Source organism: Phocoena phocoena, chromosome 5 (assembly GCF_963924675.1).
Source record: "Phocoena phocoena chromosome 5, mPhoPho1.1, whole genome shotgun sequence".
Classification (NCBI taxonomy): Eukaryota; Metazoa; Chordata; class Mammalia; order Artiodactyla; family Phocoenidae; genus Phocoena; species Phocoena phocoena.
In genome coordinates, this window is record NC_089223.1 from 64,139,771 (window position 1) to 64,211,859 (window position 72,089).

General features: G+C 37.2%; 1 protein-coding gene across 1 annotated transcript; it reads left to right on the plus strand.

Annotated features, from left to right (window-relative positions):
* The first annotated feature begins 13,820 nt into the window (after positions 1-13,820).
* PDCL2 (phosducin like 2) lies at positions 13,821-46,238 on the plus strand. Its single transcript, XM_065878080.1, has 5 exons — positions 13,821-13,935; positions 14,523-14,613; positions 33,359-33,502; positions 42,130-42,338; positions 45,765-46,238. Exons 1-5 carry the CDS (start codon positions 13,905-13,907, stop codon positions 45,920-45,922), a joined length of 633 nt encoding a protein of 210 aa, XP_065734152.1. The 5' UTR covers positions 13,821-13,904; the 3' UTR covers positions 45,923-46,238.
* Positions 46,239-72,089: the final 25,851 nt, after the last annotated feature.

Consider the following 72,089-nt stretch of genomic DNA (forward strand, 5'->3'; position numbering starts at 1 on the left):
GACGAGGAATCAAAGGGTATGGTCCATGAAAGCATGGGAAACTAATAGGAGTGTGAACCAGATATAAACCCATGTCTAGAGGAATTCAGGGAAGGTCATCTTGATGCCTAGTGGAGCAGGGGAGAAAAAGAAAAGCAGTACAACCTATCCCCAAGAAGGTGTGGCTCAAGAGAGCTCTCACATAGATTGCAACCTAAGGCATATATATTGTCTGGGTGATCCAACAAACTTCAAACTGTGAATGTGATATAAATTAGTTATATACTGTAGTGCTCGTAAATACCTGGAAGAAATAGCAAATCCTCGTGCAGGAAGACATCTTTATGTTAGAATTCATGGAGATAAGTTTTCAAGGACATCAAGCAGAAATCAGTCAAAAGTAACCAAGGGAACAGGGCACAAGGGAACAGGGTACAGGGGAACAGGGCACAAGGGAACAGGGCACTATGAGTACGAACCAGCAAAAACAGACTTGCAGAGACTTCAGTTATCTGAATGATCAGAAACAGGTATAAAATAACTATGCTTATTATGTTTAAAAAAACGAAAGACCAAATTGAAATTATCTTCAAAGAGTAGGAGACTGTAAAAAGTGACCATAAAATTTGATGAAGACATTTCTATACACTACAATGAATAATAAGAAAGGAAATTAAGAAAACAATTCCATGTATAATTGCATCAAAAAGAATAAAATACTCAGGAATAAACATAAACAGGGAGGCAAAAGACTTGTACACTGAAAACTACAAAATGTTGCTGATAGGATCAGTGTCCTTATAAGAAGAGGAAGAGACACTAGAGCATGATCTCTCTCTTTGCACACACACAGAGGAAAGGCTGTGTGAGCACACAACAAGAAGGTGGCCTCCTGCAAACTAGGAGAAGAGTTCTCACCAGTAGCAACCCTGCTGGCACCTTGATCTTAGACTTCCAGCCTCCAGAATTGTGAGAAAATAAATTTCTATTTAAGTCACCTGGTCTGTGATATTCTGTTATGGCATCCCAAGCAGACTAACACAGGCTGCTTGAGTGTCCTCAAAACACGGCAACTGGTTTCCCCCCAGAGCAAGTGATGAGAGAGACTGAGAGGAAAAAGCAGCAGCAGTGCCTTTTGTGGCTTGGTCTTAGAAATCACGTAGTGTCACTTCTATCATATTTTCAGTTTATTAGAAGTGAGACAGCAGGTTCAGCGTATAACTCAATGGAAGTGGGTTAAGCTTCAGCTTTCAAAAAGGTGCATGAAAGAATTTGTGAATATATTTTAAAATTATCACAATAGTTTAAAAGAAGATTAGATATAGTTGAGGGCGTTTTACAATCATACGGCATGGGGTAGCAGAAAGCTTCCATTTTAATAGAGATGTTGGAGGGCAAAGTCCTGGGCTGGTGGACTGATGGGAGAATCGTGAGGAAGTCTCAGAAAGGAAATAAACACAGAAGGGATGATCCTTAAATTCTGCATATAAAATCCACACAAATCCTTATTTGTCAGCCAAACTCCATATATATATAGGAGGTCCCAAGGTGCCTGGCAAAAAGAAACCATTAGAAAGTCAAAGAACTGAACTGATCTGAGGTTTTGGCTGCTGCCCATTTCAACTGAGGTAGTTTGATGTTTGAGTCCAACGAAGTTAACTGCCTTCAAGTATGAAAATCAACATACTTTAGAGGAACATAAAAAAATCATAAATTTCTATGATGTATCATCCTGAATGTCTAGTATGCAATAAAAATTATATAAGCAAAAGGAAAAAGAATGAAAAGCCATATTCAAAATGTGACTCGTATTCAAAAGCAAAGCAAGCAATGGAAACAAATCCTGACACTATCCAGATGTTGATATTAGCAAATGAAGAATTTAAAGCAGCTATTATAAATATATTCAAGGACTTAAAGGAAAATGAATTAACAGTTGGAGAATCATAATAGAGAAATAGAAATAAAACAAATAGAAATTCTTTTTTTTTTACATCTTTATTGGAGTATAATTGCTTTACAATGGTTTATAACAAAGTAAATCAGTTATACATATACATATGTTCCCATATCGCTTCCCTCTTGCGTCTCCCTCCCTCCCACCCTCCCTATCCCACCCCTCTAGGTGGTCACAAAGCACCGAGCTGATCTCCCTGTGCTATGTGGCTGCTTCCCACTAGCTATCTATTTTACGTTTGGTAGTGTATATATGTCCCTATGTATGTCTCTAGTCCCTATGTCCCTATGTCTCTAGTAGGTCTGTGTCTTTATTCCTGTATTACCCCTAGGTTCTTCATGACATTTTTTCCCCTATATTCCATATATATGTGCTAGCATACGGTATTTGTCTTTCTCTTTATGACTTACTTCACTCTGTATGACAGACTCTAGATCCATCCACCTCACTACAAATAACTCAATTTCGTTTCTTTTTATGGCTGAGTGATATTCCATTGTATATATGTGCCACATCTTTATCCATTCATCCGATGATAGACACTTAGGTTGTTTCCATCTCTGGGCTATTGTAAATAGAGCTGCAATGAACATTTTGGTACATGACTCTTTTTGAACTATGGTTTTCTCAGGGTATATTCCCAGTAGTGGGATTGCTGGGTCATATGGTAGTTTTATTTGCGGTTTTTTAAGGGACCTCCATACTGTTCTCCATAGCGGCTGTACCAATTCATATTCCCACCAGCAGTGCAAGAGTATTCCCTTTTCTCCACACCCTCTCCAGCATTTATTGTTTCTAGATTTTTTGTTGATGGCCATTCTGACTGGTGTGAGATGATATTTCATTGTAGTTTTGATTTGCATTTCTCTAATGATTAATGATGTTGAGCATTCTTTCATGTGTTTGTTGCCAGTCTGTATATCTTCTTTGGAGAAATGTCTGTTTAGGTCTTCTGCCCATTTTTGGAATGGGTTGTTTGTTTTTGTGTTATTGAGCTGCATGACCTGCTTATAAACTTTGGAGATTTGTCAGTTGCTTCATTTGCAAATATTTTCTCCCATTCTGAGGGTTGTCTTTTGGTCTTGTTTATGGTTTCCTGTGCTGTGCAAAAGCTTTGAAGTTTCATTAGGTCCCATTTATTTATTTTTGTTTTTATTTCCATTTCTCTAGGAGGTGGGTCAAAAAGGATCTTGCGGTGATTTATGTTATAGAGTGTTCTGCCTATGTTTTCCTCTAAGAGTTTGATAGTTTCTGGCCTTACATTTAGGTCTTAAATCCATTTTGGGCTTATTTTTGTGTATGGGATTTTTTTTTGTCAGGGATTGATCTAATCTCATACTTTTACATGTACGTGTCCAGTTTTCCCAGCACCACTTATTGAAGAGGCTGTCCTTTCTCCACTGTCCATTGCTGCCTCCTTTATCAAAGATAAGGTGACCATATGTGCATGGGTTTGACCATATGTGCATGGGTTTATCTCTGGGCTTTCTATCCTTTTCCATTGATCTATATTTCTCTTTCTGTGCCAGTACCATACTGTCTTGATTACTGTAGCTTTGTAGTATAGTCTGAAGTCAGGGAGCCTGATTCCTCCAGCTCCGTTTTTCGTTCTCAAGATTGCTTTGGCTGTTCGGGGTCTTTTGTGTTTCCATACAAATTGTGAAAATTTTTGTTCTAGTTCTGTGAAAACTGCCAGTGGTAGTTTGATAGGGATTGCATTGCATCTGTAGATTGCTTTGGGTAGTAGAGTCATTTTCACAATGTTGATTCTTCCAATCCAAGAACATGGTATATCTGTCCATCTATTTGTATCATCTTTAATTTCTTTCATCAGTGTCTTATAATTTTCTGCATACAGGTCTTTTGTCCCCTTAGGTAGGTTTATTCCTAGATATTTTATTCTTTTTCTTGCAGTGGTAAATGGGAGTGTTTTCTTGATTTCACTTTCAGATTTTTCATCATTAGTGTATAGGAATGCCAGAGATTACTGTGCGTTAATTTTGTATCCTGCTACTTTACCAAATTCATTGATTAGCTCTAGTAGTTTTTTGGTAGCATCTTTAGGATTCTCCATGTATAGTATCATGTCATCTGCAAAGAGTGACAGCTTTACTTCTTCTTTCCCAATTCGGATTCCTTTTATTTCCTTTTCTTCTCTGATTGCTGTGGCTAAAACTTCCAAAACTATGTTGATTAAGAGTGGTGAGAGTGGGCAACCTTGTCTTGTTCCTGATCTTAGTGGAAATGCTTTCAGTTTTTCACCATTGAGGATGATGTTGGCTGTGGGTTTGTCATATATGGCCTTTATTATGTTGAGGAAAGTTCCCTCTGTGCCTACTTTCTGCAGGGTTTTTATTATAAATGGGTGTTGAATTTTGTCGAAAGATTTCTCAGCATCTATTGAGATGATCATATGGTTTTTCTCCTTCAATTTGTTAATATGGTGTATCACATTGATTGATTTGCATATATTGAAGAATCCTTGCATTCCTGGAATAAACCCCACTTGATCATGGTGTATGATCCTTTTAATGTGCTGTTGGATTCTCTTTGCTAGTATTTTGTTGAGGATTTTTGCATCTGTGTTCATCAGTGATATTGGCCTGTAGTTTCCTTTCTTTGTGACATCCTTGTCTGGTTTTGGTATCAGGGTGATGGTGGCCTCGTAGAATGAACTGGGGAGTGTTCTTCCCTCTGCTATATTTTGGAAGAGTTTGAGAAGGATAGGTGTTAGCTCTTCTCTAAATGTTTGATAGAATTCGCCTGTGAAGCCGTTTAGCCCTGGGCTTTTGTTTGTTGGAAGATTTTAAATCACAGTTCCAATTTCAGTGCTTTTGATTGGTCTGTTCATATTTTCTATTTCTTCCTGAATCAGTCTTGGCAGGTTGTGCATTTCTAAGAATTTGTCCATTTCTTCCAGGTTGTCCATTTTATTGGCATAGAATTGTTTGTAGTAATCTCTCATGATCTTTTGTATTTCTGCAGTGTCAGTTGTTACTTCTCCTTTTTCATTTCTAATTCCATTGATTTGAGTCTTCTCCCTTTTTTTCTTGATGAGTCTGGCTAATGGTTTATCAATTTGGTTTATCTTCTCAAAGAACCAGCTTTTAGTTTTATTGATCTTTGCTATCATTTCCTTCATTTCTTTTTCATTTATTTGTGATCTGATCTTTATGATTTCTTTCCTTCTGCTAACTTTGGGTTTTTTTGTTCTTCTTTCTCTAATTGCTTTAGGTGCAAGGTTAGGTTGTTTATTCGAGATGTTTCCTGTTTCTTAAGGTAGAATTGTATTGCTATAAACTTCCCTCTTAGAACTGCTTTTGCTGCATCCCATAGGTTTTGGGTCGTTGTGCCTCCATTGTTATTTGTTTCTAGGTATTTTTTGATTTCCTCTTTGATTTCTTCAGTGATCACTTCGTTATGAAGTAGTGTATTGTTTAGCCTCCATGTGTTTGTATTTTTTACAGATCTTTTCCTGTAATTGATATCTAGTCTCATAGCGTTGTGGTCGGAAAAGATACTTGATACAATTTCAATTTTCTTAAATTTACCAAGGCTTGATTTGTGACCCAAGATATGATCTATCCTGGAGAATGTTCCATGAGCACTTGAGAAAAATGTGTATTCTGTTGTTTTTGGATGGAATGTCCTATAAATATCAATTAAGTCCATCTTGTTTAATGTATCATTTAAAGCTTGTGTTTCCGTATTTATTTTCATTTTGGATGATCTGTCCATTGGTGAAAGTGGGGTGTTAAAGTCCCCTACTATGAATGTGTTACTGTCCATTTCCCCTTTTATGGGTGTTAGTATTTGCCGTATGTATTGAGGTGCTCCTATGTTGGGTGCATAAATAATTACAATTGATTTATCTTCTTCTTGGATCGATCCCTTGATCATTATGTAGTGTCCTTCTTTGTCTCTTTTAATAGTCTCTATTTTAAAGTCTATTTTGTCTGATATGAGAATTGCTACTCCAGCTTTCTTTTGATTTCCACTTGCATGGAATATCTTTTTCCATCCCCTTACTTTCAGTCTGTATGTGTCCGTAGGTCTGAAGTGGGTCTCTTGTAGACAGCGTATATATGGGTCTTGTTTTTGTATCCATTCAGCCAATCTGTGTCTTTTGGTGGGAGCATTTAGTCCATTTACATTTAAGGTAATTATCGATATGTATGTTCCTATTCCCATTTTCTTAATTGTTTTGGGTTCGTCATTGTAGGTCTTTCCCTTCTCTTGTGCTTCTTGCCTAGGGAAGTTCCTTTAGTATTTGTTGTAAAGCTGGTTTGGTGGTGCTGAACTCTCTCAGCTTTTGCTTGTCTGTAAAGGTTTTAATTTCTCCATCAAATCTGAATGAGATCCTTGCTGGGTAGAGTAATCTTGGTTGCAGGTTTTTCTCCTTCATCACTTTAAATATGTCCTGCCAGTCCCTTCTGGCTTGCAGAGTTTCTGCTGAAAGTTCAGCTGTTAACCTTATGGGGATTCCCTTGTGTGTTATTTGTTGTTTTTCCCTTGCTGCTTTTAATATGTTTTCTTTGTATTTAATTTTTGACAGTTTGATTAACATGTGTCTTGGCGTGTTTCTCCTTGGATTTATCCTGTATGGGACTCTCTATGCTTCCTGGAGTTAACTATTTCCGTTCCCATATTAGGGAAGTTTTGAACTATAATCCCTTCAAATATTTTCTCAGCCCCTTTCTTTTGCTCTTCTTCTTCTGGAACCCCTATAATTCGAATGTTGGTGCAATTAATGTTGTCCCAGAGGACTCTGAAACTGTCCTCATTTCTTTTCATTCTTTTTTCTTTATTCTGCTCTGCAATAGTTATTTCCACTATTTTATTTTCCAGGTCACTTATCCGTTCTTCCTCCTCAGTTATTCTGCTACTGATCCCATCTAGAGTATTTTTAATTTTATTTATTGTGTTGTTCATTGTTGCTTGTTTCTTCTTTAGTTCTTCTAAGTCCTTGTTAAATGTTTCTTGCATTTTCTCTATTTCCAAGATTTGGGGTCATCTTTACTATCATTATTCTGAATTCTTTTTCAGGTAGACTGCCTATTTCCTCTTCATTTGTTGGGTCTGGTGGGTTTTTATCTTGCTCCTTCATCTGCTGTGTGTTTTTCTGTCTTTTCATTTTGCTTATCTTACTGTGTTTGGGGTCTCCTTTTTGCAGGCTGCAGGTTCATAGTTCCCATTGTTTTTGGTGTCTGTCCCCAGTGGCTAAAGTTGGTTCAGTGGGTTGTGTAGGCTTCCTGGTGGAGGGGACTAGTGTCTGTGTTCTGGTGGATCAGGCTGGATCTTGTTTATCTGGTGGGCAGGTCCACGTTTGGTGGTGTGTTTTGGGGTTTCGGTGGACTTATTATGATTTTAGGCAGCCTCTCTGCTAATGGGTGGGGTTGTGTTCCTGTCTTGCTAGTTGTTTGGCATAGGGTTTCCAGCACTGTAGCTTGCTGGTTGTTGAGTGAAGCTGGGTGTTGGTGTTGAGATGGAGATCTCTGGGAGATTTTCGCTGTTTGATATTACGTGGAGCTGGGAGGTCTCTTGTGGCCAGTGTCCTGAAGTTGTCTGTCCCACGTCAGAGGCACAGCACTGACTCCTGGCTGCAGCACCAAGAGCCTTTCATCCACGCGGCTCAGAATAAAAGGGAGAAAAAGTAGAAAGAAAGAAAGGAAGGAAGAAGGGAGGGAGGGAGGAAGGAAGGAGGGAAGGAAGGAAAGAAAGAAAGAAAGAGAAAGAAGATAAAATAAAGTAAGATAAAGTCATTAAAATAAAAAATAATTATTAAGAAAAAAAATTCATTTTAAAAGAAGAAAAAAAAATCGGACGGATAGAACCCTAGGACAAATGGTGGAAGCAAAGCTATACAGACAAAATCTCACACAGAAGCATACACATATACACTCACAAAAAGAGGAAAAGGAAAAAAAAAAAAAAAAGAGGAAAAGGGGAGAAAATAATAAATCTTGCTGTCAAATTCCACCTCCTCAATTTGGGATGATTCGTTGTCTATTCATGTATTCCACAGATACAGGGTACATCAAGTTGATTGTGGAGCTTTAATCCACTGCTTCTGAGGCTGCTGGGATAGATTTCCCTTTCTCTTCTTTGTTCTCACAGCTCCCAGGGGCTCAGCTTTGGATTTGGCCCTGCCTCTGTGTGTAGGTCGCCAGAGGGCGTCTGTTCTTTGCTCAGACAGGACAGGGTTAAAGGAGCTGTTGATTCGGGGGCTCAGGCTCACTCAGGCCAGGGGGAGGGAGGGGTATGGAGTGCTGGGCTGGCCTCTGGCGGCAGAGGCCAGCGTGACATTGCACCAGCCTGCGGTGCGCCGTGCGTTTTCCCGGGGAATTTGTCTCTGGATCCCGGGACCCTGGCAGTGGCTGGGTGCACAGGTTCCCTGGAAGAGGGCTGTGGATAGTGACCTGTGCTCACACACAGGCTTCTTGGTGGTGGCAGCAGCAGCCTTAGCGTCTCATGCCCGTCTCTGTGGTCCGCGCTTGTAGCCACGGCTCGCACCCGTCTCTGGAGCTCCTTTAAGCAGTGCGCTTAATCCCCTCTCCTTGAGCACCAGGAAACAAAGAGGGAAGAAAAAGTCCCTTGCCTTTTCAGCAGGTCCAGACTTTTTCCCGGACTCCCTCCCGGCTAGCTGTGGTGCACTAACCCCCTGCAGGCTGTGTTCAACCCCAGTCCTCTCCCTGTGCTCTGACCAAAGCCCGAGCCTCAGCTCCCAGTCCCGCCCGCCCCGGTGGGTGAGCACACAAGCTTCTCGGGCTGGTGAGTGCCTGTCGGCCCTGACGCTCTGTGCAGGAATCTCTCCGCTTTTCCCTCCGCACCCCTGTTGCTGTGCTCTCCTCCATGGCGCTGAAGCTTTCCCCCTCTGCCACCAGCAGTCTCCAACCGTGAAAGGGCTTCCTAGTGTGTGGAAACCTTTCCTCCTTCACAGCTCCCTACCACTGGTGCAGGTCCCATCCCTATCCTTTTGTCTCTGTTTATTCTTTTTTCTTTTCCCCTACCCAGGTACGTGGGGACTTTCTTGCCTTTTTGGAGGTCTGAGATCTTCTGCCAGCGTTCAGTGGGTGTTCTGTAGGAGTTGTTCCACGTGTAGATGTATTTCTGGTGTATCTGTGGGGAGGAAGGTGATCTCCATGTCTTACTCTTCCGCCATCTTTCCCTCGTCTCTCCAAATGGAAATTCTTGAACTGAAAAGATCAACAACTGAAATAAAAAATTCACTGAATGGGCTTTACAGCAGATTGCTGATGGCAGAAGAGTCAGGGAACTTGGATTCATCAATAGAAAGTGTCCAACTTTAAGAACAGAGAGAAAAATATTAAAAGTGAATAGAGATTCAGTGAACTGAAGGGACATTGTTAAGTTGGTTAACATACATCTAACTGTAACACATGGTTAACATACATGTAACATCCTGTCAAAAATCCTAGAAGGGGGGCTTCCCTGGTGGCGCAGTGGTTGAGAGTCTGCCAGCCGATGCAGGGGACACGGGTTCATGCCCTGGTCTGGGAAGATTCCACATATCGCGGAGCAGCTAGGCCCGTGAGCCATGGCTGCTGAGCCTGCGCATCCGGAGCCTGTGCTCCACAACGGGAGAGGCCACAACAGTGAGAGGCCTGCATACCAGAAAAAAAAAAAAAAATCCTAGAAGGAGAGGAAGGATGGGGTGGGAGGACAGGAAAAAATTAAAGAGATGATGGATAAAATTGTCCAGAGTTTGAGGGAAGACATAAACTTAACAATCTAAGAAGTTCTGGGAACTCCAAAGAGGGTAAATACAAATAAAACCACATCAAGCACATAGACACACTTCTGAAATCAAAAGATAAAATCTTGAAAACATCCAGAGAAAAGACATAATGTAAAGGTGTGTATGTTTTGTATATACAGGAGAACAGCAATATGATTGACAGCTGACTTCTCATCAGAAACATTGGAGGCCAGAAGGCTTTTTAAAATGCTTTAAATCCTGGGGGGAAAACTTTCAAACCAAAATTCTATATCCAGCTAAACTATCCATCAAAAAAAACTGGGAAAAAATAGACATTTTCAGAAATATGAAAACTGAGAGAATTAGGTTCCACAGACCTGAAGGGTAAGAAATGCAAAGAAGTTTCTTCAGACTGAAAGGAAATTACATCAGGTGGAAAACTTGATCTAAAAGTAAGTGTGAAGAGCACCTTAAATGATAAATATGTGGGTGAATTCTAAAAACTAAATATATTTATCTTTCTTAAAAGACATTATAATTGTTTAGGGTAGAAATTGTAACATTGTATTACAGGGTTTCAGATATATTGTAAATGTTAATATATATAACAGCAGTAAGGCAAAGGATGGGATAGTGGTAAATGGAACTAAGTGAGGTTCCCATATTTTATGTAAAATACTACAATACTAACTGTAATATGTTAAAGATACCATTATAATTTCTAGAACATTTATTAAAGCAATAATGCAAAGATGTATACCTAAAAGGCCAGTTGCAAAGAACATAATTCTAGAAAATATTTAATTAACCGAAAGAAGGCAAAAAAGGAACAGAGGAACAATAAAGCAAACAATACTAATTAAAAACAGGAAAATAGTAGTTCTACATCTAATATTAACAATTATATTAATTTGCTGTACAGCAGAAACTAACACAAAACTGTAAAGCAACTATACTCCAATAAAAATTAAAAAGACAATTATAGTAAGTGTAAATGGAGTAAACACTTAAATTAAAAAGTAGAGATTATCGGAATAGTTTAAAAAGCAATACATAGCTACATATTGCTAAAAGAGACACACTTTAAATACAAAGAAACAGATGGGTTAAAGTAAAAGGATTGAAAAAGACATGTTATTTAAACAGTACTTAGGAATAAGGGGTATAAACTATGTTAGTAACAAACAAAATGGACATCAAGATGAGGATTACTACTAGAAATAAAAAGGAACATTTTATAATGATAGGAGAAATTCATCAGGAAAATATCATAGATATAGCTGAGGATTTGCATAATCAAGCTTCAAACACATAAAGCAAAAACTGATGGAGAAGTAGACAAATCCACAATCATAACTAGAGATTTTAACACCCCTCCTCCTAGTAATTGATAGAACAACTAGATACAGAAATCGCAGAGTAGAAGATCTGAACAAATCTGTCAAAAATCTATTGATTTGTGGAGAAAAAAGCCCATCAGTGGCAAAATACACATTCTTTTCACACTATGTAGAACATTTACTAAGATATGCCATATGCTAGGTCATAAAACAAGTACATGCATTTCAAAAAATCAAAACCTTAAAGTATGTTTTCCGACCATGCAGAAGTAACTTAGAAATCATTAATAAGATACCTAGAAAAGTCCAAAATATTTGAAAATTAAGCAGTATCCTTCCAAATAAAAATGTCAGCAAAAAATCATAAGATTAGAAATATTTTTAACTAAATACTAATAAAAATACAGCATACCAAAACTTGTAGGATGCAGCTAAATAATTTGTTAAAGGAATATTTGTAGCTTTAAGTGGTTATAATTAGAAAAGAACTCCAATAAAGATGTTAAAAATTTTTTTAATTAAAAAAAAAAGACTAAAAATAAAATTCTGTGTGTGCTTGAAAAGAAAAAAAAAGGTTTATAGTTTGATCTAAGCTTCCACCTTAAAGTAGAAAAAAATATGAGCAAAACATAATAGAGAGGCTTTTCTTTTTAAATATTTGTATTATCTGTCAGGAGTTCCCCTTTTTCATTTTTAATACTGGTGATGTCTTCTCACTTTTTTTCTTTATCAGTCTTGGCAAGTGTTTATTTTATTAGTCGTCTTCTAAGACCCAATTTTTGGTCTTGTTAACCCACTCTATTATATATTCAATTCTTATTTCATTAATTTCTGTTTTCATCTTTATTACTTCTTTCCTTCTACCTTTGGTTTATTTTGATGTTCTTTCCCAGCTTTTTAGGTTGGATGCTTATATATTAATTTGTAAGCCTTTTCCATTTTCTAATATATTAAATTCAGGGTGTAAAATTCCTTTCATGAACTGCTCTCGTTGCAACCCACATATTTTTGATACGTGGCTTTATGAGCATTCAATTCCTAATGCTTTTAAATTTCCATTGTGATTTCTTCTTTGACCCTTTGGTCATTTAGAATTTTTTTAAAATTCCAAATATATGATGATCTCCTAGTTATCATTTTCTTATTGATTTCTGTCTTTGGTCACTATGCTCGAATCTGTGTACCTTTATTCAATTTCTCAGCCTCTTGGCCTCTTTCAGAATTGGTAGTTGATTGAAGGGGAATGGACCCAAACATAGAGCTTCTTTCTCTGGGTCTACTTCTCATCCAGGATTTTCTTACCATAATTCTCTTCACTGCTTTGTTGATTCTTCAGTGCCTTCAAATTAATTCTCATCTATTTTGTCCAGTTTTACTAGCTGTTCTCAGTAAGAGGCTTGATCCAAATTATCTAGTCTGCCATTACCGAGTGCAGAACTCCTGCTGATGGTGACTTAATTGTTTTAAGACATATAGAAAGAATGGAGATCAGAAGATTTTGTGGATAGAGAGACCAGTGTGAATAAAAAACGAAAACTTTGCCCAAAGAATAGGATGAAGAGGAGAAATAAGATGATACCTGTATTAGTTATCCATTGTTGCATAACAAATCACCACAAACTTGGTGACTTTAAATAACACATTTATTATCTCAGAGTTTTTATGGGTCAAGGATCCAGGCATTGCTTAGCTGGGCCATCTGACTCTCCAACAAGGTTGCAATCAAAGTGTCAGCTAGAGCTGGGGTTGAATCTGAAGGTACAACAGAGTACATCTGAAGGATCCCCTTGTAAGTTTATTCACATGGTAGTTGGCAGAATTCAGTTCTTTTGGAGCTATTTGACTGAGGATCTCAGTGTCTAGCTGATTGTTGACTACATTTTCCTTGTCACATAGTTCTCTCCATGGGGGACCTCACAGTATGGCAGCTTGCTTTATCAAAGTCAGCAAGTGTGAGAGAATGCTGGCAAGATGGAAATTACGATCTTATGGAATTAAATCAAAGAAATTATATTCCTTTACCTTTGCCATATTCTACTGATTAGAAGCATACCATGATTCCCACCCATAATCAAGGAGAGGGGATTATGCAGGATGTGAATACCCGGAGGTGGAGCTCATTCAAGGCTATCCTTTACTTTGTTTGCAGCAGTATTTACTCATGTATATAATTAAGTTCTCCTTTTCTCTGAAAACCTCAGAGAAAAGGGACAGCAGACTAGAAAGACAGTATAGTTGATATATGACAGACAATTTCAGGAAGAGCAGCAAATAAAACATCAAAGCCTAAGTAACATGGAAAACAAGATTAAGTTTCAAAGAAAGAAATTATGGTTAGACAAAAATTGAACTATGAAACGATTCCTAACCTCTTCTAAGATTTAACTTGGGAGTAAGAATTCCATGAAGCTATATAGCTGAAGAGAAGCAAGTCCACCTTGAGGTCTTCAATGCTTATGTAGAAAAAGAAAACAGTATTTTGCATGATGTGGATTGGTTTTGCCTTTTATAGTCTTCAGAGAATTTTCCGTGACTTACAGGTTTCTTCATTAACATTTGATATATGTTTTTCAGATTTATTTTTTATTAAGCATCTCAGTGTATCTTTGAGGGTAGAGGATGTATTCTTTTTATCGAAGTATGTAGTTGCATTACGGAAATGGGAAATGGGAAAAAAGTAGGCCATTTTGTTCTATTCTTTGAAACTAATTTTCTAGTTTACCTGTAGAGTTCATGAACAATTACATGGTTGGAAATCGATTTTACAAATATTAAAATGCACAACTGTGCTAATAGATTTTTAATTTTTTTTATATAGGATCCAAATGAAGATACAGAATGGAATGAAATTTTAAGAGATTTTGGCATTCTTCCTCCAAAAGAAGAGCCAAAAGATGAAATTGAAGAAATGGTTTTACGTTTACAGAAAGAAGCAATGGGTATAGTTGTGCATTTGGTGGGCTGGGTGAAGGGAATAATACAGTTATGACAGTGATCATGTATTTCATGAATTTAGAGGGAGAGAGGACATTAGAAATAATTTAAATCCCACCCATACTTTTGAAATTAGGATGCTGACACCTAAAATTTCTAATTCATGTGTTGAAAGTTACATGCTAGTTAATATCAGAGCTGAAATGCCCTGGTATCTAATCTAGTGAGCTTTTTTTCCCTCTATCATATTTCTCTACCTTGTGATTACTTTCTGTTTTGATCATTCTATATAAAATGTATTATTTGTTAAAATTTCCAGGTACTTGAGGAAGTCCAAATTTATGAGGTCTAATTGATTTTCACATCTGCTTTTAAATGCAGCCTGGTAGTTCTGTGAACTCTGAGGGAGTATTAGCACCTTAAACAAACCTGAAGCAGTCAGCCACAATATAGTTTATATGCTGGAGAAACTGCAACATTGAAGATATTCTTGATCTCCATTTGTCTAATATATTGTTTTTTCTAGACATGTGACTCTAAAGTAAAATTGGCTTTTAAATAACTCAGTTAACTACAACTTATTTTGTTTTAGTTAAACCATACGAAAAGATGACTCTTGCACAGTTGAAGGAAGCTGAAGATGAATTTGATGATGAAGATATGAGAGCTATTGAAATATATAGGTACAGTGGTTCATTTGGATAATTTATGAGTTTTTGAATGAAGTATTGTAAGAATGAAACTAAGGAAAAAGTCCTTTTTTGTCTACAGACTATATTTTACAAAGAACAAAACTAACTTTTAATATTTGAAAATTAACTCACCTTATATAAGATGGATTTTTTTTTCTTGACCTTTTTTGACTTTGCTTAAATAAAAAACTATTCAGTAATATACAGTAGAACTTCATCAAGTTACATGTGAATAAAGTGGAAAATATCAATAGAAGGCCAGTAAAAAGAGGGCTGTGGTTTTCCTTCTAGCCTGATGTTTGTCAAGGGTTTCTGTCATTTAATGAATAATTAATTAACAATCATAAACAAATTCTTTCAGAAATTAGAACAGGTGCATAAGTTTCCCAACTTATCCTGATACAAAAACTTGACAAAGAAATTGCAAAAACAGAATGCTACAGAAAAATATCTCCTATAAATATAGGTATGAAAAATTTTGACAAAATATTAGCAAATTAAGTCCAGCAATTTAAAAGAAGAAGAATACATTCCAATCAAGTGGGATTGGTCCCAGGAATACAAGGTTGTTTTCACACGAAAAAAAATCAGTGAATTGTGTTAGAAGCAGCAATACTCTGGTAGCAATGAACACACCTAGAATTCAGCTCTTGATTCACAATACTGTTCTCCAATAAAAGGAACGAGTGATTCTTTTTTTTTTTAAGATCTTTATTGCAGTATAATTGCTTTACAATGGTGTGTTCCTTTCTGCTTTATAACAAAGTGAATCAGCTATACATATACATATATCCCCATATCCCCTCCCTCTTGCATCTCCCTCCCACCCTCCCTGTCCCACCCCTCTAGGTGGTCACAAAGCACTGAGCTGATCTCCCTGTGCTATGCTGCTGCTTCCCACTAGCTATCTGTTTTACATTTGGTAGTGTATATATGTCCATGCCACTCTCTCACTTTGTCCCAGCTTACCCTTCCCCTCCCTGTGTCCTCAAGTTCATTCTATATGTCTGTGTCTTTATTCCTGTCCTGCCCCTAGGTTCTTCAGAACCATTTTTATTTTTTAGATTTCATATATATGTGTTAGCATATGGTATTTGTTTTTCTCTTTATGACTTACTTCACTTTGTATAACAGACTCTAGGTCCATCCACCTTAACTACAAATAACTCAATTTCACTTCTTTTTATGGCCGAGTAATATTCCATTGTATATATGTGCCATATCTTCTTTATCCATTCATCTGTCAGTGTACACTTAGGTTGCTTCCATATCCTGGCTATTGTAAATAGTGCTGCAATGAACATTGTGATACATGACTCTTTGAATTATGGTTTTCCCAGGTATATGCACAATAGTGGGATTGCTGGGTCGTATGGTAGTTTTTAGTTTTCTAAGGAACCTTAATTTCTTAGAAAAGGAACCTTCGTTCCTTTAGTTCTGTTTTTAGTTTTCTAAGGAACCTCCATACTGTTCTCCATAGTGGCTGTATCAATTTACATTCCCACCAGCAGTGCAAGAGGGTTCCCTTTTCTCCACACCCTCTCCAGCATTTATTGTTTGTAGATTTTCTGATGATGGCCATTCTGACTGGTGTGAGGTGATACCTCATTGTAGTTTTTATTTGCATTTCTCTAATGATTAGTGATGTTAAGCATCCTTTCATGTGTTTGTTGGCAGTCTGTATATCTTCTTTGGAGAAATGTCTGTTTAGGTCTTCTGCCATTTTTGAATTAGATTGTTTGTTTTTTTGATATTCAGCTGCATGAGCTGCTTGTAAATTTTGGAGATTAATCCTTTGACAGTTGCTTCATTTGCAAATATTTTCTCCCATTCTGAGGGTTGTCTTTTTATCTTGTTTATGGTTTCCTTTGCTGTGCAAAAGCTTTGAAGTTTCATTAGGTCCCATTTGTTTAGTTTTGTTTTTATTTTCATTTCTCTAGGAGGTGGGTCAAAAAGGATCTTGCTGTGATTTATGTCATAGAGTGTTCTGTCTATGTTTTCCTTTAAGAGTTTGATAGTGTCTGGCCTTACATTTAGGTCTTTAATCCATTTTGAGTTTATTTTTGTGTATGGTGTTAGGGAATGTTCTAATTTCATTCTTTTACATGTAGCTCTCCAGCTTTCCCAGCACCACTTATGGAAGAGACTGTCTTTTCTCCATTGTATATTCTTGCCTCCTTTATCACAGATAAGGTGACCATATGTACGTGCGTTTATTTCTGGGCTTTCTATCCTGTTCCATTGATCTATATTTGTTTTTGTGCCAGTACCATACTGTCTCGATTACTGTAGCTTTGTAGTATAGTCTGAAGTCTGGGAGCCTGATTCCTCCAGCTCTGTCTTTCTTTCTCAAGATTGCTTGGCTATTCGGGGTCTTTTGTGTTTCCATACAAACTGTAAAATTTTTTGTTCTAGTTCTGTGAAAAATGCCATTGGTAGTTTGATAGGGATTGCATTGAATCTGTATATTGCTTTGGGTAGTAGAGTCATTTTCACAATGTTGATTCTTCCAATCCAAGAACATGGTATATCTCTCCATCTGTTTGTATCATCTTTAATTTCTTTCATCAGTGTCTTATAGTTTTCTGCATACAGGTCTTTTGTCTCCTTAGCCTAGCTATTTTATTCTTTTTGTTGCAATGGTAAATGGGAGTGTTTCCTTAACTTCTCTTTCAGATTTTTCATCATTAGTATAGAGGAATACAAGAGAGTTCTGTGCAATCATTTTGTATGCTACTACTTTACCAAATTCATTGATTAGCTCTAGTAGTTTTCTGGTAGCATCTTTAGGATTCTCTATGTATAGTATCATGTCATCTGCAAACAGTGACAGCTTTACTTCTTCTCTGATATGGATTCTTTTTATTTCTTTTTCTTCTCTGATTGCTGTGGCTAAAACTTCCAAACCTATGTTGAATAATAGTGGTGAGAGTGGACAACCGTGTCCTGTTCCTGATCTTAGTGGAAAAGGTTTCAGTTTTCACCATTGAGAACGATGTTGGCTGTGGGTTTGTCATATATGGCCTTTATTATGTTGAGGTAAGTTTTTCCTCTATGCCTACTTTCTGGAGGGTTTTTATCATAAATGGGTATTGAATTTTGTCAAAAGCTTTTTCTGCATGTCTTGAGATGATCATATGGTTTTTCTCCCTCAGTTTGTTATTATGGTTTGTCACATTGATTGATTTGCATATATTCAAAAATCCTTGCATTCCTGGGTAAACCCCACTTTATCATGGTTTATGATCCTTTTAATGTGCTGTTGGATTCTGTTTGCTAGTATTTTGTTGAAGATTTTTGCATCAATGTTCATCAGTGATATTGGTCTGTAGTTTTCTTTCTTTGTGACATCTTTGTCTGGTTTTGGTATCAGGGTGATGGTGGCCTCGTAGAATGAGTTTGGGAGTGTTCCTCCCCCTGCTGTATTTTGGAAGAGTTTGAGAAGGTTTGGTGTTAGCTCGTCTCTAAATATTTGATAGAATTCACCTGTGAAGCCATCTGGTCCTGGGCTTTTGTTTGTTGGAAGATTTTTAATCATAGTCTCAATTTCAGTTCTTGTGATTGGTCTGTTTATATTTTCTATTTCTTCCTGGTTCAGTCTTGGAAGGTTGTGCTTTTCTAAGTATTTGTGCATTTCTTCCAGGTTTCCATTTTATTTGCATATTGTTGATTGTAGTAATCTCTCATGGTCCTTTGTATTTCTGCAGTGTCAGTTGTTACTTCTCCTTTTTCATTTCTAATTCTATTGATTTGAGTCTTCTCCCTTTTTTTTCTTGAAGAGTCTGGCTAATGGTTTATCAATTTTGTTTATCTTCTCAAAGAACCAGCTTTTAGTTTTATTGATCTTTGTTATTGTTTCCTTCATTTCTTTTTCATTTATTTCTGATCTGATATTTATGATTTCTTTCCTTCTGCTAACTTTGGGGTTTTTTTGTTTTTCTTTCTCTAATTGTTCTAGGTGTAAAGTTAAGTTGTTTATTTGAGCTGTTTCTTGTTTCTTGAGGTAGGATTGTATTGCTATAAACTTTCCTCTTAGAATTGCTTTTGCAGCATCCCATAGGTTTTGGTTCATCATGTTTTCATTGTCATTTGTTTCTAGGTATTTTTTGATTTCTTCAGTGATCTCTTGGCTATTAAGTAGTGTATTGTTTGGCTTCCATGTGTTTGTATTTTTTACAGATTTTTTTCCTGTAATTGATATCTAGTCTCATAGAGTTGTGGTCGGAAAAGATACTTGATATGATTTCAATTTTCTTAAATTTACCAAGGCTTGATTTGTGACCCAAGATATGATCTGTCCTGGAGAATGTTCCAGGAGCACTTGAGAAGAATGTGTGTTCTGTTTTTTGGTTGGAATGTCCTATAAATATCAATTAAGTCCATCTTGGTTAATGTATCATTTAAAGCTTGTGTTTCCTTATTTATTTTCATTTTGGGTGATCTGTCCACTGGTGAAAATGGGGTGCTAAAGTCCCCTAATATGATTGAGTTACTGTTGATTTCCCCTTTTTATGTCTGTTAGCATTTGCCTTATGTGTTGAGGTGCTTCTATGTTGGGTGCATAAACATTTACAATTGTTATATCTTCTTCTTGGATTGATCCCTTGATCCATCATGTAGTGTCCTTCTTTGTCTCTTGTGATAGTCTTTATGTTAAAGTCAATTTTGTCTGATACAAGAATTGCTACTCCAGCTTTCTTTTGATTTCCATTTGTGTGGAATATCTTTTTCCATCCCCTCACTTTCAGTCTGTATGTGTCCCTAGGCCTGAAGTGGGTCTGTTGTAGACAGCATATATACAGGTCTTATTTTTGTTTCCACTCAGTGAGCCTGTGTCTTTTGGTTGGAACATTGAATCCATTCATGTTTAAGGTAATTATCGATATGTATGTTCCTATTCCCATTTTCTTAATTTTTTTGTGTTTGTTATTGTAGGTCTTTTCCTTCTCTTGTGTTTCATGCCTATAGAAGTTCCTTTAGAATTGTTGTAAAGCTGGTTTGGTGATGCTGAATTCTCTTAGCTTTTGCTTATCTGTAAAGGTTTTAGTTTCTCCATCAAATCTGAATGAGAACCTATCTGGGTAGCGTAATCTTGGTTGTAGGTTTTTCGCTTTCATCACTTTAAATATGTCCTGTGACTCCCTTCTGGCTTGCAGAGTTTCTGCTGAAAGATCAGCTGTTAACCTTATGGGGATTCCCTTGTATGTTATTTGTTGTTTTTCCCTTGCTGCTTTTAATAGTTTTCTTTGTATTTAATTTTTGATAGCTTGATTTATATGTGTCTTGGCGTGTTTCTCCTTGGATTTATCCTGTATGGGACTCTCTGTGCTTCCTGGACTTGATTATTTCCTTTCTCATATTAGGGAAGTTTTCAACTGTAATCTCTTCAAATATTTTCTCAGTCCCTTTCTTTTTCTCTTCTTCTTCTGGGACCCCTATAATTCGAATGTTGGTGCATTTAATGTTGTCCCAGAGGTCTCTGAGACTGTCCTCAATTCTTTTCATTCTTTTTTCTTTATTATGCTCTGTGGTAGTTTTTTCCACTATTTTATCTTCCAGGTTACTTATCCATTCTTCTGCCTCACTTATTCTGCTATTGATTCCTTCTAGAAAATTTTTAATTTCATTTACTGTGTTATTCATCATTGTTTGTTTGCTTTTTAGTTCTTCTACATCCTTGTTAAACATTTCATGTAATTTCTCCATTCTGTTTCCAAGATTTTGGATCATCTTTACTGTCATTACTCTGAATTCTTTTTCAGGTAGACTTCCTATTTCCTCTTCATTTGTTTGGTCTGGTGGGTTTTTAACCTTGCTCCTTCATCTGCTATGTGTTTCTCTGTCTTCTCATTTTGCTTAACTTACTGTGTTTGGGGTCTCCTTTTCGCAGGCTGCAGGTTCATAGTTCCCATTGTTTTTGGTGTCTGCCCCCAGTGGCTAAGGTTTGTTCAGTGGGTTGTCAGCTTCCTGGTGGAGGGGACTGGTGCCTCTGTTCTGGTGGATGAGGCTGGATCTTGTGTTTCTGGTGGGCAGGACCATGTCCGGTGTTGTGTTTGGGGTGTCTGTGACCTTATCGTGATTTTAGGCAGCCTCTCTGCTAATGGATGGGGTTGTCTTCCTGTCTTGCTAGTTGTTTGGCATAACATGTCCAGCACTGTAGCTTGCTGGTCGTTGAGTGAAGCTGGGTCTTAACGTTGAGATGGAGATCTCTGGGAGAGCTTTTTCCATTTGATATTATGTGGAGCCAGGAGGTCTCTGGTGGACCAATGTCCTGAACTTGGCTGTGTCACCTCAGAGGCACAGGCCTGACACTCTGCCAGAGCACCAAGACCCTGTCAGCCACGTGGCCAGGTATGTGGGGAGTTTCTTGCCTTTTGGGAAGTCTGAGATATTCTGCCAGCTTTCAGTAGGTGTTCTGTAGAAGTTGTTCCACATGTAGATGTATTTCTGATGTATTTTTGAGGAGGAAGGTGATCTCCACGTCTTACTCCTCCGCCATCTTGAAGGTCTCCTCCGGAACCAGTGATTCTTAAAGTATTGCTTTATTCAACAGTGTGAGTTGAGAAAGAACAGTATGAGTCTGGGGCATTTTGTAGTATCAGAAAGTTAAGGCAGTGCTAAAAACTTTTTTCAAGGCACAGGAGCCACACTAAAAGATCTCAGATTGGCCAGAGTTGGAACAACTTGAACAACAAAATTAATTACTATAATATTGAATTATAAAATAAGTAATAAAATAATTATTCTTGAGTCCTTATCCTACAGTGACATAGATAAGTAAATGAATACATGAACAAATTCAGAGGAAGTAACAGTTCTGCCTCACTGAAGAATTCCAATTAATAAGTGTAGACAGAATGAGGAAAATAGAAAGATCATCATTAAAACACCACAGTAATAATCCTCCATGGGCAAGATCTGCTGATAGATGCTAAAATGAGTGGGTGAATGTTTAAATAGAAACCCAAATTTGAGGGATTTTCCAAAAATGACTGGCCAAGTGGACAGCAGGAAAGGTGAAGTAGAAAGCTCCAGGAAACCATCTGTCCACCTAGGTAGCAATTGTACTGGCAGAAACGGTCTGAAATTATGGCTTTGGAACTCTGGAGTCTATTTGAACACTTGTAGCTTACAGCATAAAGCTTGGCTGGTGGGCTTCTCTGGTGGCGCAGTGATTGAGAGTCCGCCTGCCAATGCAGGGGACACGGGTTCGTGCCCCGGTCCAAGAAGATCCCACATGCTTGCATACCGCAAAAAAAAAAAAAAAAAAAAAAGCTTGGCTGGTAAATTTCAGTTAGTATTGGTTGATTTCAGTCCTCGGTGTAGTAACAGCTATCCATCCCTCACCCCCCAGCCCCAGGGCAGGCAGCTGTTTCAACAGCATCCTGTGTTTCTTGCTGGAGCCAGGGTAGGCAATAAGGACTTTGTCCTCAAATATCAGGATTCTGTGATCTGATTGCAGATTGCTGCTCTGAATGCAGAGGTACTGACCCAGAGACTGGCATTCATTGTGTTAACCCTCACTGGTTCAAGTGGCTTCCAGGAGATTTTAAGGAGCCACTTCTGGTTTCTTTTTTTTTAACGTTCAAAAACAACCACATATATGGGGGAATTTAGAAAGCCTTGGGAAAGTTGAAGGCTCAGAAAAGACCTGAGAAGACCTTATGCTTTCACCTGAGGCTGATCCTGGCACAGACACACCCAATGTAAAAACACAAATACAAAAACATGGGTTGTAAGAAGAATCTGATTTCTAGAGTTACCAATTGAATGAAATATTCAGTTTTCAATAACAAAAAAAAAATCAGGTGTAAAAAGAAACAGGAAAGTATGGCCCAGACAAAGGAACAAAATAAATCAATACAAAATATACCTGAGGTAGCCAAAGTGTCAGACTTACTTGACAAAGACTTTAAGACAACTTAGTTAAAGGTGCTCAAAGAGCTAAAGGAAGACATGGACAAAGACAGGAGAACATAATATGAACAAAATGAGAATAACAATAAAGAGATTGGAATTATAAAAAGGAACCAAAAAGACATTCTGAAACTAAAAAGTACAATAATTGAATTGAAATATACACTAAAGGGCTTCAAAAGCAGATATGAACCAGCAGAAAATAGAGAAAATTTGAAGATAAGACAATTGAAAGTATTGAGTCTGAGAATAAAGAAGAGAGAACAGAGCCTAACTGGCCTTGTGGTGCACTACTAGGTGAACTAGAATATATGGTATGGGAGTCCCAGCAGAGGAGAAGAGAAAGAAAGGGGCACAAATCATATTTGTAGAAATAATGGCTGAAAACTCCCCAAATTTGACAAAAGGCATAAATCTACAAATCCAAGGTGCTCAATGGACTCCAAGTAGGATAAACTCAGAGACCCACACAAAGACACATCCCTTAAAAAGACTATCAGCCAATTTCTCCTCAGAAATCTTAGAGGCTGCAAGAGGAATAAAAAACACCTGTCAGTCAAGAATTTCATATTTGGCAAAAGTATGCTACAAGGATGAAGGAGAAATTGAGACATTCCTAGATAAAATCTAAGTGAGTTTGTTACTACAGCAAGTCCCCTACTTATGAACGAGTTCCATTCTGAGAGCACATTCATAAGTCTAATTTGTTCATAAGTCCAACAAAGGTAGCCTAGGTACCCAAATAATACAATTGGCTATATAGTACTGTACTGTAATAGGTTTATAAACCTTTCACACAAAACATAAAAAACAAACACAAAAAATAAAGAAAACATTTTTAATCCTAACCTTGGAAAGTACAGTAGTATAGTACAATAGCTGGCACTTCTTAGCAGTACCAGCTACATCACTGCTGCTTTTACGCTTGTTTCTGGACATCCTGGGCTTGAAATAAAGATACTGTACTACTGTACTACTGTACTGTATACAGTACTGTACAGTAAAGTACCAAAAGTACAACCACTTGTAGAGGATGCATGCATGTGACAGTGTACAACCAGACACATGAACTAGCTTATGTGATTGGACATGCTAATGCACGTTTGCATCTTTTAAAGTTGGCAACTTTAAGGTTCGTATGTCGGGGACTTACTGTACTAGAATTCCCCTAAAAATTAGCTAAAGGAGTCTGTCAGCCTGCAATTAAAGGGCAGTAGACAGTAACTCAAAACCATACAAAGAATAAATATCATAGGTAAAGGTAACTGTATAGGTAAATATAAAAGCCAATATTACTGTATTTTTGGTTCTTAACTCCCTTTTTTCTATATGATTTAAAAGGCAAGTTTATAAAATAATAATTATAAATTGATGTTAATGGACACAGTATATAACAATGTAGTCTGTAACAATAATGAGATAAAGAGGGAGGGATGAAGATGTATAAGAGCAGAGTGTTTGTATGCTATTGAAGCTAAGTTGGCATTATTCACAGTAGGTTATTGTAAGATATTAATTTTAATCCTTAAGATAATCACTAAGAAATAACTAAAAGCATACAGAAAAGGAAAGAGAAAGGAAATCAAAATGGTATACCACAATGCAAGAATACAAAAAGAAGCAATGATGGAAGAATTGAGGAACAAAAAGCATGTAAGATATAGAAATACAGAAAATAGCTAAATGGCAGAAGTAAGTCCTTCCTTTTCAGTAATTACTTTGTTGTGTCAGTCCCAGCCTATCAATAGTGATGCTATTGGCTAGGAATGCCTGAGGCACTCACCTCCTGTATTACTCATAGCTGTGATTGGACCAGTTCCTGTGGTTTGTATTATGACTATAGGATACACTTCAGCAAGAAACTTTGAGAGAACTTCGAGGAACAAGATTTATTCCTCAGAAATCCTGAAGAACACACAGCATGCCTGAGGGCCACTCACCCAGGTCTGGTGGAGGGGTGGGAGTGGGACCTGGGTCTGTGCCTTTATTAGAGTCCATTGATGGGGTATCTAGGTTTCACGGGTTGACTCTTTGTTGGCTAATGTAGAGCATAATAGCTGGAATTAGAGCACAGGAAGGGAGAAGAGGGGTCACTCAAGTGGTCAGTTATCTAGGTTACCCAGGGCTCTCTGAAAGAAAGACTTTCATGGGTGGCAGCAGCCTAATTCCTTATCTGGTGGTTTTGCTAGTAGCTGTGTCATACAGTTGGCAGTATGGTTTTCAAGATGGATGTCTTTTGAAATAGGTTCCTCAGTAATCAAAAGCTTAATGTCAGGCACTTACATTACATACTTTAAATGTATATGGATTTTAAATTAATCCAAGTAGTCTAAAATTAAAGGCATAATGAATAGAAAGAAACACATCCAGATCCTGGAAACTAAGCAATCTTGAGAAAGAACAATGTTGGAAGACCAATACTTCCTGATTTCAAAACTTACTACAAAGCAACAGTAATCAAAACAGTGTTATAGTGACATAAGGATAGACATACAGACCAGAGGAATAGAATAGAGAGACCAGAAGGAAACTCTCTCATAAATAGTCAAATGGTTTTTCAACACGGTGTCAAGAACATTCAATGGGGAAAGGACAATCTTTTCAACCAATGATGCTAGGAAAACTGGATATCCACATGCAGAAGAATAAAGTTGGACTCCTACCTCATATCATATATAAAGATTAACTCAAAATGGATCAAAGACCCAAATGTAAGAACTAAAACTATAAAACTGTTCAAACAAAACACGGGAAAATGTCCATGACATTGGATTTGGAAATGATTTCTTAGATGACACCAAAAATAACAAAAGGCAACAAAAAGGAAAAAATAGATAAATTTGACTTCATCAAAATTTAAAATATTTGTGCATCAAAGGACACTATCAAGAAAGTGAAAAGACAACCCACAGAATGGGATAAAATATTTGCAAATTAGATATATGATAAGGAATTACTAACAAGAATATATAAAGAACTCATAAAACTCAACAACAAAAAAACAAATAATTAAAAAACGTGCAAAGGACTTGAATAGACATTTCTCCAAAGAAGGTATACAAATGGAAAATAAGCACATAAAAAGATGCTTAATATCATTAGTTATTAAGCAAATGCAAATCAAAACCACAGTGAATTTCCATTTCACTCCCACCAGGGTGGTTATAATAAAGAAGACAGAAAAACTAACAAAAGTGTTTGTGAACAGGTGGAGAATTTTGAACCACCATACATTGCTGGCGGGAATGTAAAATGGTGCAGTCTGGAATTTCTTCAAATATTAAACATAGAATTACCATGATCCAGCAATTCCACTCCTAGATATGTACACCCAAGAGAATTGAAAACACAAAACATGTACATGAATGTTCATAGCAGCAGCATTCACAATAGCCAAAAAGTACAAAGAAACTTACTGTCCATCAACTGGTGAGTGGATAAACAAAATATGGTGTATTCATACAATGGAAAATTATTCAGCCATGTAAAGAAATGATGAACTGGTACATGCTACAACAGGACTGAACCTTGTAAATGTTATGCTAAGGAAAGAAGCCAGTGACAAAAGGTCACATTTTATATGATTCTACTTATATGAAATATTCAGAATAGGAAAATTTATAGAGACAGAAAGCAGATTATTAATTTCCAGGGCCTGGGATGGGGGGATAGGGAATAACTACAAATGGATATGGGGTTTCTTTTAGTACAGTAAAACTATTCTGGAACTAGATCGTGGTAATGGATGCACAGCTTTGTGAATACTTTAAAAATCACTGAGTTATACACTATAAATCGTTGAATTTTATTGTATATGAATTATGTTACAATTTAAAACTAAAGATTTGGAGGAACTGGAATTCTCATAATATGATAACTTTGGGAGATAGTTTGGCAATTTCTTCTAAAGTTATATATGCATTTAACATATAACCTATCAATTAAATTCCTGGATATTTACTTGAGAGAATTGAAGGTATACGTCAATACAAAGACTTGTACATGCATATTCATAATAGCCAGAAACTGGAAACAACCCAAAAGTCCATCAACATGATAAATGAATGCAAGGTGAATGAATAAACAAACTGTAGTGTGTTCATGAAAGGCAGTACTACTCTGTAAGGAAGTAAGCAAGCTACTGATGCACACAGACGTTGGTGAAATTTGAAAACGTTGTATGGAATTAAAGAAGCCAGACACAGGAGAGTATCTGATGCATGATCGTATACATCATTTTTAAAATGAAAAAATAGTTTCCAAAATTGATGCAATGAGAGAGAGAAAAGCATAATGAAGAAGAGAGCCTGCTTCCTAAAATGTATTGTATAGCTGATTTTTCTCTACTTTTCAAGGCACAGATAATTCCTACGTTTTTATTAAGACGACAAGCTTACTAATAAATTGCATATGACATTGTTACATTTATTGATAATATAATCTTACTGTCACAATCAGACAAGGCTAGTACCGACGGGAAGTAATAGACTCATGGATCTTAAGTTGGTTAGTCAAAATAATCACCTAGCTTTACTACTAAAAATTTTGATTTCTTGGGTGAATTGATTTCATGATAATATAATAAGCTAAATTCAGACCGTGGGAAAGTTCGGACAAGCAATCTAGTTTCCGTCAACAAAGAAATTTCTAGGGGAAAAATAGATGGAAAAGAATCTATGTATTAAATGAGATTTAAGAGAGATAATAACCACTCTATAAATCTAATTTGGATTCCCATTTGAATAAACAAACTTTAAAAATGGGGCCAGAACTTAATGCTACTGAACTGTACACTTAAAAATGGTTAACATGGTAAATTTTATGTTATGGATATTTTATAACAATTAAATAAAAATTTTAAGTGGAGAAAATAGGATTATTTGAACAATATCTGAATATATTAAGGAATTACCATTGTTTTAGATATAATTATGCCATGTGAATTAAAAATTTTAAAGTATCCTCATCTTTTAGAGATATATAATGAAATATTTACAGATGAAATGACATGATGTCTTATATTTGCTTCAAAATAGCCCTTGAAATGGGGAGTTAGTGGGGGTTGAGATGAAAGAGAATTGGCCATAGAAATTATTGATGGAAGATGCACACATCTGGTGTCGCTTTACTACTGTAAGTGTTAATAACCATCCATAATATGAAGTTAAAAATACACATTCCTGAGACCAGTACCAAGAGGTAATATTCAGTAACTTGGGGTTGAGTCTCAGGAATGTGCCCATGTGGAACCTGCCATTCCCAAGTAATTCTCATGTGGGACGTCCACATGCCTCAACTTGATAAATACTGCTTTAGATAATCTCACTTTTGAAACATAGATGCAAAAATCTTAAATGAAAATTAGCAAATAAAACAGTGTATTAAAATAATCATATATAGTGAATAATTAGGGTTTATTCAAGGAATGCAAAGATCGTTCAACAATTACAAATCTATTGATACAGTCACGTCAGCAGAATTTATTAAGATAATGCTAGCTGCTGTAACAAACAAGTGCAAAATCTTAGTGGTTTCACACAAGAAAGTTCCTCACTCACAGATGATGCATGTTTTACAAGCTTCTTCTGAGCAGCTCTTCTCCAGGTGATGACTAGGGACCTGGGCTCTTTTTTTTTTAATTGGAGTATAATTGCTGTACAATGTTGTGTTACTTTCTGCTGTACAATGAAAAGAATCAGCTATATGTATACATATATCCCCTCCCTCTTGGACCTCCCTCCCACCCCCCACCCCATCCCACCCATCTAGGTCATCACAGAGCACAGAGCTGAGCTCTCTGGGCTCTACCGCAGGTTCCCACTAGCTATCTGTTTTACACGTGGTAGTGTTTTATGTCAAACCTAGTCTTCCAATTCATGCCACCATCCCCTTCCCCCACTGTGTCCACAAGTCCATTCTCTACGTCTGTGTCTCTATTCCTACTCTGCCAATAAGTTCATCTGTACCATTTTTCTAGATTCCACATATATGTGTTAATATACGATATTTGTTTTTCTCTTTCTGACTTCACTCTATATGACAGACTCTAGGCCCATCCACATCTCTACAAGTGACCCAATTTCGTTCCTTTTTATGGCTGAGTAATATTCCATTGTATTTATGTACCACATCTTCCTTATCCATTCATCTGTCGATGGACATTTAGATTGTTTCCATGTCCTGGCTAATGTAAGTAGTGCTGCAATGAACATTTCATTAGGGGCTTCATCATCTCAGAATCCTTAACATCCAGGCTTGTGGACCAGGAAGACAGTATGAAAGATGGGGACATTTCAGAGATAAGTCCTAGAAATGTACATATCATTTTCATACATGTTCCACTGGATGTAATCCAGTCTCATGGCCCTAATCTAACTGCCAAGGATGCGGGCAAATATAGTCTTCCTGTGAGTCCTGGAAGAGGAAGCTATACTGATGAACACCCAAACAGTCTCTGCCACAGAGATTAAAGAGATATTACGCACAGAATTTCTTTCCCTTGCATATTCCACATCAAAAGTACAACTCTAATTCTGGTCACCAAATTCTAGTATTATTTCTGTATCTCTGCTCTCCCTCTGGATCTAAGGAAAAAGGAACCTGTAGCCTTTTAAAATTTTACTTATTGTTAAGAAGAGAAAATTCTGTAGTAGTCTTGATAGTGCTGATTTAAAGCAAATCCCTAATTTAAAGCCAAAACAAAAGAGCAATGACAAAAGAAAACCTTTAAGACTTTTTTATAAAGCAGTTTTAGGTTCACAGCAAAATTGATGGAAGGTATAGATTTCTAATATACCTCCTGCCCCACACATAACATAACATCCCCCATTGTCAGTATTCCCCACCAGAGTGATATATTTGTTATAATTGATGAACCTGCATTTGATACATCAGAATCACCCGAAGTCCATAATGTACATTACAGTTCATTCTTGGGTTTGGACAAATGTATGACATATATCCATCATTATGGTACCATTCACAGTATTTTCACTGCCCTAAAAATCCTCTGTGGTCTGCCTATTCATTCCTCTCCCCTGCCAACCCCTGATCTTTGTACTGTCTCCACTGTTCTGCCTTTTCCAGTCTGTCATATAGTTGGGATCGTATAGTATGTAGCCTTCTTAGATTGGCTTCTTTCACTTAGTAATATGCATTTAAGGTTTCTCCATGTCTTTCCATGGCTTGATAGCTCATTTCTTTTTAGCGCTGAATAATATTTCATTATCTGGATGTACCACAGTTTATTTATCCATTCATCTACTGAAGGACATCTTAGTTGCTTTCAACTTCTGGCAATTATTTGTTTATTTGTTTATTTTTGGCTGCATTGGGTCTTCGTTGCTGTGCACGGGCTATCTCTAGTTGCCGTGAGTGGGGGCTACTCTTCGTTGGGGTGTGCAGGCTTCTCATTCTCTTGTTGTGGAGCATGGGCTCTAGGCGCATGGGCTTCAGTAGTCATGGCACGCAGGCTCAGTAGTTGTGGCTTGCGGGCTCAGTAGTTGTGGCCTGCGGGCTCTAGAGCGCAGGCTCAGCAGCTGTGGCACACGGGCTTAGTTGCTCCGTGGCATGTGGGATCTTCCCAGAACAGGGATCAAACCCATGTTCCCCCTGCATTGGCAGGTGGATTCTTTACCACTGCGCCACCAGTGAAGTCCCCAACTTTTGGCAATTATGAGTAAAGTTGCTGTAAACATCTGTGTGCAGGTTTTTGTGTGGACATGTTTTCAACACCTCTGGGTAAATATCAAGGAGCTTGATAGCTGGATCAAATGATAAGAGTATGTTTAGTTTTGTAAAGGAAAGAAAACAAACGGCCAAACTGTCTTCCAAAGTGCCTGTACCATTTTGCACTCCCATCAGCAACGAACGAGAGTTCCTGTTTCTCCAGTCCTCTCCAGCATTTGGTGTTATCAGTGTTCCAGATATTGGCCATTCTAATAGGTGTGTAGTGGCCTCTCATTGTTTTAATTTTGTTTTCCTGTTGACATAGATGTGGAGCATCCTTTCATATGCTTATTTATCATCTGTATATCTTCTTTGGTGAGGTGTCTGTTAAGACCTTTCGCCCATTTTTAAAATCAGGTTGTTTTCTTATTGTGGAGTTTTTAGAGTTTTGTATATTTCAAATAACAGTCCAGTTCAGATACGACTTTTGCAAATATTTTCTCCCAGTCTCTGCTAAGGAGATAGGTTCCTAGAGACAACTGTTACAGGGGTTTTCTGATCACCAGAGTAGGGGATACTAGGGCACAATTGGAACGTTAGTTCCAGATTCCCCAGTTTCTGGATTGCAGCGGAGAAAGCTGTTCCCTTGGCAGACCAGTTTTGCAAAGTTGTTCGGGGAGTCTTCCTGGTAGCCCAGTCTGGAGCCTCCTCCTTCATCTTTCCATTAAGTTTGTAAAGCACTTAATTCCTCAGATTAAGCTTCTTGCTGCTTAAAATAGCTAGAGGGCTTTCTGTTTATGAGACTGAATCACAGCTGGTATGACTGTTAGGTGAAAAATGCAGGCCATTGAACACTCTGTCACTTCCTGATGACAAAGCTAACCCAGGTTTTTATGTCTTTCCCTGCCCAATTCTGTTTAAAGTAAAGAAAAATGAGGAGGAGAAGGTGGAAGAGTGGAGGAAGAAGAAAAGTAGTTGATAGCTGCACCATTAAGTAGGGCATAGTGCCATCATTGGAACAAAAACTTTTTGAAAATTCTGAAACATATTAAGCCAATGAGATCAAATTGAGGGACATTAATGATAGTGATGCCAAATACTCAATGCAAACAAAATAGGGCTCCCAAAAGCTCTCTGGAGTGACTGTAAGTTCTGAATATCTGGGCCAGTAGAAGGAAAATTGTAGACCTTCAGTTTGAAAACTGAAAGGGCCCTAGACTTGGATTACTGTTCTTGACATTCTCCTCTAGGCTTAATTTTGCTTGGATTACTTGTTATATAAAGTGAGTGGTCTTACTGGTCATGTTTCTAATATGTGAAATAAGGACACAGTGTTTTAAAATAGACCCAGGATTTTGTATATATTCAGGTATGGTGAAGCCAACAGATCAGGAGATAATTGCCATTATTATTCACAGGTCTCAAGAGTAGGGGGCATGCCCCACAATGCAGGGCCACACAGGGAAGCACCAGTTGGTCAAGAGGCAGGAGGAGGGAGAGGCTAAGATGGATATGAGCCTTTATGTAGTTTCTGTGGGAAAGACGAGCTAGGCAGGGTAAGGAGACTTAGGATTGGCTAGTTGGAAAAAATTTGGCAGGCTCTGGACTGTAGTGTCTATCTCTAATTGTCTGGTACCAAGCCCAGGGGATGATTTGGGCAGGGGGATAGTGGCTCAGCCCAGTAAAGGAGGTAGTTGAGGGACTGGGCTCTGGATTGGTTGGTTTGCATTTGAGGACTGTGCTTTCTGGTGAGTGTTTGCTATCTTTGGGAACTAGCTAGCTCAGAGAGGGGCAGTCTCTCTAGGATCAGGAAGACCCCAGATGCCAGAGCTGAATATAGTAAGTCCCCTACATACAAACCTTCAAGTTGAGAACTTTCAAAGTTGCCAAAGTGCCCCTGTATGCCAGCTGTTGTACTGCACTACTGTACTTTTCAAGGTACTGTACTGTAAGATCAAAAATGTTTTATTTTTGTGTGTTTGTGTTTTATGTATTATTTGTGTGAAAAGTATTATAAACTTATTACTGTACAGTACTATATAACCGATTGTGTTAGTTGGATACCTAGGCTAACTTTGTTGGACTTACAAACAAATTGGATTTAATGAATGTGCTCTCAGAATGGAACTTGTTTGTATGTAGAGGACTTACTGTACAGAAAACAAGAAAATATAGTTAATACACAGAGAAAGAAGGGGAGTAAGTACTTCCAGGTACTTAGAGATACACAGTCAGTAACTTTTAACATACTTGCAGATATGTCAGAACCATTTGGATTTGCTTCATAAACTCAAGTATTCAACAGCTAAATCAAAGTATGTAAATTTTGAGATTTGTTTAACAAAGTTTTAAGGTTCTCTATAGATGAATAACTAGGTAACACTTATGAAAGGCTCATGGTGTGCTAGACACTGCCCTAAGAAATTTACATGTTTACACTTAATCCCGAACAATCCCATGCAAGCAGATTTTAGTTTTATTCACATTGGGGGAAACTGCAGCTTGGAAAGATTAAATAACTTGCCCAAGTCCACGCCACTAGTAAGTGGGAGCTGGCACTTAAAGCCAGTTCAGTCTGACCTTAGAGTCCATACTCATAATCACTCTTTCTCTACCACCTCTCTACCTGCAATACATTTATAACAATTAATTGCATATATTCACAAAGGCTTTGAACTGAAAGTCAGCTTAGCATGATAGGTAAGAGCATGTCAATGGGGATAGTAATAGTACTAACTTCATAAAGTTTTTGCAAGGATTAAATTAGTTAACGCACTTAAAACAGCACCTAGCAACATAGTAAGCCCTCAATAAATATTAGTTATTATGTATACTCTCCCTTTATTTATTTAAGCCGTATATGAGAATTTGTTGACCCAATGTCTAAATAAACTCTCTATAGCTATGATTGACTTAGTCTTAAACAAAAATTAAGTCAGTAGCTAATTTCTTATACTTTACAATACCCATGATAAAGCAAATACCCATATAAAAAGAGAAACTGGCATTGTAAAGCCGTTAATAGTTACTCTTTAAAGTGTTTGATATGTACTAGCATTACATTCATTGCTCTAAATTATTACTGTATATGGGGATGGCCTTAAGAATATAACAATAGTCTTATGTAATTTAATTTCTTTTTCTTAACTAGAGAAAAGCGGTTACAGGAATGGAAAGCTCTTAAGAAAAAACAGAAATTTGGGGAATTAAGAGAAATTTCTGGAAATCAGTATGTGAATGAAGTCACAAATGCAGAAAAGGATGTGTGGGTTATAATTCACCTATACAGATCAAGGTAATTACCATAGCTTTTTGCAAAAGGCTAATATACTAATTTTTAATATACATATTTCTGGTTTTAATGTTGTATAAAGCATATAACAAAGATTAATCAAGAAAAATAAAGTAAATCAACCATACTTCAATTAAAAAAAGAAAAATATGGGCTTCCCTGGTGGTACAGTGGTTAAGAATCTGCCTGCCAGTGCGGGGGACATGGGTTCGAGCCCTGGTCCGGGAATATCCCACATGCCGTGAAGCAACTAAGCCCGTGTGCCACAACTACTGAGCCTGCATGCCACAACTACTGAAGCCCGCGTGCCTAGACCCCATGCTCTGCAACAAGAGAAGCCACCGCAATGAGAAGCCCAGGCACCACAACAAAGAGTAGCCCCCGCTCGCCACAACTAGAGAAAGCCCGCACGCAGCAACAAGGACCCAACACAGCCAAAAATAAATAAAGAAAAATATATGTGTAGAGTCATTGGCTTCAGGGATTAAATTAGGTATTTTAATATATTTCATGTCTAATTTAAAGAACTTGTTATACTTCTTAGAAAAATAAGTACTCTTTGACAGTTAATTAAAAAAACTTATAGAAAATTTCAAACATACAGAAAAGTAAAAAGAATGATAAAATGAGCACCCTAAATACCAGCCAGGTAGATTCAACAATGAACATTTTGCCATATTTGTATCATTTTGTTTATATGTGTATGTGTGTGTATTTGTAGAACCATTTCAAAATAAATTATGTGATGCTTTACTCTGAAGTACCTCAGCATGCATCTTCAAAATATAAGGGCATTTTTCTATATAACCATTTTCTCACCTAATACCCAGGCAGTCCTTACTCAAATTTCTCCAACTGACTTCAAAGTCTCTTTCATAAATACATATATTTTTGAACAAGGGTCCAATAAGGATCATGCAGTGCATTTGGATATATCAAGTCTCTTAAGTCTCTCTATTTTTTTTTTTTTTTTTTTTGGCCGAGCCACATGGCTTGCAGGATCTTAGCTCCATGACCAGATATTGGGGCCACGGCAGAGAAAGCACTGAGTCCTAACCCCTGGACTGCTAGGGAATTCAGCTCTTAAGTCTCCTTTAACTGAATAATTCCCTTGCATTCCCTTATTCCCCCAAAACAGATAATTTTAGAGTGCCTAGTTGTATTAAGTATAACCCATATGTCCCCAGGCCTCACCAGCCTGCTGTAACAGTTACCAGGAAGAGTGGACTTTTCCCTAACTCCCGGCCAGAGGAGCTGCTAGCTCCCATAGTTTCACACATCTCTCATGGAAACAGCCCCTCTAGCTTTTGGTCCCAGCCCCTCTGCCTGGGCTCTAAGCCAAATAAGAACAGAGGTCATGACAGTAGCCCTCATGTCCTCATCTCATTCTCTGTATAAAAAGTTCTTCTCTCTTCAGATCCTCAGAGAAATTCTGAACAGAGCAACTTAGGCAAATTAGAACCCTGCTGTTTACCAACTCACCAGTTTCTCAAACAAATTTTAATAGGACACCGTGACCCATAAAAGAAGACATTACTTTTATTGTAACTAAAAAGATTGATAATTAATTTTTGAGTAGTTTAAAGCCTTAAAAAGAATCAATTCCCATTTTACCTATACCACTTATATGGTAAAATCAAGTGTGTAAATGCTGCTGATTTTCATTCTTCACAAATAGGTATGAGGAACACTGACATTTATAATACTGGGATCTGTGTGTGATAAATGTTATATACTGAAGTGATTCACTGAATGTCTTTTCTGAGACCCATTCTGATTAGCAGAATAGATGTTAGTTTTGAATGCTCATACTATAGTATAAAATTTACTTTAATGGTTATATCTAGATAAATAACTAGTTTTGACCAATAATTTTCAAAAATTCATAAAAGAGGTTGAATGTGTTTTAGTCTCATCTAGTCTGTTTCAAACTGTTATGCTTTGATGGACTCAAAGAGTAAGAATCTGTTTTCATAATAGTTTTTTATGACCTTCTCAGAAAGTTCCTGGGGGGGCAATCTAAGATAGTTACATAAAATACGTGTTTTGGGACTTCCCTGGTGGTCCAGTGGCTAAGACCACACACTCCCAATGCAGTGGGCCCGGGTTCGATCCCTTGTCAGGGAACTAGATCCCACATGTTGCAACTAAAAGTTCTCATGCTGCAACTAAAAGATTCTACATGCCACCACGAAGATCCCGCGTGCCGCAACTAAGACCCAGCGCAGCCAAGAAAAAATAAAATTAGTTTTCTTGACATTAAGAAAATGTATTAATGTGTTGGTACAAAATTAAGAAAACTAATCTATAATCAAAGTTATAAAACAGAAAACAATTATTTGTGTTACACATGTTCTTTAGAAAAGTCTAGTTTTTAATAACTTTTTAATAATGTAAAGTATAACTGATAAATTTGTGTTTCTAGCTGCCTTCTAAAAATTTTACAGGAGGGTAAGAGTTTGTTTTTTAACTAGATTCCTAAGTTCTGTAATTTTAATGTCTCTTTGCCATTAAGTTTATAGGCTCAGCCTGCTTAGGTTACCTTAAAGGGATCTAGTTCACTCTGGGCCAGTGAACCTAGTGGCTTAACTTCAAGTCAGCCTTGTTTTCGATTTTATTCAATCTTATGCCTGTGTCCAAGTTCTAATTTGGGGCTTCTACATTATTCCTGTACCCAACTGTATATTTTGAACCTCAAATATCATAACTAGGCCCTTAACTTGTTTTCGGATGTCAGAGGTCTCCCTTAGTTTTTACAGATCTTCTGAGGTTCAATTTTGGCCCTTGAACCCCAACACCAAGTCTTTTCCCTACCGCTTGCTGTCAGAACTGCCTTCAGGTAGCCACTTTCTCCCTGCACTGCAGTCTATTGTGCCATACTCTCCTAATTCTGTACTTTTCACCGCTACCACCAATGCCCACCTGCCTTCTGCCATTAACACCACCCACCCCATAAGTGGGTCATACCACCGACTCAGCTCTCATTGTGATAGTAATCATAAAATTCTTCTAAATTAGATATTTGTGGGTGCATTTCACCTATTTGAGGGAAACTGAAGCTTATAAAGTATTTATGTCATTGCTTTGTGTGGAAAACTGATTTAAGTTAGGCAGTACATGTTTTTCTAATATTACCTTTAGTATGCTATCCACTAAAATAAAGCAGTATCTAGATTTGTAGCAGGTTATACTTATCAGGATATATATGTATACATATATTCTGAAATGTAAATTAAACATATAATGCATTTAATTTGTTTTTCTCTTAGCTTTTTGTTACATAAATTGATATATAACATCTCTTAGTGTTAAGCTGATTTCTGAGGATTTTGTAGATGCTGGAGGTGCAAAGGCATATAAGGCATCTATCTCTCCCATTGAAGAAATTTCAGTAGAGGGAGACAATTAGATGTAATAATTATGTCTTTTAGGTGCTATGATTGAATTCTATACAGAGTAGAGTAAAAGCACTGAAGAGGGAGTAGTAAGTTCAACTCTTGGAGGGTGGAAGTACAGAACTTTCTGTGAAATAATTCTTGGTCTTGGCCTCAAAAATTAAGAAAAGATTCCCTGAGTTTACAGAGTTGGAGGAAGTAGACAGACTGAATGGGGTATTTCTGATGGGGTATGCAGCTTGAACAAAGGTACAGAAATAAGAGGGATCATCTTGCTTTAGAGGACCTTGAGTAATATGGTGGCAGGCAGATAATAATGCTGGAGAGATAGGCAGGAGCCAGACCACAGAGAATCTTGAAAGCTACCCTGAGGAGCCCAGACTTTATCCTGAAGGCAGTGAGGAGCCATTGGAGGATTTTACAATCGAGGGAAGGGCATTTGTTGCATGATGAGATTTTCCTGCTGAGCCAACTTTTTCAGTAGGGTCTAGGATGGGTTTGGGGAACCATGACTGGAAACACAGAGACCACTTAGGACAATCTGAAGTTGCTCAGATGAGACAGGAAAGGAGGAAAGCAGTAGAGAAAGAGAGGAGAGGATAGGTATAAGATAAGGAGGTAGAATCAATATAACTTGATTACTTATTAGATATTGTAGAGGCAAGGGAGATTTTTTGGCCTGAGTGCACTGAGAAAATACAGAGTGCACTGAGAAAATACAGATGTATTATGGTACAATGTATTATGGTATAGTTTAGATGAGAAAAGCTATAGGTGAGCAGCTCATGAGCCAATATCAAAGATTACTAAATTAATGTATGTTTATATATGTCAGATGAAAATAAAATATTTAAGTTAAAATTATTTTTGTGTGATTCCCTGCTTTGACTTTTTTACCTTCGGTCCCGCTTTATCCATTTCCCCCACCTCTGGCAGCCACCAGTCTGTGCTCTGTATCTATGAGCTTTTTTTTTTTCTTTCTAGATTCCACATATAAGAGATATCATATGGCATTTGCTTTTCTCTGTCTAACTTATTTCACTTGTCATAATACCCTTTAGGTACATTCATGTTGTCCCAAAAGGCAAATTTTTGTTCTTTTTTATGGCTGAATAATATTCCATTGTATATATACCACAATTTATTTGTCCATTCATCCATTGATGGACATTTAGGTTGTTTCCATATCTTGGCTATTGTAAATAATGCTGCAATGAATATGGGGGTGCATGTATCTTCTCGAGTTAGTGTTTTTTTTCTCCAGATAAATAACCAAAGGTAGAATTGCTAGATCATATGGTAGTTCTATTTTTAATTTTTTGAGGAACCTCTATACTGTTTTCCATAGTGGCTGTACCAATTTACATTCCCACCAACAGTGCACAAGAATTCTCTTTTCTCCATGTCCTTGCCAACATGTTATTTCCTGTCTTTCTGATAATAGCCATTTTAATAGGTGTGAGGTGATATCTCACTGTGGTTTTGACTTGCATTTCCCTGATGATTAATAATGTTGAGTATATTTTCATGTACCTGTTGGCCGTCTGTATGTCTTCTTTGGAAAAATGTGTATTCAGATCTTCTGCCCATTTTTAAATCAGATCGTTTATTTGATATTGAGTTATATGAGTTCTTTATATGTTTTGATATTAGCTCCTTATCAGACATATGATTTGCAAATATTTTCTCCCATTCAGTAGGTTGCCTTTCATTTTATTGATAGTTTCTTTTGATGTGCAGAAACTTTTTAGTATAATGTAGTCTCATTTACTTTTGCTTTCATTGCTTTTGCTTTTGGTGTCAGATTCAAAAAATCATTACCAAGACCTACGTCATTACTTACGTTCTCTTCTAGGAGTTCTGTGGTTTCAGGTCTTACATTCAAGTCTTTAATCCAATTTGAGTTAATTTTTGTGTATGGTGTAAGATAGGGATCAAGTTTCATTTTTCTGCATGTGACTGTCCAGTTTTCCCAACACCATTTATTAAAGAGACTGTCCTTTCCCCATTGTATATTCTTGCCTTCTTTGTCATAAATTAACCATATAAGGTGTGGGTTTATTTCTGGGCTCCCTATGCTGTTCCATTGATCTTTGTGTCTATTTTTATGCAAATGCCATAATATTTTAATTACTATACCTTTATAATACAGTTTGAAATCAGGAAGCAAGATGCCTCCAGCTTTATTCTTTCTCAAGATTGCTTTGGCTATTTGGATTTTTTGTGATTCTATTCAAATTTTGTTCTCTTTCTGTGAAAAATTCCATTGGCATTTTGATAAGGATTGCATTGAATCTGTAGATTGCTTTGGGTGCTATGAACATTTTAACAAAAATAATTTCCAATCCATGAGCACAAAGTATCTTTCATGTTTGTTTCTTTTTCAATTTCTTTCATTAATGTCTTGTAATTTTCAATATGCAGGTCTTTCACATCCTTGGGTAAGTTTATTCCTGGGTATTTTATTCTTTCTGATGCAATTATAAATGGGATTGTTTTCTTTATTTCTCCTTCTGATAGTTCATGATTAGTGTATAGAAACAGCTGGTTTTTGTGGATTGATTTTTTTTTTTATCTTGCAACTTTACTGAATTCTTTATTCAGTTTTTTTTTTTGATGGAGTCTTTAGGGTTTTCTACATATAATATCATGTCATCTGCAAATAGTGACAATTTTACTTCTTCCTTTCCTATTTGGATGCCATTTATTTATTTATTTATGTACCTTGCCTAATTGCTCTGGCTAGGACTTACAATATTATGTTGAATAAAAGCGGTAAGAGTGGGCAATCTTGTCTTGTTCCTCATCTTGAGGAAAGGCTTTCAGCTTTTCACTGTTGAGTATGACATAAGCTGTGGGCTAGTCATATATGGCCTTTATTATGTTGAGATATGTTCCCTCTATACCCACTTCGTTGAGATTTTTTTTTTAATTTGTGAAACAAGTTTAGCAAAATATATTGAGGATAAAAGCCAGAAACTGATAAAGAAAAGCCAAATTAAAAAATATACAAGTCTTCCCCCAAATATTGATAAGACCTAGCGCATTACCATTGATTTCAGTTTTCAGGGTTTGTTTAAAAATGGAGCAAGAACTCAAAAGTACATGTGAAGCAATTTGAGTGCAGAAATCCTTATTCTTCCTCTATCATTTATGTTTGTCTAGCCTACAATGAACTAAACTGCAATTTTTTTCTTAGTGGTTCAGCTTTATCAAGTTTTTCCAAAGCATGCATTTGATTTTCTTAAGAACTACAATGATTTTTGTTGTCCCATTTTAATTTATTTGTTAATTATAATAAAATGTGCAGTGGGCATAAATAGATGTAGAGGGAAAAAACAGACAAAAGTCCAGAAGGGTTACCACCTGCCTGGGGCATGCAGTATGCCCTGGCATGAGCCACTCAGTTAAGAGAGCTTCGACTTCAACTATAGGTGTGACAGGTTTTAGGAGTTGAGAATACAAAGGGGAATAAGATGCTTTTATGGTATAGTACAAGAGGCCAATTAAACATTATATATATATTTTGAAAGGACATATAAAGTGTAGTACAAGAGAAAAAAGTACTAATTTTGTCTGTTTAAAGAACTTTTCCCTAATTAACATCAGTTCACACAAATATTTCTTTACACTGTTGTTTCAAATATGCTCTATACGAATGATGAGAAAATGCATACAAAGGAGAAATACATGCATCAAATTCAGTGTTTTATTTTTTTTAAAGAAAATACTGATAAAGATCAGATTTTTTTGTTTGTTTGTTTGAGGAAGGAGGGGAGATGAAGTTCATCAGCTGTTGATATCAGAATGGGTGAGACTGCCCAGTGAATGTATCTAGAATTAGAAAAGGGTCTAGGACATAATTACAAGGAATATCTACATTTGAGGTATAGACAGAAGAAGGAAGTCAAAGGAGTAAAAAGGAAATTAATAGAAAGTGTTATCACAGAAGTCAAAAAAGGAGAACTCTTTAACAAGGGAAGTGAACAGAACATAGAGATTTTTTTTTACCTTTTTCATCTAGGCTGTGACCAGAAGGCTAGAGAGTAGTTTATTAGAGGGAGAGTTAAAAGGGACTTTTTTAAAAATTTAGTAATTTTATGTAAAGTGAAGAAGGAAAGGTTAAGAAAACAGGAAGAGAGGGAAGCAGAATAACAAATAAAGGCCCCATAGGAAATGGAAAGAGTGTGGGGTAAAGCAGAGGATTAGCTTTGAAAGTATTTGATAAATCTGTGAGTGAGTGATAGACTGAGAGAAAAGGGACTAATTAACGTGTGAGTGTAACGAGAGTTAAGTGATCGAGCAGGAAGAATTGTAGGTTTTGGTTATATTTCCAATCAATTTTAAATTCCTGATGAAGAATAGTTCTGGATGATGGGGAACAGGATGTGACATGTCAAAGAGAAGGATGGATGAAGTTTGTTAGAGTAAAGGAATTCAAGGAAGCTTGAAATAACTTCAGATGTGATGATCTCATGTGGAAATAAACCCTTGATGAAGAGTCGGGATCCCCTTGTTTCAATTCAGAGCTGCTAAGGAGTCCCTAGATATGTCCTGCTTTTTTCTTTTCTTTTTTTCTCCTCCCCCCCCACTGCCCCCCAACCCCCTCCATGTGCTATAAACTAGGAACTGGCTCGATTAAATTGATGCTAAGTTAGATATGGTTAGCTTCAGTTAGGCAGCAAATTCCCGTGGTAGCAAGCTTCATTCCTAGGCTATAATGGTGTTTGTAATAAAAATGAGAGAACTTGTGACTTCCCTGGTGGTCCGGTAGCTAAGGCTCCATGCTCCCAATGCAGGGGGCCCGGGTTCAATCCCTGGTCAGGGAACTAGATCCCACAAGATGCAACTAAAGAGTCCACAGGATGCAACTAAAAATTCCGCAAGGTGCAACTAAAGCTCCCACAAGACGCACCTAAATATCCCACAAGACGCAACTAAAGAAACTGCATGCCGCAACTAAAAGATCCCTCATGCTGCAACGAAGATCCTGCGTGCCACAACTAAGACCCAGTGCAGGCAAATAAATAAATAAATATATTTTTTTAAAAATCAGAGAACTCTATAGTTCATCCTTACTAAAGGTAAAAATAGAGGCTAGCAATTGATATGCTCTTATATTAAAAGAATATCTAAAGATATATTTTTGTCACGGAGATGTTTCACTTATTACATTAGATTGAGATGAGTAGTCTTGTTTTTTAACAACGTTGTGTGTACTGTTTCTCTTTTTAGCATCCCAATGTGTTCGTTGGTTAACCAGCATCTTAGTCTCCTAGCAAGAAAGTTTCCTGAAACTAAATTTGTTAAAGCCATTGTGAATAGCTGTATTCAACACTACCATGACAATTGTTTACCAACAATTTTTGTTTATAAAAATGGTCAGATAGAAGGCAAATTCATTGGAATTATAGAATGTGGAGGGATAAATCTCAAGCTAGAAGGTAATGATGTTACTTTTAAATTCATTTGTAAAAAAACTTCTATAAATTAACATATATCATGAAAGTTTATTTTCATAAAACATAAGGTTTTTCCTCTTATTTTCTCTTACTTCTTTTTCTTCTTAGATGCCTCCAGATTAATTTTCCTACAGTAATACTATCATAACACGCATTTGCTTAAATCCTTAATGGTTCCTTGTTTCAAATAAGTTAAAAATTCAGAATCATATGCTTGAAACTTTCAGCCCATCTATACAATTATACTTCTCAGTGCTTCCTAGTTGCTGCTCCAGCCAGGCTGGTCTTCAACCACTACCCCAGATGCACTTAACTCATTTATGGCTTCATACTTTGTTTCATACTCTTTTCCTATACCCCAAATACCTTACCCTACTTTTTTCTTCCATCCAAACCCTATTCCTTCATGGGTCTCCTAGGTTACCATTTATTCCATTATGTGATTCTGGACCAATTTATAATCTGTTTTCATCTTCTCTACTGAATTTCTATAGCATATATTCTCTATACAACTTATTTTCCACTTACCTACATACTGTCAGATTTTGTTGGTTAACCAATTCCCTTTGAGTTTTGTCTCCCTAACAGGTATAAGAACTATGCCTACTACTATTTTCTTTTTGACAGTTCACAGCACAGGACTTTATATTTTTACCTTTTTTAATAATGTTTACTTTCTAACCTAGTTCTAAGACCATATTCTTCAGTTAGTCATTTCTTGGAACTGCTTTAATCCTGTATTATTAAAATCTTTCTCTCAGACAATCGTATTAAAGCCATTGTGAATAGCTATTTTTAACAGCTTTCCTTTCACTCTCTCATTCCCCTAAAACTGCTTTTGGCCTTACTAAGGCCTCCAGTATTTTGATTGTTCCAGAATTTTCCTTCTCCCAGTCTCTAAGGCCCCTCTTTGTTTTACTGCCTTGTTTTTTCAGCTTGTACCTTATCCTCTAAATTTAAAAACTGCATAGAAATACAGACAATAATACAGTAAATATTCATGTAATCATTACCAAAAATAACAAATGTGAACATTTGTTCATGTTTCCTTCAGCTATTTGTTTATTATTGAAAAAAACAGTACAGATATTGTTGAGGTTGCCTGTATTTCCATTCCTAATCCTGTTCCCCTCCCTGCCTCACTAAGCAATCACTATCATGAATAGTGTGTTATCTGGTCCATGCTTTTTAAAATTGTTACATTTGAAAAAAATTTTTTAATTGTAAAATACACATAACATGAAATTTACCATTTTAACCATTTAAAAATATACAATACAGTATTATTAACTGTAGTTATTGTGGTATACATTACATACCTGGGACTTAATTTATAAATAATGTTATTTTATTTAATCATTTTTAAGTATATCTTTAAGTGACATTAAGTATTGATATATTTTCACTGTTGTGCTGCTATCGTCATCATTATCCATCTCTAGAACTCTTTGCATCTTGCATAACTGCAACTCTATATCCTTAAACAATAACTCCCTATTCTCTGTTCCCTCCAGCCCCTGGCAACCACCATTCTGCTTTCTACCTCTGAATTTGACTCCTCTCAGTGAATCATACAGTGTTTGTCCTTTTGTGACTGGCTTGTTTCACTTGGCATAATGTCCTCAAGGTTAATCCATGTTGTAGCATGGGTCAGGATTTCCTTCCTTTTTAAGGCTTTAAGGCTGAATAATATTCCATTGTATGTTTTTATAGCACATTTTGTTTACCCATTAATGTGTTGATGGAAAGATTTGTTGCTTCTGTCTTTGGCCGTTGTGAATAATGCTGCTATGAACATGGACGTGCAAATAACCTGTTCTAGTCCCTGTTTTCAGTTCTTTTGAATGTATACTCAGAAGTAGAGATGCTAGATCATATGATAATTCTACTTTAATTTTCTGAGTGACAGCATACTGTTTTCCATAGGGGCTTCACCATATTGCACTCCCACCAACAGTACACAGGAGTTCTAATTTCTCTGCATCCACACCAACACCTGTTATGTTCTGTTTTGTTTTTTAAAATAGTAACCATCCTAATGTATGTGATGTGTTTTTCCCCCACTGGCTTTTAATATTTCCAGTGTCATTTTTCAGGATTAAAAAAAATGCTTCAATCTGTTTCTGAAATTTCTACTATGTTCCACTGGTCTGTTTGTCTATCCCTGAATCAATATAGCACTGTGTTAATTACTGTAGCTTTGTAACAATCTAGTTGTCTCTAGTAGGGCAAGTCTTTTTCAAAATTTTATATAAATGTTGGAATTAGTCAAGTTCTGTGAGAAATACTGTTGTTAGTTATTAGAATTATATTTATAGATTAATTGTTGGAGACTTGATATCCTAATAATAGTGAATGTTCCTATCCATGAATAAGATATAGCATGTCACTTATTTTGGTCTTCTTTCATTTTTTGGTAGTTTTCCTCATAAATATAATATATTTACAGTTGGCCCTTGAACAACACAGGGGTTAGGAGCACTGACCCCATGCAGTCGAAAATCCACACATAACTTTACAGTTGGCCCTCCATATTTGCGGTTCTGCATCTGTGGATTCAACCAACCTTGGATCATGTAGTACTATAATATACATTTACTGAAAAAAATCCACGAATAAGTGAACCCCTGCAGTTCAAACCTGTGTTGTTCAAGCGTCAATTGTATTACTTTTCATAATGTAATATATTTTGTAATTTTCCTCATAAGTGTATTTTGTAATTTTCCTCACAAATGGTCTGTTCATTTATACAGTGCTTAGGAATAAATTTAACAAATAAGGAATTTGCAGGGTTGGGGGATTTTGGTTATCAGTTCAATTCTTTTCAGTTTCCCTGTTGAATATGTTTTCGTAATTCACATTTTTGTTGAAATTTTCCCACTAAAATTTTCAAATGTATTGGCATACTTTTTTTCTCATAGTAGTCTCATGGCTTTCAAGTCTTTATCTTGGTTATTCCCCATGTAAAATCTTTATATTATTTGGTTTCTTTCCTTTACTTGTGATCATTTTTGCCCAAAGTATGTCTATTTGTCTCTTCAAAGAATCAACTTTTGATTTTGTTGGTCACCTCTACTGATTTTGTTTTTCTACTTTTGCTAAAGTCTTTTCTTCATTATATGCCTCATTCTGCTTTCTTTGGGTTTACTTTATTTTTTTCCTAACTTCTTGATTTGTACTTTCAAAGCACTATTTTCAGTCATTTTAAAATAAACATTCTAATCATAATTTCTCCCTTTAAGTATAACTTTGCTGTATCCAATGTGTATCTTGATATTGTAGTACTTTCATTGTAATCTAGTTCTAAATATATCATCATTTCCACATTAATTTTATTAGAGTCAACTTCTGTTTCATATAGATGTTCCAAGATTTTTATCTGATTTACTGATGGATTATTTATTGCAGAACTTGAATGGAAGCTAGCAGAAGTTGGAGCAATACAGACTGATTTGGAAGAAAACCCCAGAAGAGTCATTGTAGATGTGATGGTATCTTCAATTAGAAACACTTCTATTTATGATGACACTAATAGCTCAAACAGTGATAATGATGATACCAAATAGAAATATTTAATAAATAGCTTTAAAGTGTTTATATATGGAATATTTTATTTGCCACTGCCTTTATAATCAAAGATCAGAAAATTCATAAATAAATTTCTTTTTTATATTAGAATTATAGCTTATATGTCATTATAAAAACTTTCAGGTATTTTAGAATATTCATTGCCTCCAACAGAACTAGAATTTGTACTGAACCCTTAATATTTGTTTGTGATTTATCTTTTTTTGGATCCTTATTGGACAAAAACAAAAATATTACAAGTCCTCTGTGTTGCCTGCTCACTTCCAAAGAGGCCTGTGGATAAAAATGATGAAAGAGAACCATGAAATTTCATTTAATTTACTTCAATCAATATTAAAGTCTATTATTTAGGGGCTTTGAATGAAAATACTTAAATTTATGACCATATGACTTTTGTTCAAAATCTCTTACCTATTAAAAAAAATTAACCAATCAATAGAAAAAATGCAATTTAAAGATTCTGAAAAGTACACAAGAAACTTCTCCACTCATTATTGTAGTTTTTAATAGTTCTATTATTAAGTTAGAAAATATTGATTTACTAAGTATACTCACAGTTAGGCAACAGAATCATTAGAACTGTATGACATTGTAAGTCATACAATGTAAGTTTCTAAATCATGAAGAGAAGTGAGAAAAATATATTATGAGGCTTATGTATGTTTTAATAGTAATCACCGAAGAATTCATCATGAGAAAATATGTAATATGAGGACACTGAAGAAGACCTGCAGGATGTTTTATCTTGGCTTAATAATTAACACCACTTTTAGAGAAAATGGTGTTAAATCCAGCATGTAATAATAGTTCAATAACAGATTTTATTCTTCTACTATTTTTGTATTGATGACCCATCATTCTGATTATGGATATTCACCGATGTCTGTGAGAGAATCTAGACTTTAAATGATTAGCTTACAAAAATAAATTGGTGAGAATTGAGGCAGTTTAACACGGAATCAGAAAAGGCTCTTTGCTCTTCTTGGGGGTGAGTTGGGATCACAGAGGCTGCAGAGAATGATGAAGTAGAAGGAAAGTTAAATACAGATTGAGTAAGGTAATGATAATTTATTTCACCAGCTAAGGTAAAATCAAATGATCTAACTTTGGAAAGAATCAGGAAGACCCCTCCCTTCTGAGATAGCAAAGAAAGGTTTTGAAAATATACATATTGGGATGAAGGGAAGGAAAGTTGGGAGTTGCACACAGTGGTCTTTATTATAGCTTTATGCACACATATCAGAGACATAATTACCTATAAGATCCAACTCCTGAAATTCTCTAACAAATGGATGGAAAAATTCCTATTGAGGATAAAACAGTTGTGGAAATTAAGGGAAAAGCCATATTATCATAAAGTTAAAATGTAACTTTAGTGCCATCTAATATATATAAGTATAAACATTATTTCCCTTCCAGTTGAAACTAAATGCAAAAGGTTCCCCTAAATGTAATCTTGTTTTAGTAAATCCATATTTGCCTATTTCCTTTTTTAAGTAAAAATTAACAGAGGAAGTACTAAAAGTATTTAAGATGTCTGAATAAAAAGATCCATATTTCTTTTAACTCTTAAATCCACCAGGTGGCAGTAGTTTTTACATACAAGCATAGTTCATGAAAACTTTAACATTTGTAAAATTCATAAAATTATAGCATGTTAGAGGTGGCTGGTTTTATTTCCAGCCTCAGCCCTTTTCAAGTAACGCACACACACATACACAAATACATTCTTCTAGCAAGTACTCGTGCTTACCAATACAGGTCAGTACTATTTCATACCCTACTTCATTTATACATTCTCACTTAAGTAGGGTATAAATAATTGTTAGAATGTGGGGGAATTATTTAATATTGTGTTTCCCATTTTATTGAATGAATTTTTAGTTGCTTGGATACAAACTTAAAAGGTTTTTTGAAATTGCCACTATTCAAACATTTTGACCTACAAAAATGGATATTTCATATAGCCAACCTAATATTTTTCTCTATTCCTTGCTGCCAACCATGCTCTACTGAAACTCCCTTCCCTACTTTATAGTGTCTCTCATTGGTCAAAGTGTGGTCCTAGAATCAGCAGCGGCCCCAGGGAACTTGTTAGAAATGCAGTCTCTCGCCCCATCCCAGACTAGCTGAATTGGAATTTTTGTGTTAATGAGATCCTCAGTTGATTAAGCTGCACTAGTTACAAGTCCCCTAAAGACAGCTTGAACATATTCTTTAACTCTTCTCCCACACTTTTGGTTATGAAAAGTCTGTCTGGTTTAAATCTCTAATCTCAGGTCCCAGGCAAGTGTTCTCTGGCTGAACTTGTGACTCAGGAACTCTGAAGATGGAAGGTGGAGTTTGTTTTTAGCCAATTACTTCCCTCTCTTTTCAAGGTCCATTCTCTGTGGTTTGGGGACTGGGAGGGAGATTAAGGAAGAAAGGGATAAGTTTCTCTTAACTGGGTAAATACAATCCATATTGCATCAAAATGTTCACTCTTTAATGGGCACATTGAGTTCTAGAAACTCAGAGGCAGCCTCTCCACTGCATGGTTCCTCGATATGGGCGATCAGTTCTTTCTGCAGCTTTCTCTTTTGATCTCTCTCAGTTCCCACTCCCAGAAGTATACCAGCCTCTTGCTGCTAGAATTTCTTTTCCCCTTAGGTGTCAAGGTGTTTCAAACCCGGAGGGCACTTTCTCAGCAGCATTGATGGACCCTGTAGAAATGTACATATCCTTGCCATGCCAAATTGTAGGAGTTACATTATTTAAGCCCACTTCCTGGCTAGCTGTTTCTCTCCAAGTCCCTATCCTCCTGTTCATGTAGTTGGATGCAGAGCATATCAACAGTCTGCAAGAGATGAGATTCCAGTCTCTTCTTACAGTCACTGCAGTTTCTCTAGCTGATTCTGTTGGAGCCTCGTTCACGTAACTTAGAGTGGGGTGGGGAATAAATGAGAAATGAAAAGCCACAGTGCTCTCCAGGAACCTCGTAAGACATGGCTCCAATGATTCTCTCATCCTCTTCTTCTCATGTGTTCTGCTTATAGGCCTGAAAGTGGGAGTGTTAGGTCCAGTTTTGTCCAGCTTGTAGTCTTGGCTGAAGGAGAAAGTATCTGGGTCCAAATGTAAGCAGCTATTTAGAGGGTGAGTACTTCATGTTCTTTTTTGCCTATTTTGGACCTTATTCAGCAGCCTCTCATACAGGTGTTAGCTGTGTCTATTATAGTGTTATATATTCTTGTGGGTCTTCAAATACTCAATTACTAACACAGTACTAGTGTTTCACTAACCGTTTTCAGTTTACCTCTCCTTTGTACTTTAATACACATTGCTAAATTTACCTCCTGACAAGACTATAATCTGCCTACAATCATAATTTGGAATATAAGAATGATCCTGAAAATCTTCTAGCATGTTTTAACTTTCATCTCATCTCATTCATTCATTCATTCAATCATTCATTTAACTCAAGCATTGAAATGGATGCTGCATGTACAGTGGTGAAAAAAACACATGGTTCTTGCCTCCTGGAATTTACCATGTAGTGGTGACAAGGGGAAGCTAGTTAATAGATAAGGAAACAAATATCAAAAAAAGCACAGTAATAGAGAATAACTGTGGGTACTGTGTGTGGGGGGCAGGTGAGAGGTAGGAGGGAGACCTCTTAAATAGGGTAGTTAGATCTTTGAGACATGAAGTTTGAGGAGGAACCAGCCAGGAGAAAAGGTAGGAGGGTGGTCCAGGCAAGAGTACAGCATGTACCAAAGTCTGAGAATACAGAGAGATTAGCAAGGAACTGGAAGTGTTACAGGAAAAGAAGAAAATGGTAGGACATGAGGTTGGAGAGGTAGCAGGGGCTAGATCAAAGAGGTTATTATGGCCACAATTAGGAATTTGGATATAATGGGAAACAATAAGGGTTTTAAGTAGGAACATGTGATTTTATTTATATTTTTAAAAGAATATTCTTGCTGCTCTGTGGAGAACAGATTGAAGGGAGCATCTAAGATATCTGAGATAGTCAAGAGGAGACATCAGATAGACAATTGGATATGTGTTTGGAACCCAAAGGAGAGGTGTAGGCTGGAGTTGCAAATCTATGAGTTGTTTCAATCATTCCTAGGGTTTCAACAACAAATCATAAAAATCTAAAACCACCCATCCTTATCACCTAACCTTTCTGCAGTAGTTTGTAATTTACACTTGATCATCACAATTCTGAGATGCTTTTCTTCTCACTTTACAGATAAATACCCTGAGGCTCAGAGAAATTACTTAACTTGCTCAGTGTCTCTTAGTAAGTATTAGGATTTAAGCCTAGACTTTTGATTACAGTCTGTAATACCACCTCATATTATTGACTTCCCACTATTTGAAAGGATCTAGAAAGAATAAGAGTAATTGATTAAACCATGAAGCATTCTTAAAAAAAGAACAAAAAAAACCCTAACAGTATACTCCCTATTATGCATATCAAACTTCCCATGTTCCAATCCACCTTAAACTATAGTGGCAAAACTAGGAATGTCGAGGAAAGGATGGATGAGAGAGGTATTATGAAAGAACAGAAAGGACATAGGACACAGGGAACTAGGGGAAGAAATTGAGCAAGAGATGTAAGACCTACACAAAAAGGAACATCATTAATAATAGCCACTGTGGGATTTCTTATGTACCAGGTAGTACAATACACACACACACACAAACACACACGCACACTATCTATATTCTATAGCTTCTCTCAATTATCTTATGAGACAGGGTTATTATCCTTTATTTACAGATGAGGAAAGTGAAGAACAGAGAAATAACTTACTCAGAGTCATGCAGATATTAGGTAGTGGGGCTGGAATAAATCCTGGCCTTTAATTCCCAATTTTGTACTCTTAGCCACTAAGCTATATTGCCTCCATCAAGACATCAACTGTGGAGATCAGTTGGGAAGGGAGTTGGAAATGCTCAGTTTAAATTATAGCAAGGTGGACAAGAAGAAATGAACAATATTTGAATTACATAAATTGTGTTTAAGGAGAGGATTTAGGCTGGGGGACAATTTAGGGTCTATGAAACTATGAGGCAGGATTTTTCTTTTAGGGAAAAGTGGAGTCTGGCAGTTGGAAATGTGATTAAAAATATCTGATACAGTTTTCATCTTGGAGAGAATATGGGCAGAAAGATAAGTTGTGAACTGAGCCACGGGAAATGTCTGAGTGGTGGCAGAGGACTGAGCAGAAAAACGGGATTATCAACAGTTCTTGGTAAATGATTAAATACATAAAGAGAGGAAGGAGTCAAAGATGAACATGATACATTCCTAGTGAATAAGAGGACAATGGAACCATTAAAAAGGGCAAAGGTTTTTTTTTTTTTTTTTTTTTTTTTTTGCGGCACATGGGCCTCTCACTGTTGTGGCCTCTTCCACTGTGGAGCACAGGCTCCGGACGTGCAGGCCCAGCGGCCATGGCTCACGGGCCCAGCCACTCTGCGGCATGTGGGATCCTCCTGGACCTGGGCACGAACCCGTGTCCCCTGCATCGGCAGGCAGACTCTCAACCACTGCGCCACCAGGGAAGCCCGCAAAGGTATTTTTGAAGATATGTGGTTCTAGATGATGCAGAATATGATATCACTTTCTCTAGAATAAACATCCACATCCTAGGAAAAGCATTCAAACCCTCTTGTCTAGTTGAAACCTTCCTTATCAGTATTATTAATCTTGCCTCATCTCTTGCTACCAGTATGTTAGGACTCATGATCGCAAGTGACAGAAAACTTCTCATTGGTTTAAGCAATAGATACATGAAAGAATTTATTGAGTAACTTAGCTGAAATTTCCAGAATTATCTAGTCCACAATGGATTCAGAGCATCACACATGTCTCCAGGCCAAATCTCCATTTCTGAATCTGCTTTCTTCCATGTTACCTTTTTTCTCAGAATCTGTGAGTAGGAAGATGGCTTCAGGCTTCCATTTTTCCAGACTTAAATCCATTGGAAAAGAGAGATCACCCTTCTTAGTAAGTCTAACCTAAGGCAGAAGATTAACTCAAATATGTTTTCCTCTGGAGTCCTGCCCCAGCCATATGGTCTGAGAGTGAAGAAAGGATAGTTCTCCAAAGGAAATGATCAGAATAGGGAAAGACTGCTAAGCAGGAAAGAAAATGTCTACTAAAATCCTGTCATATGATGACTCCATCATGCTTTCCCACCGTTGACAGAAAAATCCTCAGGTGAATGATCAGGGATCTGAATAAGTTCCTCGATTCTGATGTTCCTTTTCTCTTGAGTACACTGCAAGAATTTGAAATGTTTACTGAGATGAATGTTACTTTGAAGGGAGGATTTTATAGTCACAACAGTTGTTTATTTTTTGAAACAAGAAAATGGCTTCTATTTCAAACCCCAAGGACATTCATTAAAATATGAAAACTATTAGGAATTAGGAAAGTAAAAGATCTCTTTTCCAATAATTTTCAACTACTGAAATGTGCTTTCCCTTGTGGACCAAGTGTGTCTTAACCATCGAGGGAAGTAATTTCCCCCTAAGATAAGGGGGAGATATTCACACGTTTTTCTAACAAGGGAAGCAGTGCAAATTAGGGTCCTGGTTTATCCCCACTGCTTCATCTCTCATCTTCCTTTATACTGTCACCTGGCTTTTAGGATCAGGTAAAAAACTCCAAAGGAGCACATCCATACCTTCTTTGGCTTCCCTCCTCCAGCCAAGGATTCACGTCCGGTCTCCCCAGGCCCACCCTCCAATAAGAAGCGACTAAAGCAGTGCACCTGCAGGAGAGGGGAAGGGAAGAGTCTGGAGATCCAGTCACCCTCACAAATCCCCTCTTCCAGTCTAAGGAGACAAAACGCAAGTGATACCATTGGAAGGGGAAAAAAGTCTTTCGCCCGCCAACATCCGAAATTTTTTTCCTGGCATTCGCAAAATGAGTTGCTTTTCAAGAGAGAGAGGGTCTGCTTTTTAGCCTCTGGATCCCTCATACAAGAAACTCTTTCTCTCCTCCTCGCTCCTCGAATCCAGGGTGAACACCAAAGCCGCCCTGACCCAAAGTTAACACTCCCGGGTTCGGCCGCACCCTCAGCTGACCAGGCCCCGCCTCCCCTGCTTTCCAGTAACCGGTGCAGGGAAGGAGCGCCAGGGAGATCTCGGTTTCCGCACGGCCGGCGGCTGCCGCGGATCGCGCAAACGCGCGGCCCAAGGGAGCGGGAGTCTCCTCCGGCGCCCGGGAACCCCTCCGCAGCTCAGGGCTGACTAACAAGGCAAGTCGCATGCGCACCGAGACGCGCCGGGGAAAGGGAGAGTGAGGGGAGGGGCGAACGCAGAGCACCAGCCGTCGGAGCCCGCGGGGGTCACTGATGACGCATGCGCCGAGAAGGAGTGCAATCACAGCCGCAGCTTGCGGCGACCGGCTTAAAAAAGGAAACACCCGAGACCCAGAGGGCGAAGGAAATCTGGCTGCCAACGCGTGCGCGCTCCGGGTGAGTGGCGCCCCACCGGGTGGGCCTGGGGCGTGACGTCCGCCGGTAGGCTTGCCTGGGCGGCGCATGCGTGCTACCGGTGCTGGTGGAGGAGGGGAAGGAAAGGGAGGGGGAGGAGGAGCGGGAGGCAGTCGCGGGGAATTGTTTGGGGGTGGGTGGGGGGCGCCGCTCAGCCCCAGGTACTGCCTGAGCTGGGAGCCACGGCGTCTTCCGGGCGCAGCCGGGTTAGCTGTTCCGAGTCACCGCAGCTAGGCTCCAGGGTGGGGGAGGGAAGAAGCCGGAGCCGCCGCAAGCCACACGGTGAGGGCGCGGGGAAGGGGAGGGAGCGGGGGGCGGTGTGTACGGGGCCGGGGGGCGGCGGCCAGGGGAGGGGCGGGCGGGTGCTGAAGCCCAAGTTTTGCCCGTCGCCCTAGTGTGTCTTTTCTCGGGAGTTGGGGCGGAGGCCCGCCCCGGTTGAGGGGCCCTCCGGAAAAGCTGGGGTTACCTGCGGGGCAGGGGCGGGATTGGGGTGCACGGCGGGGCCGGGTGGCTGGAGCGCGCTCTTGGGCTGGGGCCGATTCGAGCGGCAGAGCGGCCGGGAAAGCCGGAGACCGGGTGCGGAGAGGGCTTTCGCTGGGGACCCGTTAGGCCTTGTGACCCACTTTATTCCTGTCACAACTCGGGCACGTTTGGAGCGGAGCCCAATGGGGCGCCAGGACGGCCAGCTCCTCCGGGGAACCCCCGCCCTCCCGGCCCTCGGCCCTCGCGCCGCGGTCCGCAGTCCGTGCGGCGGCCACAGCCGCCCGTGGGCTGGTTCCGTTAGTGGTCGCGGTTCCGGGCCTCGGTCCCCGGGGAGCGCGCGGCTCCGCGCGTCCGACTCGAGCGACTGCGCGGGTTCGAGGGTGCCCCGCGCGGCGCCGCTCCTCCTTCCTTCCGTCCACCCGCTCCCGCCTGCTCCGTGTCACCGCGGCAGCTGGCTCTTCTAGCTGCCTTTCCGCCGGCGAAGCCGGAGTCTTTATAGCTAGTCCTGGAGCTCTGGCCCCAGGAGTGTAGTTTCCAACGCGTAGCGCCGCAGAGCTTATGTTCCTGAGTGCGTTTTCGCCGGTGTAGAAGTCGTCCTGTTAGTAATAGCAGAATCCTGAAAGGTAAAAGCCTCGTCCTCTGACCTGGCAAATGAAAGATCGAATCAGGTGGCGGTTTTTTGCTATCAGAATGCCACGCTCTACGACCTTAAGCCTTTCTAACCTTAAAAAGAAGAAAAAAACCAATGTCTTCTTTTACAGTGAAGGAAAAGCCCAAGAAGAAACTTTTACAGTAATTGTTGATTTGGCTATTATGCTGATCCCCCGAATCAAAAAAAGGTAATTTCACTTAAGTCTGCATTCTAATTTGTAGCTTCATTTTAAGTGATAAGAGGAGAAAATCGTGCGGCGTTTTCCCTCTACCCGGTTGAAAAATAAACGTTCTAAAAAGGATAAAATTTAGGTAATGAGGTGCTTTCTCTGTTTTATAATCTTTGGTGGGGGGGGAGAAACTAACTCAGGTGTTAAGTAGTTGACTGAACAGAATGTCATTAAAGGTTAGCCTGGAGAAGATAGATGGAAGTTGTGGTAGAACTAGTTATGCTCAGCTGTGAAGAATGAGGAAGCTTTCTGTGTAATGACATGGAAAGATCTCCAAAATATGTTATAAAGCAAAAAAAAGCAAGATGTAGGACAGTGTGAATAATGTGCTACTTTGTGTGTTAAGGGGGCACCCGTGGAATAAGAATACAGATTTGTGTTTGTTTTTCTACGTACAAAGAAATCTGGAGGGATAGTGGAAAACTAACAGTGATGGGGCAGAGGGAGAAGTAGCCTGATGAGGGGATAGTGGGAAGTGACATGCACACTGTATGTCCTTATATTTTAAAATATTTGTGACTATATTATGGGTTTAAGGTTAAAGTTCTCCTCTCCAAAATAATTTGCTGTGTGTTTTTTTTCTGTTGCTTGTCTTTCCTTCCTAATATATGGTAATTTTGGCTATTTTCAATATGATTTCTTTTAATTTTTTTTAGGAAAATGAACTAAAATTGAAAGAGGCTGGGGTCACCAGTTTAACTCTTAAAGATGTTTAGTCTTATTTTGCTTTGCTAAAATATATGACATTATTTACATCTGGCATTATGGCTGGATTATGCTGTTTTCAGAGCATAGTTTGTCCTCCCTTCCTTTCTTCCCCAGGAATCGTAGTTGTATAAAATTTTACTTTTACTTATTTTTTTTTTTTTATAAATTTATTTATTTATTTTTGGCAGTGTTGGGTCGTCGTTTCTGTGCGAGGGCTTTCTCTAGTTGCGGCGAGCGGGGTCCACTCTTCATCGCGGTGCGCGGGCCTTTCACTGTCTCGGCCTCTCTTGTTGCGGAGCACAGGCTCCAGACGCGCAGGCTCAGTAGTTGTGGCTCACGGGCCCAGTCGCTCCGCGGCATGTGGGATCTTCCCAGACCAGGGCTCGAACCCGTGTTCCCTGCATTGGCAGGCAGGTTCTCAACCACTAGCGCCACCAGGGAAGCCCACTTTTACTTATTTTAACTCCAAAGTTGTCATGACAAATAGTTGGAGAATATGAATACTCCATTAAAATGATAAAAGAATTGATTGTCCAGGTAGTTTGCTTTTCAGATTGGGAAATGGTTTTCTCAAGGCAATCAGACATGAACCTCAGTGACATGTAAATTTATATTTGTATATAGTACTACTTATGGAAAATTAAACCGATAAGTCAATGATTTGTTGGTGCAAAACACTAAAAACTTCTTACAACTTACGGATTGTTATAAGCAGTACGTAATTTTCGGGGGTGGGTACTCAAAATTCCTCTGGTGGCTAATGTTGTATAATCAAAAGTAGTGAATGTTGAGTGACAGTTGCTATGGGCATTTTTGTTATGTTACCAGCATTCCTTTTTATTTTGTAGGATAGGATAATTGTGTTATTTCTGTTTGATCTGTAGGTCTCTAGTAGCCAAACTTCTGCAAATGGCATTTATTTTTCGTTTGAATTCCATGTGGGTCTATTCAGTCTTTTTGAAAAAACAGAATTGCATTTCAAAATTTTACTTAAAATTTTGTTTTTAACATTATAGAAGTAAATCAATGTTCATGAAGAATTAAAACAATACAATGTGTATATAATAAGAGAAAACGCCCTTTGCACACTTCCACTTTGTCACATCTCTCCCTAGAGATAACTGATGCTAACACTGTTATATAACTTCCCAGTTTTTTTTTCTGTGCATTTACAAACATAGACTTTTCAGTCTTGAAAATAGAACTATATTGATTGATCGTCTACTTTGCCAGTTTGCCTCTACTGTGGGCTGTTACTAACCCACAGGACCTGGAAATGACCTGGAGTATGTGAGAAAGTTTAACGTGTAGTATACACCTCAGGACATTCTCATCTTTTCACTTGTGAGGGGCTGGTTGGTTTGGGATACATTTACAGAGTTTGTAGTGAGGTCTTAACTGGTGTGAGCTTTATGTGATGTAGATTGAATTCACCTGTAAGACATGGATTCCATGGCTTTTATAGGACTCTTTAGGGTCCACATTCTAACGTTTTCTTTGGGTTTTGACCTGGTCAGTAGCTCACAGGTTAAACTTTGATTTTATTCTCCTGTACTTGCAGACCACTAGAAAGCCCCTTAGATTACATCAGCCTCTCCTGGTCCTCTGAAGTGAACCTAGGCAGGCTTTGTCCTTAACTAAGAGACATTGATTGACTTGGATGGAATCCAGCCTTGGATGGAATCCAGCCTTTGAAGCGGAAAGGGGAGAAGAGGCATTTTGGTCCGGTTTGTGCTTTACTGACAGCAGACAAGTTGCATGCATACTTCCACTCAGAGAGAACATTGCCCTTCTAATAGTTCCAGAGGTGGTGGGTTTTTTTGTATTGTTTTTGTTTTTTTAAACCAAGCTGCAAATAATTACCAAGACTTAATTCTTTTTAGGTGATAGAAAGTTGAGTATTAGTCAAGACACTTTACTAAGCTATGTGACATACATAGAAAGATAAAATATAATTGACCCTGCCCTCAGAGGGTTTGAAATCTAGTATGGTTAAAAGAGCATGTATGTAATGATTATAACACAAGATGGGAAATGATAGATTCCAGAAGAAAAACATACATGAGGTTTGTAAGGGTAAGACTATTTCTAGCTTTTTACTTTTGTGGGCATGGAGTTTGGAGGGAGAGTAGATAATCTCAACGTTTTAAATAGTTAAGAAAGGATAGAACAAACTTATAAAGCTCAAATCTTAGCTCTTAAGGGGTAAGGAAGTAAGGAGTTAAATTGCATCCTCATAGCAGGCACTTACGAACGCTAATTGATAGTTTATTTTTGTTTGCTTGCGTTTTACTCTCTCCCACTGGAAAGAACCATTTGATGTTTTATTTGATCGTTATAATACAGCCTCTCTTAGATTTCAGGATTTTAGAATAGGAGATTTAATTCTGCCAGTTAACTATTGTCTACCATCTAATATGTCAGACAACGTTAATATTAAAAGTAAATTGTTGGGGCTTCCCTGGTGGCGCAGTGGTTGAGAGTCCGCCTGCCGATGCAGGGGACGCGGGTTCGTGCCCCGGTCCGGGAAGATCCCACATGCCGCGCGGAGCGGCTGGGCCCGTGAGCCATGGCCGCTGAACCTGCGAGTCTGGAGCCTGTGCTCCGCGACGGGAGAGGCCACAACAGTGAGAGGCCCGCGTACCGCAAAAAAAAAAAAAAAGTAAATTGTTTTTTCCCTCAAAGCACATATTTAATGTCCTGCCTGCCCCACATTTTTACTTCTGGTGCTATGTCAAATAAAATATTTATTTGCTGTACGTATTTTAAACTCTGAAAGCAAACAACAATATGGTGAAAACTCAAGAGTTCCACAGCAAAATTACCTTTTATTGTTTGTGTCTCTTTCCAGTTCTTCTCAGATGCATAAAGTAAAAAAATAATTTTAAAGTGTAGTTTCTTGTAAGCACTGTACCAGTGGACATTGTATTTTCTTCTTTTCTGAGTCTAAAATTCTAGATGGATTGTATGAATTATAGAATACATTTTAAGTGTCAGAGCAATTTAATTCTTGCTAATTGACTGTGATTTTTATAATGGCATTTATATTTATAGGTTGCTTTACAACCATTTGTTACTTATTTTTATAGCTCTGTTAGGTATAACTCCTGTGATTAGGTGGGTAAGAGATTGCTGTTTTTCTCCATGTATTTGATTATGCAAATGTTGAATTACCTAAACTCCTCATAAGTATAGTGTCAACTTTGAGTTATTAGTTATTTTAGATGTGTATTTCATAAAGATGTAAGTCTAATTATTTTAAGTCTTAGAAGTCTACAGAAAAATCACTTGTAAAAAATAAATTTTTATGTATTTTGACTTTCATAGGATACTGTTTAGAATGTGATTTACCTTTTATTTTTCAGAAATATTTTCTCATTTTTATATTAATAAGATCCAAGAATAAGACAAAAATTCCCATCTTTTTCAAAGAGGGCACATTTAATCAGATATGTACATTTTTAATTCCCATCCAAAATAGTAGAAAATGAAAATACAGATTGATTCATGTTCAAAATTTTGTGTTTAAAAAAATAAAACACAAATGGGTGTTGCCACAATGAGGGTTAAACCAACAACTTGCTAAGAATTTATCATTTGCATTAAAATATGGCTGTAACGTAAACAGCTTATTTCTTTCTTAATCTCTTTCCCCCCAGTTATAAAAATAGTATATCCCTAATGTAGAAAACTTGGGAAACATGCAGAGCATGAATTAAATTTTGAAAATACCACTGGAATCTCACAACCACGAGACGCCATTGTTAACCTTCTGAAATATCTTCTCCCTGTGTTTTGCTTAGCCATATCACATGTCTATAAGTGTACATATACTTATAGACATCCCATGTACACTTACAGACGTGATGTTTACAAAATGGTCTCATAATGCGTCCACTATTGTGCAAACTATTCTATTCACTTAACAGTGAATCTTGAACATTTTTATATCAGTATTTTTCTACAACATTATTATTTTTAATAGCTATGTGATATCCTCATTTATGTTTGTATAATTTACTTACTGGTCTATTTCTGTTGGATGCAAGTTTTCAGTTTTTAAAATTATAAACAATGGGACTCCCCTAGGAGTCCAGCGGGTAAGACTCTGTGCTTCCACTGCAGGGGGCGTGGGTTTGATCCCTCATTGGGGAACTAAGATCCCGCATGCTCCATGGAGCAGCGAAATAATAAATAAATAAATAAATAGATAAATACTTAAAAAAATTATTTTAAAAATGGTCACTTTTAGAACTGATAGCAATCGTCATCCGGTAGAGTTGATACTTAAAAAAATTTCAATAGGATAGTCTTCAGAAGAATTAGAATTCAAGTAGAATTATACTGAATTTGTATTAATGTCGAGATTAAACAGAAATTTTGTGCTTTTTTTGAAAAAATATGCCAGAAGCATATGATAAATTATCTAATACTGATTCATAATAATGACTCCAAGATTTTTATAATGGTATATTTTCTTTTTAAGGTAGGTTTAACTTCGAATTGTATTAAAGTAACTTGGCATTTCATGAGCAAACATGATTTGGATAGCAGTGCTCTTGAATAAGCCTTCAAGTAAGGTAGGAATCTATGAAGCAGTCTTTACACACTCAATTAAAATTTAAGCTGTAACATTTTTTACAACAGAACAGAGAGTTTGTTTGATTGCTCAAAAAAACTTCCTTAAAAGGAAAGTCTGAATACCAAGAAAGAATACTTTCACCCAAAGAATTGACATTACCTGTGTATAGGATTTCTGTGAAATTTTATTCAACCCTTAGGTATCTATATCCTGTAGTTTAAATTGGGGAGAAAAACTGTTAGGTTAAACTATTTTCAGGGGAAAATAGGTATGATCTTAAAGTTTAATGCAGTAGTTTTAAGGTGTCTTCTGTTGCCTGTTTTTGGAAGTTACATATCTTATCAGGTTCCTATGACTATTACTTTAAAAAATTTTTTATTTGAGTATAGTTGATTTATAATGTGCTAGTTTCTGCTATGCAGCAAAGTGAGTCAGTTATACACACACATATATACACTCTTTTTTAGATTCTTTTCCCTTATAAGTCATTGCGGAGTGGAGTTACAGTAGGTCCTTATTAGTCATCTATTTTATATATAATAGTGTGTATATGTCAATCCCACTCTCCCAGTTTATCCCTCTTCCTACCCCCCCCCCCCCACCCTCTGGTAACCAAAAGTTTGTTTTCTACATCTATAACTTTTTTTTTTTGGCGGTACGCGGGCCTCTCACTGTTGTGGCCTCTCCCGTTGCGGAGCACAGGCTCCGGACACGCAGGCTCAGCGGCCATGGCTCACGGGCCCAGCCGCTCCACGGCATGTGGGATCCTTCCGGACCGGGGCATGATCCCATGTCCCCTGCATCGGCAGGCGGACTCTCAACCACTGCACCACCAGGAAAGCCCAACATCTATAACCCTTATTTCTGTTTTGTAGATCAGTTCATTTGTACCATTTTTTTAGATTCCACATATAAGGGATATCATATGATATTTGTCTTTCTTTGACTTACTTCACTCAGTATGACAATCTCTAGGTCCATCCATGTTGCTGTAAATGGCATCATTTCGTTCTTTTTTATGGCTGATATTCCATTATGTATGTATACCACATCTTCTTTATCCACTCATCTGTTGATGGACATTTAGGTTGCTTACATGTCCTGGCTATTGTAAATAGTGCTGCAGTGAACATTGGGGTGCATGTATCTTTTAAAATTATGATTTTTTCTGGATATATGCCCAGGAGTGGGATTGCAGTATCATATGGTAGCTTTATTTTTAGTTTTTTTAAGGAACCTGCATACTGTTCTCTATAGTGGCTGGACCAATTTACATGCTCACCAACAGTGTAGGAGGGTTCCCTTTTCTCCACACCCTCTCCAGCATTTACTGTTTGTAGATTTATTTTTATTTTATTTTTTATTTTTTTCCCTTTGCGGTACGCGGGCCTCTCACTGTTGTGGCCTCTCCGGTCGAGGAGCACAGGCTCCGGATGTGCAGGCTCAGCGGCCATAGCTCACGGGCCCAGCCGCTGGGTGGCACGTGGGATCTTCCCAGACCGGGGCACGAACCTGCGTCCCCTGCACTGGCAGGCGGACTCCCAACCACTGCGCCACCAGGGAAGCCCTGTTTGTAGATTTTTTGATGATGGCCATTCTGACTGGTGTGAGGTGATACCTCATTGTAGTTTTGATTTGCACTTCTCTAATAATTAGTGATGTTGAACATCCTTTCATGTGCCTCTTGGCCATCTGTGTGTCTTCTTTGGAAAAACGTCTGTTTAGGTCTTCTGCCCATTTTTTGATTGGGTTGTTTGTGTTTTTGAGCTGCATGAGCTGTTTGTATATTTTGGAGATTAATGTCTTGTCCGTTGCTGCACGAGGGTTGTCTTTTCATTTTGTTTATGGTTTCCTTTGCTGTGCAAAAGCTTTTAAGTTTAATTAGGTCCCATTTGTTTATTTTTGGTTTTTTTTCTTTCATTACTCTAGGAGGTAGATTGAAAACGATCTTGCTGCAATTTATGTCAGAGAGTGTTCTGCCTATCTCTGTGACATAAATCACAGCAAGATCCTTTTTTGAAAAGGATCTTTTCACCTCCTAGAGAAAGGGAAATAAAAACAAAAATAAACGTCCTAGAGAAAGGGAAACAAAAACAAACAAATGGGACCTAATGAAACTTAAAAGCTTTTGCATAGCAAAGGAAACCATAAATGAGACGAAAAGACAACCCTCAGAATGGGAGAAAATATTTGCAAATGAAGCAACTGACAAAGGATTAATCTCCAAACTATGCAAGCAGCTCATGCAGCTCAATGTCAAAAAAACAACCCAATCCAAAAATGAGCAGAAGACCTAAATAGACATTTCTCCAAAGAAGATATACAGATTGCCAACAAACACATGAAAGGATGCTCAACATCACTAATCATTAGAGAAATGCAAATCAAAACTACAATGTGGTATCACCTCACACCAGTCAGAATGGCCATCATCAAAATATCTAGGGCTTCCCTGATGGCGCAGTGGTTGAGAATCCGCCTGCCAGTGCAGGGGACACGGATTCGTGCCCCGGTCCGGGAAGATCCCACATGCCGCGGAGCGGCTGGGCCTGTGAGCCATGGCTGCTGAGCTTGCGCATCTGGAGCCTGTGCTCTGCAACTGGAGAGGCCACAACAGTGAGAGGCCCGCGTACCGCAACAAAAGAAGAAAAAAAAAAATCTACAAACAATAATGCTGGAGAGGGTGTGGAGAAAAGGGAACCCTCTTGCACTGTTGGTGGGAATGTAAATTGGTATAGCCACTGTGGACAACAGTATAGAGGTTCCTTAAAAAACTAAAATAGAACTACCATATGACCCAGCAATCCCACTACTGGCCACATACCCTGAGAAAACCATAATTCAAAAAGCGTCGTGTACCACAATGTTCATTGCAGCATTGTTCACAATAGCCAGGACATGGAAGCAACCTAAGGGTCCATCGACAGATGAATGGGTAAGGAAGATGTGGCACATATATACAATGCAGTATTACTCAGCCATAAAAAGAAATGAAATTGAGTTATTTGTAGTGAGGTGGATGGACCTAGAGTCTGTTATACAAAGTGAATCAAGTCATAAAGAGAAAAGCAAATACCGTATGCTAACACATATATATGGAATCAAAAAAAAAAAAAAAAAAGTTTCTGAAGAACCTAGGGGCAGGACAAGAATAAAGACGCAGACATAGAGAACGGACTTGAGGACACGGGGAGGGAGAAGGGTAAGCTGAGACAAAGTGAGAGAGTGGCATGGACATATATACACTACCAAATTTTAAATAGATAGCTAGTGAGAAGCAGCCGCATAGCACAGGGAGATCAGCTTGGTGCTTTGTGACCACCTAGAGGGGTGGGATAGGGAGGGTGGGAGGGAGATGCAAGAGGGAGGGGATATGGGGATATATGTATACATATAGCTGATTCACTTTGTGATACAGCAGAAACTAACACACCATTGTAAAGCAATTATACTCTAATTAAGATGTTAAAAAAAAAAAGTGTTCTGCCTATGTTTTCCTCTAAGAGTCTTATGGTATCCGGTCTTCCATTTAGGTCTTTAATCCATTTTGAGTTTATTTTTGTGTATGGTGTTAGGGTATGACTATTTTGATAGCAACTGCTTTTTGCTTTTTTCATTTTTGTCATGAAAATAGGAAATTTGGGGGTGTTTATTTTTTCCATTTATTCTCAGTGACATGATCAGATTACTAAAATATCTGGTTTTATTCTAAATAAAGCTTATTGTTATTTATTACCTGAAATTTAGTAACGAAGACAGCAAACTACTTTAAAGGTCTTAATTAGTTACATTTATAGCATGGTATAGGGATGAAGAGTGCACAGCTCTATAGGCTAGCCTGCTTGGCATTTACATCCTGGTTTTATTGCTAGTGATTGGACAAATGTTACCTCAATTTCTCATCTGTAAAATGAAGATAATACTAGTTCATAATATTATGTGAGAATTAAACAACATGTGCAAAGTAATTAGAGTAATGAGTATTTATCACAGAGTTAATTGTTCAGTAAATGTTAGCTATTACTATTTCTGTCGTTTTGTTACTTTCATAGTGTGTACCAAATGTGGCTCTTATCATTTTTTGGAGGGGAGTTCCAATTTCAATAAGTTGCTTAGAGTTTTGTATCTACATATAGAGTTTGGGAGTACTTGACCTTTTTATGTGACTCAGAACAATGAAAAAGTTAGTAGAAGATGTTGCCAGGGTGTGTGGTATTGCATATTTCTTTGAGATACTTTTGCCAAATCAAGTTATGGAAAAGCGGTGACTTTTTCTATGTTGAAACTTAAATTTTAGTTGAAACAATATTAGAAGTTATTTAGGAAAAAACCCACAAATTCAAATGAAATATGTTAGAACTTAAATTTTATTTTACAACTTTAACTTACGTAGTTCTATAGAAATTTCACAAAATTTTATTAGAAGCAAGAAGAGAAATGAGAGAAACATTAGTTAATGGAAAATGCTATTTCCAACTCTTACATGGTAATTTTTGTCTCCATCAGAAATGATGATGATATAATATCTGTACTTATAAAGGTGTCTGTTTCACCAGTAGTTTATTGTATGAAACAGGCTTACATTGTTTAGCTTATTTTTAGACTTGATCACATTCTTATATTTTTCTTTAAGTCTCTTACTTTTGTTGGGGCTGATCATTATTAAAACTTAAGACTTTTTTCTTTTGAAAATAGTTTTGTGGTTTTTATAAAAATGAGTCTTGTTCCTTGGGAAAGAGTTAAAGTACCAAAAACTACGAAGAAAATCTATGATGAAAAAAAATCACCCAAAATCTCAGGGATAAAGCTCTGTTTATATTTTTTTCAGCATTTTCTAAGGCAGTTGGGATGGGTGTGGGTGTGCATGTGTATGTATGTACATGTACATGTTACAATTTTATAGCAAGTGGAATATATGCAGTTTTATAAACTGCTTTTTTCCTCTCATCATGTTTTCTGTATACCTTTACTTGTAAAGTAATGTTTTCATTATTTTTATCTAGTCTTAGTCTTTTAGTTTGTTTTCAGTTGACCCTTGAGCATTGTGGCAGTTGGGGCAGTAACCTCCTTTGTGGTTGAAAAGGTCGAAAAACCACGTATAACTTATAGTGGGTCCCTCCATGGTTCATCCATATATGCAGTTCCTCAGTATTCAGGGTTCCACATCCTTTAATTCAACCAACCATGGATCGTTTATTACTGAAGTATTGGGTTGGCCAAAAAGTTCGCTTGATTTTAAGTAAAAATAGAAGATGTATTTCATTTTCACCAAGAAATTTATTGAACAACGTAATCATTAACCGAAGGAACTTTTTGGGGAACCCAATATTTACTATTGGAAAAAAATCTGTGTACAGGTGGACCTGTGGAATTCAAACCTGTGTTGTTCAAGGGTCAACTGAAATTCATTTACATTTTTGCTGATAATAGCCAAGTTTGTAACCACCATCAACTTTGACTTTTCTTTGAGTCATCTGTTTTGCATTCCTTTTTATCCCTCCTATTTTGCTCTTTTTTGGTGTTAATCTAATTTTTTTCCTGTTTTTCCTCCTATTAATTTGTTAGTTATATATTCTTTCATTATACCTTTAGTGGTTATTCTAGAGGTTAAAACAAGCATATTTACAATACAAATTACATATAATACAGATAATACAAATTATTACTTTTACCATTCCCCAATAATGACAGCTTCTTACACATTAACTCATACTCCAACCTTTTTGCATTGTTATTGTTCTGTATTTTATTTATACATATTTTAAACTCCACAAGATAGTATGGTTTTGGACAGTCAATTTTTGTTCATGTTTACCCTTTCCAGGGTTCTTCCTTCCCTCATTTCTGTTTCTGTCTGGGATCATTTTCCTTCTGTCTGAATAGCTTCCTTTAGTAGTATGTATTTTAATACCAGCCTACCTACTGACAGTGAATTTTTCCATTTTTGTTTATCGGAAAACATCTTAATTTCACCTTTTTTTGAGTTATATTTTCACTGGGTATAGAATTCTATGTCAGTAGTTATTTCATTGTCTTATGGCTTTCTGTTAAAGTCTTATTGAAGGTAATGTGTCAGCTTATAGTCTTGCTAATAATTCTTTTATTTTTTTCAAAAGACTTCTCAAAATGCCTTCTTTGCTGTCATAGTTTTTTAGCAGTTTGACTATGATGTGTTGAGGTGTGTTTTTCTTTGTATTTGCTTTATGTTCATAGAGCTTTTTTGAATCTGTAGCTTGGTGCCTTTAGTTTGGAAAATTCTCTGTCATTACGTCTTCAATTATTGCTTCTGCCCCCTCCTCCTTTATGGATTTTAATTTAAACATTTATTACACCCTGTCATCATGTTCCACATGTCTCTTAAAAATTTTTTTCTCTATATATTTCAGTTTGGGTGTCTTATAATGACCTATCTTACAGTATACCAACAACTATCTTATTTTTTCTCCAAGCCAATCTATTGTGTTCTTAATTTTACATTGAAACTTTGAGTTCTAAAACATCCATTTGATCCTATTTTATACATTTTTAATAGACTTCAAGTCTCTTGAACATACTGATTAAATGCTTGTCTATTAATTTCAGTAACTGCATCAACCATTGGTCTAAGTATATTGTTTTTCTGTTGTTTTTCATGTGTTTGTGTAGTTCTGTCACTTCATATGTTGCTAGGTTTTTCAAAGAACTTGTCCATTTCATCTAAGTTGTTGAATTAGTAAAGTTGTTTATAATATTCTCTTATTATCCTTTAAATAGCTATAGAATATATCATGAGTCTAATATCTGTATAATCTGCAGAGATTTGGTGTCATTCCTGATATTGGGAGATTGTGTCTTCTCTCTTTTTTCCCTGATCAGTCTGGCTTGAGATTTATTAACTTTATTAAGATTCTCAAAGGATCAGCTTTTGGTTTAACTGATTTCCTCTAGTTCTCCTGCTTTTTGTTGCCTTATTTCTGCTCTGATCTTTATTAATTCCTTTCTTTAACTTACTTTAGGTTTGTTTTCTTTTTCTAGTTTCTTAAGGTAGAAGCTGAGGTCATTAATCTGTGACCTTTTCCCCCGCTATATGTGTGCTACAAATTTCCCTCTAAATATTGCTTACAAATTTTAATATATATATGTTTTTCATTTTCATCCAGCTCAGAGTACTTTTTAATTTACTTTTTGATGTCTTCTTTGGCCTCGAGATTATTTAGAAGTATATTATTTAGTTTCCAAGAATTTGAGGGTTTTCCAGAGATCTATTATTTTTAAGTTAATTCTCTTGTGATGAGAGAATATACTTTTATGACTTGGATCCTTTTAAATTTATTGATTTGTTTTATGGCCCAGAATATGATCTGTCTTAGTAAATGCTCCATGTGCACTTGAAAAGAATGTGGATTCTGTTGTTGTTGGGTGGAGTGTTCTGTAAATATCAATTAGGTCAAGTTGGTTGATTGTTTTTGTTTATGTCTTGTAATTTTTTTTTTTGGTTTTTTTTTTTTTTTGCGGTACGTGGGCCTCTCACTGTTGTGGCATCTCCCGTTGCGGAGCACAGGCTCCGGACGCGTAGGCTCAGCGGCCGTGGCTCACAGGCCCAGCCGCTCCGCGGCATGTGGGATCCTCCCGGACCGGGGCACGAACCCGTGTCCCCTGCATCGGCAGGCGGACTCCCAACCACTGCGCCACCAGGGAAGCCCCTATGTCTTGTAATTTTTGATTGAATGCCAGACACTGTGAATTAAAAAACAAAATAAAGCAAGCATCATCAAGTATGTTCTGCCAGAGGGTGTTTACCTTTTCTTCTAGGCAGATAGACTAGGGAGCCAGTCACCTTAATTTATACAGAGGCTAGGTTGCTATTTGAGTAGTTTGGTGGTATTCTTCTTCTTCTTTCCTTTATTTGTAGGGTGTGGTTTTCCAGGACTTTCATTTCAAAGCCTTTCATTTCGTTTCAAAGAGTCTTTATCCCCTTAGCAGAGCCAAAGGTGGAAAATTTCACTTTGCTTTTCAAAGTTTTTCAATTATTATTTAGCCTCTTACCCTGTACTGTTTTAAAATTAATCAAATGTCCTGTGAGAGATATTGGCCTTGAGCTTGAGGTCCCTGCAGTTTCCCATTTGTGTTACTCCAGCCTTGTGTGAACACCAAAAGCACTCCTGGTTTCTTGGTTCCTCAGCAGCAACGTTTTGTACAGGCCAAATCTCAAGTTTTCAGCCTTCACACTCAGCCCATAATCTGGAAATAACCCCAGGGGAAGCAACTGCAGATCATCTAAACAACTTTAAAAGATTCCCCCTTCTCTGGAGTGGTAGACCTTCTTGTCCCCCATGTTTTAAAGACAGCTATACGCTGCCTTTAAAAATATGGTTTTTTGTAATTTATTTAGCTTTTCTAGTTGTTCTCAAGAAGAATATTGACCCACTGCAAACTGTTTCATCCTACTTGGATGTGGACAACTCCTTACTGGTTTTTAGAAGCTTCACATAATACTCAATTTTCCTGAGCAATTTTGTATTAAGTATTCTTTTGGGTTTTAGGTAGGTGGGTTTTAGTTTTTGACCTAGTATACTTTCTAAAAATCAGATTTATTGAGGTATAATTTATATATGTTAAAACTCATCCATTGTAAGTATACATGTTGAATTTTGACAGACATATACATTTTTGTAACCACTACCACAATCAAGATACAGAAAATTCCTGTCAACCTGAAAAGTTCTCTCTCCCTGGCAACCACCAATCTGTTTTCTGTTAATACAATTTTGCCTTTTATACAATATGATATAAATGGGATACTACAGTATATGGTCTTCGGGGTCTAGCTTGCACTTAGCATAATGCTTTTGATACTCATCTGTGTTAGTGGTTTTCTCTTTTTATTTCTGAATACTTTTCCATTGTATGAGGTATGGCATAGTTTGCTTATAATTATTAGTAGTTGGACTTTTGGATTGCTTCCAGTTTTTGGCTATTATAAACAAAACTGCTAAACATTTGTGGACATGTGTTTTCATTTCACTTGGGCAGATATGTAGGAATAGAATTGCTGGGCTGTATGGTAATTATATGTTTAACTTCATAAGGCACTGATAAACCGTTTTCTAAAGTGGTTTTACCATTTTACATTCCCTTCAGCAATGAGATTTTCAGTTGGTCTGCATTCTTGCTAACACTTGGTATTGTCAGCGTTTTTGAATTTTTGCCATTCTAGTGGGTATGTAATGTTAAATCATTGTGGTTTTAATTTGCATTTCCCTAATGACATGATATTGAGCATGTTTATGTGTGCTTATTGGTCATTCATATATTTTCTCTTATGAAGTGTCTGCTCAGATCTTTTACCCATTTTAAAAAATTGGGTTTACTCATTTACTGAGATGTAAGAGGTTTGTTTTTGGTTTTGTAAATATATTCTGATATGAGGCTTTTATCAGATATTAGGATTGTGAAAATTTAATCTCCCAATCTGTGGCTGCCCTTTATATTTTCTTAATGGTATCTGAAGAGCAAAGTTTTAAATTTTGATGAAATCCAATTGATTAATTCTTTTATTCTTCATATTTTTGTGTCCTAAGAAATGTTTGTCTACTTTGAAGTATATGATTCATTTCAGTTGATTTTTATATATGATATGAAAAAGGGTTGAGATTCTTAAAAAATTATTTTTCCACATAGATATACAGTTGTTGTAGCACCATTTGTTGAGAGACTATTCTTTTTCTCCACTGAATTACCTTGTCACTTTTGTCAAAAATCAATTAATCATATGTGTGTGGGTCTTTTTTTGAACTCTGTTTTATATAGTGAACTTTATACTTATCTTTACATCAGTACCTCAAAGTCTTGATTACTGTAGCTTTAAATCTGGTAATGGAAGTCCTCCAATACCATAAACATAATATACTTCTGTATTCATTTAGGCCTTTAATTTCTCTCAGTAAAGCTTTTTAACAGTTTTTGAATATACTTTTAGTAGTGGACTTTATCCTATTTGTTCAGCAAGTACCTAGTGAACATCTACTGTGTGCCAGGCACTGTTCTAGTTGCTGGTGTTACAGCAGTGAACAAAGAATGCAAAAAGACCTGCCCTTGGGGAGCTTACATTCCAACTGGGAGAAACCAGATGAGAAACTCTTAACTTAAATCTATGTTAGATGGTGATTAATACTATGGAGGAAAACAAATCAGGGGAGGGGGCTGGACTGTTGGGGCAGGGACAGAGGGATTTATAATTTTTAATTGTGTGGACAGAAAGGTCTTCACTGAGAAATTGATATTTAAGCAGACCTTAGTCTGCTCTATACCCTAATAATGAAACAACTAACAATTCAGAAGGAAAAGGGGAAAGAAGGTGGGAGCTTGAATAAGTGTGCTAAGTATGCTAGTTGCCTCCTGTGTAGTAACTAGAAGTCCATAGCATTTAAAATCAACAGGTGTAGTGATAGAAGTATATCTAACAGCAGAACGGTAGACCATAAGAAATATCATGTTTTTGGTTGAAATCTGGTGATGAGAAAGTGTAACATCTTAACATAGGTTATAGTAGAGAACTAATAGGTAACATGAAGAAATGGAAGATGGACTTCAATACATATGATATGATTATAAAAGTATTATTTTAATAAAAACCTTATTAAAATAACAACTATCTGTAAAATGTAAATATGGAGAAAAGATGGAATTAAATGAGACATTAATGGGTATTTTGATTGTAAAGTTTATAATTTACAATGAAGAAATACCAACTGTACCTGCAAAAATAGTAGAGCATTAATATTCAAAAGTAAAAGTGATCCTGGAAAGTTACTCAGGAAAACTTTACTGGTGGACTTTAATGAATCTCTCTTAGACCAAAGTATATCAAGTGAACAAAAAATTAAGGCTATAGAACAATTAAATATCCCAATTAATAAGCAAAATTTGATGGATAAACTGAATCCTACCTTGAAAATAGAGACTATACCTTCTTTCCAAGCATTTATAGAACATATACAAAAATTGATTATAGTACTAGATCATAAAGAAAACTTTTGTACATTCCTAAAGGTAGGAATAATTTAGAACTGCCCATCTAATATGATAGCCACTAGCTACATCTAGCAATTTAAATTCATTAAAGTTGAGTAAAATTTAAAATGCAGTTTCTCAGTCTTACTAACTACATATCAAGTGCGCAAATAGGATTGATTGCCATTAGAATGAGGAGAGAAGAAAGCAGATTGAAGACAGTAGATGTGAACTAAATCTTCCTGTTTCATAGCAAGGAGTCAGTAGACATAATTTGAAGTTAGTCAAGAAATACAGACATGTTATATATAATTACAGAGATAAATATAAAAACTACAGACACATAGGTAAAAGTGAATGCTTCTAGCGAACAGGACTGCAGTTTTTTACTATTTGTTTTTTTAGAACCATGTGCATGTATTACATCAATAATATGCAAGTTTTAAGAGACTAACAGGATATACAAACAAAATAAAAGCTTATAAACTGTCTTTGCACAATAGCTTCTTATCCAGTAACTGTTAAATGTAACTTTATTCCTTTGCATAAAGTAAAAAATGCTCTAGTTTTTTTTGATATTTGATTAAAATTAATTTATACTGAAAGTATTAAAAAAATTTTTCAGGTACCAGTTGCCAGTCTTCTCTTCCATTTACAAATGAAGATAGCAGGCAGCTTTCTGTGACTTGGGGCATATACTACTTATCTTTAATTGATGAAATAGTTAATTTGATTTCAGTAGTGAGTCAAAGATTCATATAAAATATTTGGAGTACTTTAAGATTTTAATCTAAATAAACATCTTTCAGACAACAAAAGGGCACTTACTTGGGTCAGGAAATAAAAATCAAAGCTTATAATCACAGCCCCTGAGGACTTATGATATATTTCAAAGGTAATTTCTCTTTAATTTCTAGGGAATATTTTAAATATAAGAGTGACATCTTTAACAAGGACATTTGGCAAATGACTATATGAAAATTTTACTGCTTATATAGTG

Excerpts from the sequence above, each read along its gene's own strand:
- PDCL2 (XM_065878080.1), top strand. The coding sequence starts at position 13,905 with ATGGTTTTACGTTTACAGAAAGAAGCAATGG. Across the intron at positions 13,936-14,522 it reads TTTACAGAAAGAAGCAATGG|TTAAACCATACGAAAAGATG; the intron begins GTATAGTTGTGC and ends ATTTTGTTTTAG. Across the intron at positions 42,339-45,764 it reads GATAAATCTCAAGCTAGAAG|AACTTGAATGGAAGCTAGCA; the intron begins GTAATGATGTTA and ends TATTTATTGCAG.